Here is a 72089-nt window from a genome sequence, read left to right as displayed (position 1 = left end):
ATCACATCTGGAGTACTGTGCACAGCTTTAATCTCCTCCCTGAGGAAAGGATATTGGAATTAACTCAGGGGTTATTCCCTCAACTGCAATGAAGGTGTTATCATAAAATCTCTACAGTGTGAAACCAAGCCATTTGACTCATCGACTCCACACTTATCTGCCGAAGACCATCCCATCCAATTCCACCACCCACCCCACCCAACATTGTAATCTAGCATTTTCTATAACTGATACACATGGCCTCCACATCCCTGAACATTATGGGTAATTTAGCGTGGCCAATCCACCTAGCATGCACATCTTGTGACTGTGGGAGGAAACTGGAGACTGAAATTGAATCTGAATCCCTGGTGCTGTGAGGCAGCAATGCTAAACACGATGCTACCTCATGTGGGCAATACAACTTGCCTGCACAGTTCAGTCCTTGAAAAGTGACATTTGAGCCGGGAGATTTCATAACTCCTCAAACCTGTCATTGAGCAACAGGAAGAGGACATTGAGGTCTTGAGCGGCTTGGTCAGAAACAGGTGCAGGACATTCAGGCCATCAGGACTAATGTCAGAGCACCAGGAGGACTTTCAGTCCATCGTGTGTGTAAAGCCAGAACATAAAGGGTCCATTTCGTCACTCATGCCTCTTGCACAGCAACTGGACCAGATCTTTTACAGCCTTGTGCCTGTTACACAGGAATTATGAAAGGGAACGAAGAGGTTATAGAAAGGGAAGGACGTCGAATAACCAGCTTCAGTGGGAAATGAAAAGTGGTGAAAAGCCTATTGGGATTGAAGACAAAATGTGAGAATACATCATGAAGGAATTAATAACAGGAGATTTCCAAAGCCAAGCCACAATCCAGCACAGTCAACATAGTTTTATGAAGGAGAAATCATGTTTGAATTCAAAGTTTGGGAGAAGATTTGTAGCTCGGGTGCTCGTTGTTGTGGTTCTGTTCGCCGAGCTGGGAATTTGTCTTGCAAACGTTTCGTCCCGTGTCTATGTGACATCCTCAGTGCTTGGGAGCCTCCTGTGAAGTGCTTCTGTGCTGTTTCCTCCGGCATTTATAGACTCCACAGACTCTATCAACAAACACATCGACCTGGAACCAATATACCAGCCACTACAGTGGACAGCTGGAACTGACAACCAGAAGTGGCAGAGACAGGCCACTATAAATGCCGGAGGAAACAGCACAGAAGCGCTTCACAGGAGGCTCCCAAGCACTGAGGATGTCACCTAGACGGGGGACGAAATGTTTGCAAGACAAATTGCCAGCTTGGCGAACAGAACCATAACATCATGTTTGAATGATTTGACTAACTTGCTTTAAAGAAAACGTAAGAAGCAAGATGGATATTGGGGATCCTATAGATGGATTATATCTGGGCTTCCAGACATCAGTGCGTAACGTGCATCGCAAAAGATTAATATGCAAACCAAGAACACATGGGGTTAGGAACAATTTACTTGATGGGGAGAGGATTAGCTAATCAGGAAAAGACATGATATATGGAGCCGCTGGTTTTGGACTGGGTTGGTCAAGGTCAAAAATCAAATGACACCAGGTTAGAGTCCAATGGGTCAATTTGTAAACACAAGGTTTCATTGCGCTGCTCCTTCATCAGGTGTAAGAGAGAGGAAAATCTTTAGCACAGAAGTCATAAGGGAAAGATCAAAGGCTTGTACAACTCATGTACACGGATTGTCCACACACCTAAGATGGATCTTAAGTAATTAATCAGTTAGAATGGAGGTGCGAGTTTGAGTGATTAATATGCAAATCGCAGAATTTATTTCAAGTCACTGCCTGGAGATACCTTCAGGTACTATCGATGTAAATGAAGTAACACGTGCGGTCAGACAATGTATTCTAAGCGTGAGGCCTTGTTTGGACTCTGTGTGTGTCTTGACCTGAAGTCAGACTGGTGTGATTTACAAAGTAGGAGTAGCACGTGTGCATATGAGTGAGAGAGGGGCGTGTCTGTGTGAAGGGGAGAGAGACACACTGCGTGTACGTGAGAGAGAGTGAGGTGGAGTGTGCGTGTGAGCGCGGGAGGAAGCAAGAGAGACTATGTGTGCATGCGTGTGTGACAGAGTGCAGTGCATGTGTGGAACGTGAGAGAGGCAGGGTGTGAATGTGTGTGAGGGGTGGATAGGGAGAGTGTGCATCATTGTATGTAATGGGGAGAGTGAGAGTGTGTGCTTGTCCAGGCTAAGATACAGACAGATACGGCTGATCACTTTCCCCACACACACTCAATTGCATCCCCTCTCTGCAGCCTCTGTTCCATTTGTTGTTCATGTTACAGACCCAGATGCTGTCAATACCGTCCCCATGCTCCATCCAGAGTTGGGTCACCAAATCCTCAGGACTCCCTGAATGTCTGAGGCAGCTCACAGCATAACCTCCAGCAAACCATCTCCAGCAGCTCCACTAACTTTTCAAGAACAGGAGTCAGTCACAAACCCCTCAGCTTCAAGTTAGATGCCTGGTCCTTTACAATTATACTCAAGCGTCTTCCTCGTGTTACTGACCGCACAATCAACTGAGAGAGACAAACAGAGGCGTTCCACCGGCAGACGCATACCAAGTTTCAAACACGTGAGTCAAAGCTCCTGGAGCACCTGTCCATGGAGCACCACATGGGACATATCGAGAAGTGAACAACAGCCTGACACACACCATTTCACTGTTTCTGAGGTTTACCATGCTAGCACTCGATACACGAGGGAGTCAAAAGCCAAAGCCAGGGAAAGATACAAAAAAAACAAATAATTAATTACCTAATAACTTGGTGAAAAGTGGATAAGGAGATGGGGGGATTGGAAGAACTGGATAAGTGAGAAAACAGTGGGTCCAATCACAAGAATGCACACAGTGAAAGACATTGCCAGATCAGCTGGAATGGTCCATTGCTTCAAATTTTGAATCTACTTCACAGAACCAGTCCAGACATCATAAACTGGGGTAAGGTCGCGGCTAAGATGGAGAGCTGTGCAGACCGTGCTGGTGGACTACTCCATAAACTGGACTATCTGCACAGCATGGGGAGCATTGCAAACCTTTGCCAGGATATTGCAACCATCTACCACCACCCTCTGTCTCCGATCTTTGAGCCAATTTTGTATCCAAATGGCTCGTTCTCCATTTATTTCATATGAACCAACCTTGTTAAACAGATGACCATGTATTATGTTGGTCAACATCTTACTGAATTCCATATCGACAAAGTACATCACTCTATCTCAGTTAATCTTCTTAGCTGCTTCTTAAAAAAAACTCAGTCAAGTCAGTGAGATAGAATATTGCTTGTACAAAGCCACCTTGACGATCCCTAATCAGTCGTTACATTTCAAAATGCGTGAAAATCCAATGCCTTGTAATTCCCTCCAACAACTTACCCATCACTGATGTCAGGCTCACTGGCTTTTCCTTATTACCCTTCTTAAATTCTTTAAGTAGTGGCACCATGTTAGCCAACCTCCAGTCTTCTGGCACTTTACCTGTGGCTATTGATGATAGCAAGGGACCAAGCGATCACTTCCCTAGCTTCCCACAGAGTATAGCGTACATCAAATAAAAGCCAAGACATGCTCCTTCCTTTGTATGTTTTAACACCTCCAGCAGCTCCTCTGTAACACAGACATTTTCCAACATGTCACTACCTATTTCCCAAGTTCTCTAGCTTCCATATCCTCCTGCACTGATACTGATACAAAACATTCATTTAGTACCTCCCCCATTTCCTGTGTACATGGCAGCATTGCTGATCTTTAAGATGTCCTATTCTCTCCACAGTTACTCTTCCTCCTTGACGTACTTATTGAATTCATTTGGCTTCTCCTTCACTCTATCTGCCAAAGCTGTCACATTTCCTCCTTTTATGCTCCTAATTTCCCTCTTAGTGTTTTCTTGTTGCCATCACAATCTTCGAGTGATTCACTTTAAACCAGGAATTAAGAGGCTAATGATGACAATTCCGATTGTCAGAAATATGCATCTGGTTCAAGGAAACAAATTGCCGTCCTTGTCTGGTCTGGCCTCCATGAGACTCCAGACCCACACCAATGTGGTTGACTGTCAACTGCCCTCTGGGCAATTAGGGATGGGTAATTGATGCTTGCCTAGCCAGCAACACCCTCATCACGTGAAGAAATTAAGGAACAAAATCTCAATTCCTGCTGTCTATACCTGACATATCCTTCCCTCTTATCCGTGACCAGAACCTCAACTTCTCCAATCCTCCAGCATTCCTTACTCGTACCAGCCTTACCCTTCACCATAACAGGGACATAATGTCTCTGTACTCCTGACATCTCATTTTCGAAGGCTTCCACTTCCCACTTCGCGGCACAGTGGCTCAGTGGTTATCACTGCTGCCTCACAGCGCCAGGAACCCGGGTTCAATTCCCACCTTGGGAAACTGTCTGTGTGGAGTTTGCACATTCTCCCTGTGTCTGCGTGGGTTTCCTCCGGGTGCTCCGGTTTCCTCCCACAGTCCAAAGATGTGTAGGTTAGGTGAATTGGCCATGCTAAATTGCCTGTAGTGTTAGGTGCACTCGTCAGGGTAAATGTAGGGGAACGGGTCTGGGTGGGTTGCTCTTCGGAGGGTCGGTGTGGACTTGTTGGGCCGAAGGGCCTGTTTCCACACTGTAGGGAATCTAATCAACTGACCCGCTTCTCTGTGAATATCTGCCCCAATCGACTTTGGAAAATCCTATATTAGTATCATCAAAACTGGCTTTTCAACAATTTAGAACTTTAAGATTTCGACCTGGTTCATCCTTTTCCATCTCTATTTTGAAGCTGATAGAATTATGATGACTTGTCATAATGTGCACCCCACAGATACCTCAAACATCCCCTCCACAGTGCCTTTTTTCCCCAAGCATAAGGTGACGTTTAGCTCCTTCCCTGTGATGGAGAGCATTGGTCAAGCAGCTGCAGCGTTGTCACTGGGATTGTGGTCAGCAGAGTCTTCAACTCATTGGGTTGAACCTTACAAGAATTTGTTTCAGTGACATTTTCATTGAGTGTGACAGAGCGATCATCTGCACGAGGTTGAGCTAGTTTCCTGGTGATATCTTATCGAACTCAAACCCTCCCCAACCTATGGTGCCCCTGTCATTCAATACCAGCCCGACTCTCCCACCCATCATGGCTGGACGGACTCACCATTGCCCGGATGCCCCAGGATATTCTGTGATCCCTGACACTGGTGCCATCTTAAAAAGCCCAATGGGCACATGGTTGAGCTTTCTCAGCTTGGAGCTGCCCTGCACAGTTTACTCTCAACATGGCAGATAAGGGGAAATTACACCAGGGTTTGTTGACAGGGGCACGGAGGTCCTGGTGGATGGACTTGTACAGAAGAGAATTATTCTCTTCCCAGAGGGGACCATACCAGCAGACCCACTGAGCATGGTCTGCTCAGCTCAGCTCAGTGCAGTATCTGGGGTTTTAAGAAATGTCCTGCAATACAGGACAAGCATCAAGAACTTTCCCTGCTCCTTCAGGATAAGTGTTATCATGTTCTCCCTGTTCCCTCACCCTCACTGTATATCTGATATACCACTGACCCCCGAACAAGGCTCATGCTCCACCACTCTCACTGCTGCAAGCAGCACCTTCCTTCTCTCTCGCTTTCTCCATCTACTATATCTCTGTCACTAATAAAACTGTTTGGATACAACACTATGGACTGACTACCTCCGGACACATCGCCATCTCCACCACCCCACACACACCAGCACGAAAAGCAGGGATCCCCACTCCCACATTCACACCCTCCCTCCATTTCTCGCATTCCAAGAGAAACAGCCTGGAATAGGACGGAAAGGGACAAGCCGGGTGGTGGAGTGTCCGATATCCATCTCTTCACCACCACCCGTAACTGTGCGTCTGTATTTGACTCTGTGAGTACCTATATGCATGTGCGGGCCTGACCGTCTCTGTAGTGCTGAAAATGAAACAATCTCTCCCTCAGCTGGCCTCCCCACCCGACTGCAATGACAGCGGCAGAGAGTGACAGCCCTCGAGGATTCAGTCTGGGAGGGAGAGAGAGTGAGAGAGCTCATAGCATGATCTAAACTGACAGTACCATGAATACACACACACACGCACAGGCACACACACACAATGTTGGTAGATGGAGGGTTGAAAATATACTTGGACCTGTCAGAGTGGAAATGCTCATCTCCGAGTGAACCATTTTGTCAGGAGGTAATATGAATTGATTTCTCACTCTGTGACTTGCAATGTTTAAAACTTATTTGAGAAAGTATTGATAAGTCCTGAAAAAGGCCGAATAGTGTTGCTATGACACAGGAACAACATTGCTCAGTATCGGACAAAACTGCTCTGTGCTTCCAAAGATATTATTGGAAAATCGAACGGCTGTGCAATTTGAGAGATTCCCAGTAAAGGATTTGTTATCTTCTGAGAGAGTAAAAACTCTGCCATTAATGCAGTGGTGTGGGGAGTCCAGCAAGGGTAGTATTGAAATACTGTTTGTTGAGAGTATGAATTCCCCAGAGGATGCTCCACGCTTGCAGCAATGCGCCGGCACCTAACCTCTCTACAGTCAGCCCTGCCCCAGCTGAGGGCCACACTCTCTCAGAATTGCAAAGGACCCACTCTGTACTACATCCTCAGGAGAGTTCATACTCTCAACAAACAGTATTTCAATTCCATCTCAAACATCAAAAACTGTAAGTACAACAAACTTTTATCCACCCACCTCCATAACCAGCACTCCTCAAACATTCCAGAAGATTCCCCTGGCCTTGGAAACGCCATTAGCCATGCGGCTGAAGCAGCGACCACCCCCACACTGAGTGATGACGTCACTTCCGCCCCCATCATGGCCACTCCCACAGCCACTTCCGGCCCTCACATCATCGCTGATGCCACATGCTCAGTGACTTCCGCCACCCGTACTGCCATGATCACCACCACTTCCGCCCCCACCAGCGCCACTCACCTGCATTCTGCTGACACGCCCCCCACAGACCCCACTGTCACTACCTCCACACCCCAGAACCCCGAGGGGAACATTACCCCTGCTCATGGCTCCACCCCCATTCCCCCCACCATCACACCCACTCCAGGTACTGGCTCCGACCCCACTCGCAGCTCCACATCCACACCAGATCCCATCTCCCAGCCCTGCCGAGTTTTCACCATCCCTCAGGACCTCTCACTCACTGAGGACGAGCGACCAGTCCTCAGCAAAGGACTCACCTTCATCCCCCTCCGTCCACGCATCAATGAATTTAATACATGACGTGACATCGAACAATTCTTCCGTCGCCTCCGCCTCCGAGCTTACTTTCACAATCAGGACTCCCGCCCACCTTCCGAGGACCCCTTCGCCCACCTCCAACACACTGCATCCACCTGGACACCCCGCGCTGGCCTATTACCTGCCCTCGACCTCTTCATTTCCAACTGCCGCCGAGACATTAACCGCCACAACCTGTCGACCCCCCTCCCCACTCCAACCTCTCACCCTCACAACGCGCAGCCCTCCAATCCCTCTGCTCCAATCCCAACCTCACCATTAAGTCAGCGGATAAAGGGGGCGCTGTGGTAGTCTGGCGCACTGACCTCTACACGGCTAAAGCCAAACGCCAACTCGAGGACACCTCTTCCTATTGCCCCCTCGACCATGACTCCACCCCCCATCACCAAACCATCATCTCCCAGAACATAAGAACCTCATAACCTCAGGAGATCTCCCATCCACAGCTTCCAACCTCATAGTCCGGGAACCCCGCACTGCCCGGTTCTACCTCCTTCCCAAGATCCACAAGCCTGACTACCATGGCCGACCCATCGTCTCAGCATGCTCCTGCCCCACTGAACTCATCTCTACCGACCTTGACACTGTCCTATCCCCCCTTCGTCCAGAAACTCCCCACATACGTTCGAGACACCACCCACACCCTCCACCTCCTCCAAGACTTCCGTTTCCCCCGCCCCCAACGCCTCATCTTCAGCATGGACATCCAATCCCTCTACACCTCCATTCGCCATGACCAGGGCCTCCAATCCCTCGTTTGTTTCCTCTCCAGACGTCCCCAACAGTACCCTTCCACTGACACTCTCATTCGTTTGGCCGAACCGGTCCTCACCCTTAACAATTTCTCCTTTGAATCCTCCCACTTCCTCCAGACCAAAGGTGTAGCCATGGGCACACGTATGGGCCCCAGCTATGCCTGTCTCTTTGTTGGCTATGTCGAACAGTTGATCATCCGTAATTTCACCGGCACTACTCCCCACCTCTTCCTCCGCTACACTGATGACTGCATTGGTGCCACCTTGTGCTCCCGCGAGGAGGTTGAGCAATTCATCAACTTCACCAACACATTCCACCCTGACCTTAAATTTACCCGGACCATCTCTGACACCTCGCTCCCCTTCCTGGACCTCTCCATCTCCATTAGTGACGACCGACTTGACACTGACATTTTTTACAAACCCACCAACTCCGACAGCTACCTGGATTACACCTCTTCCCACCCTACCTCTTGCAAAACTGCCATCCCGTATTCCCAATTTCTCCGCCTCTGCCGTATCTGCTCCCAGGAGGACCAGTTCCACCATAGAACACACCAGATGGCGTCCTTCTTTAGAGACCGCAATTTCCCTTCCCACGTGGTTAAACATGCCCTCCAACGCGTCTCGTCCACATCCCGCACCTCCACCCTCAGACCCCACCCCTCCAACCGTAACAAGGACAGAACGCCCCTGGTGCTCACCTTCCATCCTACAAACCTTCGCATAAACCAAACATCCGCTGACATTTCCGCCACCTCCAAAAAGACCCCACCACCAGGGATATATTTCCCTCCCCACCCCTTTCCGCCTTCGGCAAAGACCGTTCCCCCCGTGACTACCTGGTCAGGTCCACACCCCCCTACAACCCAACCTCCCATCCTGGCACTTTCCCCTGCTACCGCAGGAACTGTATAACCTGTGCCCACACCTCCTCCCTCACCTCTATCCAAGACCCTGAAGGAGCCTTCCACATCCATCAAAGTTTTACCTGCACTTCCACTAATGTCATTTATTGTATCCGTTGCACCCGATGTGGTCTCCTCTACATTGGGGAGATGGGCGTCTCCTAGCAGAGCGCTTTAGGGAACATCTCCAAGACATCCGCACCAATCAACCAAACTGCCCCGTGGCCCAACATTTCAACTCCCCCTCCCACTCTGCCGAGGACATGGAGGTCCTGGGCCTCCTTCACCTCCGCTCCCTCACCACCAGACGCCTGGAGGAAGAACGCCTCATCTTCCGCCTCGGAACACTTTAACCCCAGGGCATCAATGTGGACTTCAACAGCTTCCTCATTTCCCCTTCCCCTTCCTCATCCTAGTTTCAAACATCCCGCACAGCACTGTCTCCTTGACATGTCCGGACTTGTCCGACCTGCCTATCTTCTTTTCCACCTATCCACTCCACCCTCTCCTCCTTGACCTATCACCTTCATCTCCTCCCCCACTCACCCATTGTACTCTGTGCTACTCTCTCCCTACCCCCACCCTCCTCTAGCTTATCTCTCCATGCTTCAGGTCCACTGCCTTTATTCCTGCTGAAGTGCTTTTGCCCGAAACGTCGATTTCGCTGCTCCTTGGATGCTGCCTGAACTGCTGTGCTCTTACAGCACCACTAATCCAGTACTCTTCGAAGTGTCAGTGCTGATATGTTGGGTCGAAGGGCCTGTTTCCACACTGTAGGAATTCTATGAACTCTGCGAACAACAGGAACAGACACAGACAGAGGAGGAGGGAGACTTCAATTCCAATTTCAATATATTTACTTCAAAAGCAACTTTGCACAGAGATGCAGACATTCTCTGAGATAGTGACACTAACACACATAACATATGCACACAGAGATATGCACACAGATATGGGTGTTTACCCATAAACACACAAACATAACCCCACATATAGTCACACACTGTCTTTATATACGTTTTTATTAATAAGTTATCAATGGTCAGTCGGAGAAGGCAGGAGAATGGGGTTGAGAAATATTTTAGCCGCGATCAAATGTCATTGCAGACAAGATGGACTGAATGGTCTAATTCTGCTCCAGTTTTCATTGCTCACATGATCTTGTGGTGCCTGGAATTGTCTTTCCACAACGTCAGTGGAGGCTGAATTTGGTAAGTATTTGATTGAGGAAAGTTAATGGGAATGTGGACAGGCTTTAGGGGCTGAGTGGGCGATATCTGTTTCTAATTGTCGACTCCTTATATATCAAAGGATTGGTGGTTCATTTTGAGAATAAGGACCATCCCATTTCTGACTGAGACAGGGATGTTGCTTTCTCTTTCGGTTTGTATGATCTGTGGTGTTCTCATGCCGAAATAGCAAGGTCCTGTTCCATAGATCTTTGATGAACAAGAGAATCCATGTTTATTGGGAACTGACAGGAAGGAGATGTTTAGTTACAATCACATCAACAACGCACATTCTGAATGGTGCAGCAGGTGCGAGGGGCTGAATGGCCAACTGTTGTGCCTATAACCCATATGTTGTTCTCTCAACCACTCAATAAGGTTACAGAGGTAAAGATAGATCCCATTCAGCCAGTCAACATTGTTATAATGAGACAGGCGGAGGCCATTCTGCCCTCTAAGGATTTACACAGGAATAGATTGAAGTCATTCAGCCCGCTAAGTACATTATATGGTGTAGGATGAGGCCATCCTACCTTTCTAGCCTGCTGCCCAGCAACAGGGGAAACCTGGTAAACTATCAGGGAATAAACATTCAGGATAAATGTTTATATTCAAGTTGTAAAGTTGTAACTTGGTGGAATGCCTCAGGGATCAGTGTGACATTAGCAACAATTTACAATCTGCACCAATCACTTGGATGAGAGGACTGATTAGATTGGAGCTCAATTAGTTCATTTACCAAGACAGTCATTTCACAGCATATGGAGACTGGGCAATGGGATACCGACAGGAGACGTTAGTGAGCAAAGCTTTGGCAGAAAACAGTATAACAAGGGCTCAGAACAGATAAAATAACAGTAACCTACTTAAATGTAGAGAACATCGCAGAACGCATTGGTACAGAGGGATGTGTGTGTCTCGGTACATGAGCCATAAAAACCCAATCAGCAGATTCAGCAAGTGATTAGGGAAGTGTACTGCTTCATGCAAAGGCTATCGGGTATAATCATCGGGATGTTTTACTGTATATGTACATGACAATGCTGAGACTACATCGAATGTATTGTATGTAGTAATGAACCCTGACATTGAAAGAAAAAATATGCAATTATTTTAGAAGCTTTTCACAGATGCATTACTCTTTGCTAGAATGAAGGCCTGATAAAATCATAGTGTCATACAGCACGGAAACAGACCCTTCACTCCAGCTCATTTGCACCAACCAGATATTCCAATCTGATGTAAAACCATTTGCCAACATTAACCCATAATTCTCTAAAACCTTCTTCTTCATATACCCATCCATTGCCTCTTAAATGTTGTAATTGTACCAGCCGCCACCACTCCATACACGCACTACCCTCTGTGTGAAAATGTTACCACTGAGGCATCTTTTTAATTTTGCTCTCTCACTTTAAATCTTTGCCCTCTGGTTTGGACTCCTCCAGCCTTGGAAAATAACCTTGACTGATCCCGCACCCATGCTTCTCATGGCCTCTACAAGGTCAGAGTACTTCAGGCCTGAGAATGAGAGCTGATCGTATTGAACTATATATGAGCCTGAGGAGAGTGTATTGGAGCGTAGCTGAGGGATGAGAGAATAAAACTAAGGATTTAATTTTAGAAAACAGCATACTCATTTTAACACAGGTAGTATGAAGACATGAATTTATTGTAGAAAAGTTATGCAGGCACATATAAATATACCTTCAAATTATGAATTACAAATCATTTATAAATGGAACCGTTAACAGGGATGGAGTCAATCAGGAGAATGTTCAAGCAGACCTTACCTGGTCCAGGTTGGTGTTTGGTTCAAATTATTGCATGTTTCAGATCAGAGAGGGAGCAAATGCGACCTGTCATAGAAGCAACGGCCATTTCTCCATCTCTACTTGTACTTCTCTACAGCAACATATACAAGCTGAAAATCAATCAGACATGTTTAGCACTCTTTGAGGGTTCCTGTTGAGGATTCATTGGGATATCTCCTCTGACTGCAGCCAGATCCGACTCTTGCAGGAAGAAACCCCAGTGCTAGCAGCTCCTATGAGGCAGAATAACTTCAGCGGCAGAATAACAATTGAAAGTCTCTCAATATTGCTATTGACAAGAAATTAACTGTTCTTTGGCCAAAGCTCTTTCAAATTAATATTCTGCAGAGTTTCATTTTTTTCTGTTTGCCTTCAGACGTATGTGTGTGTGTGTATGTGTGTGTGTGTGTGTGTGTTTGTGTGCATATTTCTGTGTCTCAGATTTATAGAAAAATAAATGTTGATGCACATATTGTCAATGTTCAAACTCTATATCATTTATGTATCCATCGCAATTTGAGTAACTTTTCGATTTTTTACAAATTTAAGAAACCTGTCTGACTTGTTCCTAATACTGAACCTGACCCAGTCCGAGATGGATATCATTTATCATATCGCACATTGAGTTACACTGACAATTTGTCGTGACATCTGGAGGAGTGGGACTAGAAAAAGAAGCAATGACTCTCTAACCTTGGTAGGCACAGGGATAAGGAGAAATTCTCAAAAGGCCATTTGAGTGAGAATTCTCTGCCCATAGGTTTGTGGTACCTGTGTGTTTGCATTTATTCAAAGGTGTGTTAGTTAAATATTTGACGGGAAAGTGACTCAAGGATAAAGAACTGCAGATAGGACCGAGGGGCTGTGACCATAATCTGATCAGCCACAATCTTAGGGCCTGGTTGGGCAGGGACCCACTCCATTTCCTCAGTCGCATTTCACCCCATTCCATTCAGCCCCTCAATCTGCTACTCAGAAGCAGTTGGAGATCACTTACTCCTACTGCTTGATGCACAGAAACCGAGGTGACCATTCAGCCTCTGAATACAGTCAAACATGATTTGGTGTGGATTGGAAAACGTTCTTGGGAAAAAGAGTTGGTGTTACTGTGAAACAGTCCCCTCCTCTCTCTTTACAGAAGTTCCCCTGTCTCCATTTATTTGTCATGTTGTTGATTCAGATTCACAGTGGCTAATGACCCCATACTGCTCATAAATATTGCTCATAAAATCCTCTGGTCTCTTTGACTACAACATTCCTTCAGAGGACAGCCAGGAAACTAACAACGATGAACCTTCCAATAACAGAATTCAAGAACATGAGAAGCAGAATAGGTCATTCAGCCCTGACTGCCTGCCTATCACTTTAATAAAATCATGGCAGATCTGCTCTATACCCCAACTCCTGGAGTGCCTGCCGTGTCAAACATCCATCTATCCCTGTCTTCCAACTATCTCAATGATCTATCTCCCCAACCTCTCTGGGATAGTGAAGTCCCGATGGTCACACATACACCGTGACCTATTGACATGAGCAAAATATATAAAAGAAACAGGTAATAGTGATTGGTCCTGACAACAAGGCAGTGTTTAACTGAGGATGGTATCAAGGAACCTGAAGAACATTGAACATAATGGAAATGAAGCGTAACCTCCCCACAGGTTGGAGTGATTCAGCACAAAGAAAATGTTTGTAATTCTTCGACATGTACCACCTCAGTCTTGGGACATCTCTGCGAGCACAACCATCCTCATTTGCACCTCGGTGTCTCCTCCCCATCAGAATCTCAGAAGTGGAGGTGGTGACTGAAAATCATGTAATGTTCAGAACAATGTGCGCCCCCCCCCCCCCCCTCAGCTCCTGAAGCAGTCTGTGTCCATGTGAAGGAAAACCGGACAGTATTCAGGCTTGTGCTGTTGAAGTGTCGGTCATATGCATGTGACAGTCCTGCTGGACACTGTGCGTTACCAGAGTAAAGAGAGGTGCTCATTCAGCACCTCAAGCTCACATCACAGGAATATGAGGAGGTCATTATGCCCATCAGTGCTATTGGATAAGAATAGGGATAGCCCATTAATTATCTCCTGACTATTACACAGGAAGATAAGGAGCCCAGTCAAACACATTGAGCTGCTAAACAGGAACCATGGGTTGGTTGCCTTGTCAGGTTCTTGAGCGTCTCCCATGACATCAGGAGGTGGCCATTCAGCCGCTCAAACCCCTTGTACAGATATAGGAGAATGTTACCTCTGACCAAACATGACAAACCAATGAAACGGAGACTGCATGGATAGACTGCTCCATGCTGTTCCTCCTGGCTCCATTGCTAATGGTACACAATGGATACATTAATATGGTCTGTTGACGGTGAGGAGGGTGGATATCTCTGAGAAGGCAGACCAATATTCCCTATGGAGGTCAGAAGCTGTTGGGAACGGCTAACATTTTCAGGTGTTAGGCATTGCAGCTGCTGACCGATTCGTGAACAATGTGACTTTCAGTGCAGGGTCACACACCAACTGCACATTGAGGCAATGAGTGTTCATTCAGAGCCTGAAGCTCTCTCCCAACCAACATAGGAGCTTCACAGAGGTACATAAATTACCAAAAAGCACGTATCTTGGTGAAAATGTATTTCTTATGTCATTAATGTCTATCTCTGAACATAATGTGTTTTCGTCCATAATCTTCAAGTTTCAATGCAGTGAACTCTTATTCTCTCACCATGCTACAAATAAAATATCCATTTCCATCACACTCGCTTCATTTTACCATCATCCCAGAAATTATTCTGATAAAACAGTTTTACACTGCCTCTGTGACAAGGACACCATTGATTTATAAAGGTCAGAAAGTCTGTCCACAACAGCCCAAATACTGCCTCAACAGCACTCCATAACTCTTACACATGATTCATTTTGTAATGAAGGCTGACATTTCATTTCTTGTCCTGGTGAATGGATGCCCGAAATGAATTCTGTGCGTGATGTGTGACCAAGAACATTCGGGTCCTTTTTGGCAAAAGCACTTCACAACCTCTCACCTTCTAGTAAATACAACATGAAAAGGAATGTATAAGTTAACAAAAAAGAACAATGGAAATTTACAGCCCAGGAACAGGCCCTTCGGCCTCCAAGTCTGAGCCGATCCAAATGTACTGTCTAAACCTGTTGGTCAATTCCCAAGAATCTGTATCCCTCTGCTCTCCATCTACTGCATCTGTCCAAATGTATCTTAAATTAATCTACCATGCCTGCCTCTACCACCTCTGCTGGCAACGCGTTTCAAACGCCCACCACCCCTCTGTGTGAAGTACTTGCCGCGTGTATCCCCCTTAATCTTTCCACCTCTCACCTTGAAAGCGTGACCTCTCGTTATTGAATCCTTCACCCTGGGAAAAAGCTTGTCTCTATCCACCCTTTCCAATCCCTTCACGATTTTGTAAATCAGGTCCCCCCTCAATCTCCTTTTTATTAATGAAACTAAACCTAACCTACTCAACCTTTCTTCATAGCTAACACCTTCCATCCTCGTAAACCTTCTTTGCACCCTCCAAAAGGTATCCATATCCTTTTGACCAGAAAGGATAGAACTATATACAGAATTCTAAATGCGGCTGAACCATTGTCTTGTACAATGTTATAATGACTTGCCAGCTCGTATACTCAATACGCCGTCCAATGAAGGCAAGCAAACCATATGACTTCTTGACTACTCTATCCACCTGTGAATCAACCTTCAGATTACCATGAACCTGCACTCCCAGATCTCTCTGCCCAACAACTTTTCTCAAGGCTCTTCTGTTCATTGTATAATTTGCTCTAGAATTAGTCTTGCCTACATGCATCACCTCACATTTGTCTGGATTGAAATCCATCTGCCACTTTCTGCCCAAATCACCAGTCCCTCTATATCTTCCTGCATTCTCTGACAGTCCCTTATGCTTTCTGCTACTCCAATAATCTTCGTGTCATCTGCAAACTTGCTGATCATACCAACAGTGTCCTCTTCCAGATCATTTATTTATACTACAAACAGCAGTTGCCCCAACACTGACCCCTGTGGATCACCACTGGTCACCTTTCACCATTTCGAGAAACTCCCTTCATTTACTCCTCTCTGTCTCCTGTTTTTCAAGCAGTTCTTTATCCACCTACCTAGAATACCCTGCACACCATATGACTTTAATTTCTCCATTAGTCTACCATGGGGAATCTTATCAAACGCCTTACTAAAGTCCATGTATATGACATGTAAAGCCCTTCTTTCATCTAGCAACTTGCTCACTTCCTCAAAGAACTCAATTAAGTTGGTAAGGCACGATCTCCCCTTTACAAAACCATTTTGCCTATCACTGTAAACCCATTCTTTCTAAATATAAGTAGATCCTATCCCTCATTACCTTCTCCAGCAACTTTCCCACCACTGACATCATGCACACTCGTCTTTGGTTACCCAGAATATTCCTACTACCCTTCTTGTACAGGGGTACAACATAAGCTACCCTCCAGTCCACCGGCACCTCACCTGTATTTAAGGATTCCACAAAGATATCTGTCAGGGCCCCAGCTATTTCCCCTCTCGCCTCCCTCAGCAAGTTGGGATAGATCCCATCCGGTCCTGGGGATTTGTCTACCTTAATAACTCTGGCCTACTCAACACATCTTCCCTACTTATGTCAGCATGATCAAGACTAATCAAACTTCTATCTCTAATCTCAACATTCATCATGTTCCTCTCCTCAGTGAACACTGATGCAAAGTAATCATTCAGAATCTCACCCTTCTCTCAGGTTCGACACACAGCCTTCCTTCATTATCCTTTAGTGGACCAATCCTTTCTCTAGTTACTCTCTTGCTTCTTGTATAAAAATAAAATGCTTAGTGATTCTCCTTAATTCTGCTAGCTAAAGATATTTCGTAATCCGGTTAAGCCCTCTTGATTCCTCGTTTAAGTCTTGTCCTACTTTTCCGATATTCTTCCAGGGCCCGTTCTGTTCTTAGCTCCCTAGACCTTATGTACGCTTCCCTTTTCCTCTTGGCTAGCCGTAGAATTTCTCCTGTCATCTATGGTTCACGAATGTTGCACTTCTTATCCTTTGACTTTAACGGGACATGCCGATCCTGCACTATCTTTAACCGACCTTTCAAAGCCTCCCCCTTCTCAAATGTGGACTTCCCTTCAAATAGCTGTGTCCATTCCACATTTCCGAGCTTCTGCCGAATTTTGATGTAATTGGTCTTGGCTCAGTTTAGTACTCTTCCCTTAGGACCACTCTCTTCTTTATCCATGAGTGTTCTAAAACTTACAGAATTGTGGTCACCATTCCCAAAGAAGTCTCCCACCGCAACTTCTACCACTGTCCTGGCTTGTTCCCCAGTACCAAGTCCAATATGGCCCCTTCCCTCGTCGGACTATTGATATACTCCGGTAGAAAACTCTCCTGGACACTTATTACAAATTCTACCCCATTCAGACCTCTGACGCTAAGTAAATCTCCCATCACCACTATCTATTGCCTCTATATCTTTCCATAATCTGTTTACCTATTTGTTCTTCTACCACATGCTCACTGTTGGGAGGCTTGTAATACAGCCCCAACAGTGTAACTGCACCCATCTAATTTCTCTGCTCCACCCATAACGCCTCACTACCCAAGATCTCCATAGTGTGCTCCTTTAGCACAGCCTTGACATCATTCTTGACCAGCAATGCAACTCCACCCCTCCCTTTTACTTCCCTCCCTGTCCTGTCTGAAGTGTCTATATCCAGGGATGTTTAATTGCCAATCTTCATGCCCTTCCTTCAACCAAGCCTCTGTGATTGCAATGGCATGATACTTCCAGGCACCAATCCAAGCCCTAAGCTCATCTGCCTTTCACACTATAATACTCTTTGCATTAAAGTAGATGCATTTTAGTCTACCAGTTTTTTTGTGCTCATCTACTCTCTGTCTACTCTTCCCTTTATGAATGCAATTTTCATACTTCTTACAGTCTTCAGTCTCCACGTCACTGCCTTCTTGTTTTCTCTTCTGGTTCCCAGTCTCCTGCCACATTAGTTTAAATATTCCCAAATGCAGTAGCAAAAAACCCACTAAGGACATTGGTTCCAGTCTGATTCAGATGTAGACCGTCCATTTTGTAATAGTCCCACCTGCCCCAGAACCAGTCCCAATGTCCAACAAATTGAGCCCCTCCCTTCTACACCATCTCTCAAGCCACATGTGTTCAACCTGTCTTTTTTTTATTTCTACGCTGGCTAGTATGTGGCACTGGTAGTAATCCTGAGATCACTACCTTTGAGGTCCTCCTCTTTCACTTCCCTCCTAGCTCCCTGAATTCTTCTTTGAAGACCTCATCTCATTTTCTACTTATATCATTGGTGTCCATAAGCACCAAGACAACTGGCTGTTCACCCTCCCCTTTAAGAATGCATAACTGACCTGAGCACCTGTGAGGCAACATACCATCCAGAAGTCCCATTCCGGCCACAGAACCGCCTATCTACTCCCTTCACAAGAGAATTCCCTGTGACAATGGTGCTATGAGTCGTTTTACCGTCCTTCTGAACAGCAGTGCCTGCCACGATGCCATGAAATATGCAACTGCTGCCCTCCCCTGGTAAGTAATCTCCCCCAACAGCATGCAAAACGGTATACCTGTTTTGGAGGGAGATGACGGCAGGGGACACCTGCACTGTCTTCTTACTCTTTTTCTGTCTTTTAGTCACCCATTCACTGTCTCCCTCAGCAATTCTAAACTGTGTTATGACCAGCTCACTAAACGTGCTATCCACGGCATCCTCAGCATTACAGATGCTCCACAGTGAGTCCATCCACAGCTCCAGAGCCTTCATGCGGTCAACCAAGAGCTGCAGCTGGACACACTTCTTGCAAGTGTAAGAGTCTGGAGTGTCAGCCAAATTTCTAAGCTCCCACATCAAGCAAGAGGCACAGGCCACGGGTCTGAGTCAACCATTGTTTTGCTAAAAGGTTGACATAGTACAGTGGAAGTTTATCGTATCCATTTGCCTTACAGACATCTTACATTTCATGATTTTCACTTATCCATGGTGTGTGTGAGTGTGTGTGTGTGAAAGACCATACCTCTGTGTGCGTGTGTGTGTGTGTTTGTGTTTATGTGTGTGTGTGTGTGTGTTTATGTGTGTGTGTGTATGTGTGTGTGTGTGTGTGTGTGTGTGTTTATGTGAGAGAGAGAGAGAGTGACAGAGAGAGAGGGGGGCTGACAAGAATCCTATTGTTATTTTGGTATACTCTAATTATATTCAGTGGTTCAGCCTTTTTTACATGAATGTTCATTACTTCGGTGTTTGTTTGGAACTGAGAATTAACCGGAGTTCAGAATGGTTAGGAACATATAACTTGAGCAGCTATTTAAATCAAATCTGTATCTGCTCAAATCTTCCAAGTATTGACTCACAGTCCATGACTCACGAAGGAATTAATATAAAGCTGACATGACAAAGAAAGGTTAAAAAATAACTTCAGCGGACATTGGGGCGCTATAGAGAAATATAGGGTAAGTGAGTAGTCAAAGGCCTGAAAAATAGAGCTTTACGTGGATAAAAATGAAGTTGTCCATTTTGACTGGAAGAAAAGCATTTTGTAGATGCAGTGGGATCGGAGTGTAGCATTACCTGAATCACAAAGTGCTAGCAGTACGTAATTAGGACAGCAAATTTATTGTGGGGGAATTTAAACACAAAAGTAGAGAGCACTGTTGAGCTTGTATCTTAAATGCTCTAATTCTTATCGGTCACCCTGTTTATGGAAGGAAGTAAATACATTGGAGGCAATTCGGAGAATAATACTTACAGAACGACTTGTCATACAAAGGGAATTCGGATAGTTTAGGCTTTTGTCAGTTTGTGGTTAGGAGAGGAAGAGGCAAATTAATTGAAATAAGATGTTTCCTCTAACAGAAGAGACGAGAATGAAGGATTGCTGTCTAAATGTCAGTGGTTGCCCATTTGAAACACATCGTGATGATTTGTTTTCTCTCAAAATGTGGAAACTCTGGCACGTTATTAAAGCAGATTTATGGAATATTTTAAAGGCAAAGATAAATAGTTTTTTGTTGAGAGAGGGATGGTGAAAGGATTTCAGGGTAGGCAGGAATGTGGATTTAACGTTACAATTAATGAGACATACTCATGTTGAATATCTAACTCATCCCTGTTTGTATGGGATGTGGCAGGTTGATTAAACTGATAACTTGGAGTTTCAATGTTAAGATCCAACAAAGAAGTTTATAATGCTGAAATCCTCCATCTTCAGAGCTTTTTCAATGGTTGAATTTTTCAAGTGTTTGTTTAAAATCACTTAATTTGTGCTGTAACACATATGGAAACTGTGACACTTCCAAGGCAGAAGAGATTCCAGTAATTAATGCAGTGATTACAAAGAAAGTTTTAGTCCAATGTGTGACTTAATTAAGATTAATCTAGAACACAACAATGTGAAAGACAATTAGTGCCACTTCCTGGAATTTCTATGGAGGGGCTTCTGTCTGAGTACATGCCACAGCAAACACCAACCTACATCAGTCACATTAACAAAGTTGCTTTAATATGTCTATAATGTTTGCATTTTTCTGAGAGATTAGAGATTTTGTTTGCTTATAAATAGTTGCATCAATACAAAACCTTCAAAAGTGGTCAGTGAAAAATTGCTTGCCCATTCAATATTCAGATCTCATTTTGTATTCAAACATTTAGATAGCTGAACTCTGAATAAAGAATAAATATATTGAACGATTAGGGTTCCTATCTCCTCTGCTCCCCTCATTCTGCCTGTGATGTCTTTCAAAGCCTCTATGAAAGTTTTAAAGAAGAAAACTACTGTTTTCCATTGTCCCACTACCTTTGGAAGTTGATCAAAGAATATAAAACTAAATCCATGAGTAGCCAGCAATTTTATACCAGCAATCAGCCAATTGTGCATACAAAACCGAGCTTAAAATGTCTTCTTTCATGACTAATTTCAGCTGCGTATACCGTGAAGAACCGGGAAATCTGATTTCTCGAGGGACAGTTGCAGAAAATAAGTTTGCTCCAGTTTGTGTGTAACTGATCCTTGATTCAGATATCAAAGATGTGAAAGGATATTGCTGGAGAGCTGTTGTTTAGATTATTCAGGAGCTGCCTCTTGAAAGCATGTGACAGCAGTGCAACAAACACCTTTGCAGACCAGACCACAGCAATCACACTAAATTTGCATCTCTAATGTTTGCTTTGTTCCTACAGATTGAAGCTCTTATTTAACTAGAACAACAGAAAGCATCCATATAAAATGCGAAAGAACTGTGAAGGCTGTAAACCACAAAGAAAAGCAGAGTTGCTGGAAAAGCCATTGCTTTAAAACATCCAAATCTCTTCAGTGAAATGTTTCCCCTTCATCAGCCGGGTCCTGAACGTTTTCCCTCCCATTGAACTCTCTGGTCTACACTGCAAGGAAAAATCCCTTCTCCCCGACATTCTCTGCCTCTCCCCTGACCTGTGCTCTGACTTCTTGCAAACCAGTTATGTAAGTTTGACAAAAAAACTCACCAACTCATGCAGTCGTCCTTCTGCAGTGGGAGCAGTTTTTTAAAAAAGCAGCTGAATAAGTGCTGTAATACTGAATCCAGATCCTTCAGCCATTCCAGCAGCTGGCACACAATTGTATATGCAGACGAATGCCGATTTCACTGACTAAACTTTCCTGTTCAATTGCAAGCCTGGTAAACGTGACAGCCTAAACTGCGATGGTGATGGGAAACCATGCCTTCCAAATCTAAGGCGGTCTCGTAAAAGTATGTTTGGTACGATATGTGACCATGATTTTGCTTCATTCAGGGGACAAGAAAGTGAAAGTAAGTTGCTGGTGGGCAGGCAGTTATGGTAAGATAACATATAGACCCCTCATGAGAACACCACACAGCAGTACAGAGATTACCATTCCAGACCATACCAATCACATACTGCCTCTCCATTATCCACATTGTTCTTTGGGTCGGAAAGTTCTTTTCAAAACAATCAGTTTTATGAGAGGACATCAAGGAAGCTTGAATTTAACATTGCTTGCAAATTTGGGTTACTTATTCCTGATCACTTTAGTCTCTTAAAATGAATATATTCAAGAAATATGTATCCCATCACACACTCACCCTTATCACCAGCTATACTGTCCATCAAACCTATGAAAGGGGTTGAAGAATAAAATCAGTATTGATTGCAATATCCGTCTGGATTGTAAGGAGTTTAACAAAAGCAGCTGATCTCAACCTGCACTACTGAATCCAGAGCCTTCACCCATTCAAGCAGCTGGCACTCAATAGTACTTGGAGGCAAATGCTAACTTAAGGACTTAATTTATCTGCCTGCCCAGTTATAGACGTGGCAAGTTTGACGATCCAAACTGCATGGGATATGGAAAATATAGTTCTCCAGAATTGTTTGCAATAACTACAAAATATGTTTGATCTTCTATGTAATTCGTGCTTCATTTGATATTATATTCTCCAAGGCAATTACTGGAGAACAAGCAGTTCCTGTGAAGTCATGTAGATATTTCCTTCTGCATCCAGGAACCATGTAGCAGGCCCTAGTTATCACACTCAGCTTAACCCGCAAAATATGTATGACATCCAGAAGTTGGAAGATGGTGTTATTTCTTACACAAGACCTTTGCAGTCATAATTTTATGAATTCTGGTGAAGCCTGCTGGTTGAACTGAGAGCTGGATTATAATGCGATGGTTGGCAGTGCCAAGGGTGTCACAGTACTGCCAGTAGCTAATACAGAAGTTGCTGCCTGGTCACAAACCATTATCAAAATGGCATGATCCCAAGAGCTAACAGCAATAACAGAGTGAAAGCAGGGCAATGACCTTTCCTTTGCTGTCATTAGTGATGGGTATTGCTGAGCCTGTACTAAAGAGATTTGCAGGCAAAAGCTCACAGTGTGAGTTGAGGAGCTCTATTGCTCACAACACAGACAAACATGAGTGGCTCTCAATTGGTGCCTTCATTTGCCCACCACTGACAAGATAATATAATGGTGCTGAAGGGATTGGGCTTTGCTCCTGAATTCCCCTCCACTTGGCCTGACTCATCAGAATCTTGGCAAGAGTCGGTTGAGGTGGAAAATTCAGCCCTGTATGTCGAGACAGTACCAAAGGTCCTCATTGGAGACATTGGAAAATTGGTTGCCTCGTCTCCATTTGGGCCTGGAACTCTTTAGTTGAGATATTTTGAGACATTGCAACAAATATAAAGTATTGAAGAAATGAATTTGTTGTATCATATCTCCCTTTCTTTGCTCCCACCCTCCAGCCTCATTACCTTGTCTTGCAAACAGCCAATGAGGGTTTTTGGGTAATAAATCACCATCTACTGTTATTGTGCCTTGAACTAATTTTACAAAACTAGCTGTCCATGGCTTGAAATGCTTACTCCATTTTTCAGGTTTATAATGATGATTTTATTGTGGATGTAGATGTATGCTTAACATGACTGAATAGCACTTTTCTGACCATTTGCTGATCACCTGACAGTCCAAAGTACAAGGTGGATGGAAAACTGTACACTCCAGAATCTATCATTAAAAAAGTAAGTTTGAAAACAATATGTGATTAATGTTTTGCTTCATTCAGAGTACACAAAATAGAAAGGAAATTACTTTCTAGGTACTTTTCAGGAAACATCACCCAGCAGCACAGGGAACACCACTCCAGGCAAGAGCATTTGCATTACTGTCTCTCTGTTATCTGCATTAGAATTAGGGCTTCAGAATTTTGGTTCAAAAATATTGCATTAGGAGAGGACATCAAAGACACTTCATTGTAAGTTTGCTTGCATTTTGTTATAGAAGTTTCTCAAATCTGAATATGAATACATTCAAGAACTTGATATCCCATTTCTGTCTCTAATCGTTATCACCGTCAACAAAGGTTTTGAAAAACAAATTCACCATCTATTGCAGTCACCCATCTGGAGTGTGGCCAGTTTCACTCAAATGCTGAATGCAGGCTGCAGTCCTGAATCCAGAATCTTCAGTCTTTCTAATAGCTGGCACACAATTGTGGGATGGAGGCAAATGCTCATTTACGTAACTTCATTTATCTTTTATGACCAATTGTAGGCATAGTAAGTGTGACAATCCAAACTGCGACAGAAATGAAACCTATAGTCCGTCAGGAACAACTTGAAGAAATTAACGAGTCAGTTTGATCCAAAGTGCAATTTATTTCCTGATTAATTTTGTATTTGGAATAAAGGTTATTCCTGGAGAACAAACAATTCCTGTGAAGTTATGTAGGTATTTCCTTCTACATACATGCAAGAACAATGTCAAATACGCTATTCCAGGCCATAGTTAGCACATGACGGAAACTGCTGGGCTCTGCCTCCCAAGTGTGTATTTTTTCTAGAAGTTAGATTGTGGTGTTTTTTTTTAACAAGACATTTGCAGCAATAATGTTGTGAATTGTGGTGGAACCCTGCTACTTGGACTGAGAGCTGGAGCCAGCGCTGCTGTGAATGATGGCACCACTAATGTTCACATGCTGCTGATGTGGACTGATCAAGAAGCTGTTGCTGGGTCACTATCCCAAGAATGAAACGGCCAAATCTAAAGAGCTGTTGGATCAATTAGGACAATAGCAGAGTGGCAAACCTTTCTGTGCCACCATTAATGTTTGCAATTGCTGAGCCAATACCCATTGATGAGGTAAGGTCAATCTTGTATGTAGAACCAGAATCCAAAGCCCTTAAATGGAGAAATTGGACAGTTAGTTGCCCTTCCCTAATTGCCCTAAGTTCTTTATTTGAGACTTTTCAAGACTGTGCAACACGTGTAAAGTATTGAAGAAATGGGTTTGTCACATCCTTCATTTCCATGTTCCAGCCTAACTGTCAGTGCTCGAAATCCTGACACTCCTCTTCAAGTTTCTAAAAATGTTTTTATTCTGAACATAAATGTTTGCTTCAATTGACTTAATGGCGCTTGATGACCATTTGCAGCTCTGAAAACATCAACTGCTGAAAATGCAAGGGAGCTGGTGATTCTGGTTCTCCAGAAACTAAGAAGGTCATTGAAAAGTAAGCTGAATACAATGTGCGACTGTCTACTAACAGCTAGCAGATCTGGCTGCATCTGTGGAGTGAAAGCAGAGTTAATGTTTTTCGTTGAATGACTCATGTTCACAACTTCAGATCTCTCTGAAGAAGGGTCACTTGACTCAAGGTGAACTCTGCTTTGTCTCCACAGATGCTGCAAAATATGTTGAGTTTCTCCAGCAACTTCTGTATTTCTTTCAGATTGTCAAATTCCACAGTTTGTTATGTTACATTAAAGAAATTATTGACTGGCATATAATCTTTGCTCTATCGTTAGTCTTGTAAAAAGACATTTTAGGTGGAAGCTTGCAGCGAATGCTGCAGACCTGATGCTGGGACTGAAACCTGGAGGTTTCGGCATATGCTAAGGATGGCATGTTGCCAGCAGTGACCAATGAAGAGATTCTTCATTGATGAAGGGCTTTTGCCCGAAACGGCGATTTTCCTGCTCCTCAGATGCTGCCTGACCTGCTGTGCTTATCTCGCTCCATTCTAATCTAAAATGAAGAGATTCTTGCCAGGGTTACTCATCAGTTGATGGTGCAGCTTAGTTTCAAGAGTTGCTACTCCAGTAAGAGGGAGGACAGATCAACACATTTCTGAGCCCTACTGTTCATACTGATCATTGCTGGGGCAGCAAAGGTGGGCATAATCAGGGAAATGAGGGAGGCAGGCCTGAGCGATCTTGGAGAGTCACGATGTCAAGGAGAACTGGTCGATGTAAGCATGGCTTAGCAATGAGAAGGTGCCAGACTCCCAACCTGCTATTTTCCAAATCCTACCACCTCCCAGTTAAAAGCCAGTGATTAATTGAGCATGCATTAACACAAAGTCTTTCAATAATCATTTCCAGACTTTCAATGTTCAGGCCTTCAGTTGTTTACTGTAAAGCACTGGACTGTGCAATGAGGCTAAACATATTGAAAACACATTGACTACCAAACTCTCTGCTTCCCAATACTATGACATTGGCCATCTCCCCTCATCCCCATCTATTCAAAAAGAACAGACCATGGTGTCCTGCAAACCTCTGTGAAAGTTGAAAAAAAAATCAACATATATTGCAGTCATAGCTTTTGAAAGTGGCCTTTTTTAACAGAATGTAATGTGGAAAGGAATTTCTAGAGAGCAGGAATTTCTGCAAGATTTCTGGAGGAACTTCCTCTTGACAATATCTCTCTGTGCTATAGCAAACACCACCATTCCAGACCACAGCCCCTCCCAATATTTGCATTACTCATGGTGATTAGAGTGATTCCTCTTTTAAAAAAAAAGCACTATCAGCTCAATAGAGCCTTTTGATCTTCAGGGTTTATTTTCAAATGTTTGCAAGACATTTATAGGTGTAAGTCTTTTGTTTAATTTGTGTTTCACAATGACTTGTGGCTGGGGACATTTTGATAGACCAGACTGTCAGGAGGATGGGAATCAAAGTTTGCCAGACATGAGGAAGCAAGGTTGATTATGATCTGATTTTTATGTGGTTTAATTATGCTTCATTTGGAATACAACAATGTGAAAAGGGAATGTTGAAGAACCATTGATTCCTTTGAAATGTTTTATGCAATGCGACGAATACCAGTTCAGATAACAGCAGCTACATTAAAGAGGCTGCTAGACTGCCTCCCATGGAATTTAATATTAATGACAGAGTTGTCTTAAACAGTAGTACCACCACCCTAAATGCTAAGACGAGAAATTGCTTGTTGATCGATAATGTGGTTCTGTTTCTGGACATTGGAGCTATAGTGAAAATGCTGAAGAATTGGGTTCCTCTCCTTCACTCCACCTCATCGCTTCTCTTTGTTTCTCTTTCCTGCTCATCCTCAATCCCCCACCCCCCATTCCACACTACCTCCAAAATCAACGCATGGTCTCCAAAGTTCGGTGTCATTTGATGAAATATGGCTACATATTTGAAGAAATATGGCTATGGATCGGGACCAGCTCCTAGTCTCCTCACCCTGGTCTATCTCCCATACAATGTCGCCATTGAATGCTTCACACTTTTTATAATTTAAGTTGGCCAGAGGCCATGTGCATCCACAGAGTCAGGCACATTCCCTAATAATAGTTATTTGTTTGAATCAAGTTCATAAAGTGCTTTCATGGTGAATTCAATACAGGCAGCATCACATCCACACCGTTTCACTGATATCATCAATGAATATAAGCCTAAATACTGAGGTGATTACACTGCTCTGTATAAGAGAACTGTAATTACTCCCGGGGTTATTATGGTCAGATCTTTCAGTAAACTCCAAACGGATGAAGGAGCAGGAAAGGAAAAGGAATAAAATTCTTTTTTCAACAAAACAGCCAATACTGACTAATATGACATGACCCTTCAGTGAATTTGAATAATGAGAAATTACTATATTTGGATTCTGAATCAAACATTGAGTTACAAATTGTGCTTGTAAGGTTTAAATTAGCAATAGTGTATAAAACCTTGAGTTTCTTTTTCAGAGATAAGGCAGTTAAACTTGAATCCTCGCATTTGTGATGTTTTCCTTCTGTCCCAGTGCAGACAAGTCTTTATTTGACCTCTTTATTCCCCACCCACCAGCTCCTGCCCTCACAGCCAAAACTCTCGATGTTGATAAGAAGTGCCAAATATTAATTTTGTGATCATGCACATATTTAAAATGATTAAACTGGTACTTTATGATTGGTTCCAGCTGTGAAAATGTTGATACCTCACACTGTGAATTAGGTGGAAACCTAAGTTTGTCAGAAACTAAAGGAAACAAATTGGCAAGTAAGTTTGATCTAATGTCAGATTTAAATCTGCTATATTAGGGATCCAATAATGTGAAAGGGAAGTGCTGGCAGCTGTTGTAAGATTCTGTCAGGATTGCCTCACGAAGGCATCCCATGGCAGCGTGGTGAACACCAACACAGATGAGAACAATCACAGAAAACAACTGCTTGACTGGTTCAGAAATGCTTGGCTTATTTTGAGAGACCAATCTTGAATCAGCATAAAACATCCAAAGTTTTTCAGTGGTCGGTTGAATGTTGCTTGTCTTTCAGTATGAAGGTTTGCATAGCCCAGAAATGGCTATAAACAATGGTGACATACTAAAGAAAAGATTTTCTCTTCTTTTCACTCTGTACTGTGTCTTCCACACCCCAACCCCAGCATTTCCTTATTGTGGTGTACTGTAGACATCCTGTGGAAGTCAAAAGAACTTCATATCATCATGATCAAGATGGTTCATGATGCATCTTGAAAACAAAGTCCCAGCAACATTTTTTAGATCATTAGGACAGCATTGTCAATACACTCCAGGGGGATGGGTGGTGAAGACAGCAATAACTAGTTACATTAGCAAGATTACAAGACTGGGACACAAGGTATACTGCTTTGTCATTACCCCCTCATTAACTTCACCATTCCAATGCTAAAATTGGGAGCTGGAATCTTCACTGCTCACCTGGTTATTGCAACAATAGTCAAGAAGCTCAATATGATCAAAGAGAGAGCAGTTTGATTGACTGGCAAAAGAACTAACGTACCTAATTTCCACTCCCTTCACCATCACTGAGCTACGATTTTGGGCTACCTAGCATTTACACTCTACGGAATGAAGTGCAGCAACTCATTAGACTTACACTGAAAGGACCTTTCCTGCCTATAATCACTATTTCTGATGAGAACAACAATCAGCTAAAGGTCTGTTACACCTGATTCTCACTTTGCATGGATATCTCTGTTCTTTTATTATCACTATGGTAAAATAATGCGATTTATTAAAATTGTAGTTATTGACTAAGTTAAGAAAACTAGTCGACCAGGCTTGGAATACTGAATCTCAAGTCTGCGATTTTTTTTTGTTAAATTGCTTTGGACTTAATTCTGGATAAGTTTACTGATGTTAAATGACTTAATATGTGTTCTTTGATGAATTGCAGTTCTGGAAACATTGTCAGTGCAAACAGTGCGGAAAATGGGAATGCAGGTTCTCCTGGATCAAGTGAAGTAATTGTAAAATAAGTTTAGTTGCAGGCATGACTAAGTTAGTCATTATTTCAGAATATGACAAACCATTAGGAAATAACTGGAGAGCTTGCAGTTTGTGCAATGTTATCCAATGATCAATGGTAACAACTCGGAGGCAATGATTTGATCAGCTCTCAAAGAGAAACTTGTCTATGTTCACTCCCAAGTCTTTTTACTATGTGATACTGCAAAACCTCTCCTTATGAAAATTGTAGATTCCTTTTGATGACCTCAGTTGAAGCTGCCTCCACCACTACACTATTAGGCAGAACATCCCAGTTTCCAAACTATGCTATTTTTTAAAAAAAATTCCTTGTAGCAGTTGTTTTATTTTGCTGATCATCTTAAGTCAGCATCCTTTTCTTCACAAGCTTTTTTAAATAGAATCCGTACAGTATGGAAACAGGCCACTTGGCCCAATAAGTCCATACCAACCCTCCACAGAGTAACCAATCCTTTTACACTACTCTATCCAAATCCCTCATGATTTTGAACACGTATAAAATGTCTTCTTCATCTTCTGTTCTCCATAAAGAGCAGCCTGAGCTTCTTCAAACTATTCACATAGTTATCCAGTTGCTCATCTCTGGTACCATTTTTGTGTACCTTTTGTGCACCTTCTCAAATCCCTTCCTGAACCGGGCAGCATAAATACTAGACATGAGGGAAAAGCAGGACTGTTTATAACCATTTGTCATAATTTCCTTATTTTGCATGCCACGGTCCTAATGGTATCTTCAATTTACACTGCCAACTTCATAATTTGTGTACATACACACAATATGTATAAAGTGCATTAAATATTAGACTGGGATCATTTAAGAAAGCATCGGTCATTGTATCAAAATATTTTAGCTTGTGTATAAAATGAACAAGGAACAATCCAGAATAATTCTGAGTTGGAGGAGGGTTGAGTTCAATGGGGCAAGAGGGCATTTGAGCAAGGACATTTGTGCACAAATCTAAGCAATGTTCAGCTACAGCTGTACAGTACAGCTTAACATTTCCACAAGCAGGAAATGGTGGCAAAAACAATACACTAATTCCCTGCATGATATTCCAAAGGATATGGATTATTGTTAACCCCAGTGAGAACCATGCTACATATAGACAGTTCAAAGGGGAAATAAAGAGTAAGGGAGACTGGCAGCTAACATTAAAAGGGAATCCAAAAGTCATCATTAGTCACAAACAGTGAAAGGGTAGCAAAAGAATGAGTGGGGTCAAATATCATAAATCCCCTGATTAAACTTCATAGGGGCAGGGGCCTGGCTGAGGTATTGTGAAGAGGATGTTGATGTCCAGTTCATGGTGAAAAAAAATGTAGTTGAGACTTGGATGAGATGAAATTTGACAGAATTTTAGAAAGGCCACAATATAACAAAATCGCAGATGCTAGAAATCTGAAACAAAAATGAAACTGCTGGCGAATCTCAGCAGGTCTGGCAGCATCTGTGTAGGGAAAGCAGAGTTAATGTTTTTTGAGTCCTGTGATCTATTGAGCTTCTCCAGCAATTTCTGCTTCAATTAGAAAGGCTTATTGTCATTGAGTGTTGGTAACTGACAACAACTGGATTGGAGACACCTGAGGATACAGAGAAAAGGAACATTGAAACTGCAGCGGTAATATCCACAACAGCCTTATCCTGTTCAAATATAGACATGGAATCAAAGACAGGAGAATCACAACATTTAAAATATTTTTGTTCAAAATTGTCTGGATAAATCCAGCAAACAGATTCATCTTAGTGGTGGGAAAGCTTCTAATGAACTGTCATCTCAGCCTCAAGCAACAATACTGGGAGATCATATGGACTAACTTTATATGCTAACTAGAAAATCTAATGTGTAACCTGTTTACCTAAATCATCTGATGACAGCTTATAATTCTGAATCCTCAGATTTCTTGGATACTTAAGCCGGTTTAGAAACGTAGGAAATAGGAGCAGGAGGAGGCCATGCAATCCTTCGAGCCTACCCTGCCATTCATCACGATCATGGCTGATTGTCCAACTCAATAGCCTAATCATGCTTTCTCCCCATAACATTCGGTTCCATTTGCCCCAAGTACTGTATCAAGCTGCCTTTTTAATTGTAGTTGAACGTGTTTGCTTGAAGTGTCTTAATTTGTCCTTGTGTTCAATTGAATCTGTGAAACAAACATGGAGTCCAAACTCTGTCCAAATTCTGAGCAAGTTGACAATTTAAGTTCACGAGAAAAGAAAGTGACAGTCAAAAAGTAAGATTGATCCAACGTACGACCATGTTATGCTTCAGCATGTGTTCAGTCTCTTTCTGAACCTGTGCCAACCTTCAAAGGTTAGATCTATAGGATGTTGCTTGATTGGAACAGCATTTCCTCAATCAATATTATGTGTAGTGAGATCAGTAATTCCCAGGTTATTCCCACATATCTCCCCATGTGATTATACGAACTCTTTCAGGTCATTTTGATTTTCATCTGGAAGGTAACTCAGCAGTTTATCCCAGTTTTCTAGAACTTCCTCATTGATCAATTTAATTTGAGGAATGTCAAATTCACAATCATCTTGATTAGCTTTTGAACAAAATACATCCTTTCAAGCCACAGAATGGTCACAGAAATAGGTGGAGCAGTAAGCCATTCAGCCCCTTAAGCATGCGCTGCTGTTCAAAATGATGATGGCTGATTATCCAATTCAGTACCCTGTTCCATCATTCTTTGATTCCTTTAGTCTGAAAAAAAAACTATTATGTTTTGGACTCAATCAATTTCTATGACAATGAATTCCAAAGAGTCACCACTGTCAGGGTGAAGAAAAGTTTCCTCATCTCAGTCCAAAATGCCCGAGCCAGTATCCTTAAACCGTGAGCCCTGGTTCGGGACTCCGCAGCCGTGGAGAACATCCTTCCTGGTTATCTAATTCTGGACATAAACACTGGCTTGTGCTGCATCTTGTGATCTTCGCCTGGGTCATGTATGGGAAGGTTGTTCTCTGTATTGCCACACTTTTACAGTGCAAGTTAACCTCTTGCTAATAGCAAACTGGAAGCAAGGTAGCCATTTGTTGCTAAAAAAGAGAGAGGACTGAGTGCTCACTGCCCATATTCAAAAGGGAAGAATGACCTACTGAGGAGAGATATTAGAGAACTTTTTGTAGCTTTAACGGTGGACACTGATAGAAATTACTGACTCCCGGAGAACACACAGGGAATCAGCAAAGGTGACCCAAAGTGCTGGTTCCTAATTACACATATTGCATTTACAAATGACAACAGCCCATTGGTTGAAGAAGTATTCCTTTTCTTAAAATTAAAATGTTCAGCGATGTATGACACACCTCTGGAGTAGGTGGGTCAGGAATCCAAGTCTACTAAATCTAATCGAGGAAAATAAGCCTACTGACCAAGGGTAGGGAGATGATCATTCTATCATCAGAGGTCTGTTTTGTATCTCATACAGAATTGATGCAATTGCCCTTAATTGCTTCATTAATCCCTGGGGATGTAAATAATAAGCCACTTGTCAGAGTATTGTGTGCTGCTCAGGTATCACTAAGTATAACGTTGATCGTTGAGTCAGAATGTTGAGGGTTGAAGATCTACTATCGGGTTTAGAATAGACTAATTGATACTGCCACGGCAGTGCAGTCCTGAGATAATCCTGCATATCAGACGTGTATGAGGCATTAAACCAAAGCCACTCTGCCCGCTAAAGGGACCCTTATTATTTTGAATTAAAGTGAGATTATATCTGGTGTCCCGGCCAATATTTATTGCTCAATCCCGATGAGCAGATGATCTGGTCATCATCTCCTTCCTGGTTTTCTCACGGCACACAAATTAGATATCACATTTCCGACATGTGACTACATGATCAAAAGTACTTCGGTAGTTGCATAGAACATCTCTGATTGAAAATTTACTTTGTCAGAACCTGCATGTATTATTACTCAACTTGGCCGTTCATTTTTCACTCTTTTGACCCCCTGTTGTAAGAAAGCACTCCTTTCCAACTTCCACCAGAGGAGAATGAGACAAAGCTCAGTGCTGTAATATTTCACTTACTAACATCTGGATCAAACTGAAATACCATTCAATGCAAATATAAAACGAACTATACCAGTTTTAAAGGATTAAAACAAATCATATTTTACACCAAAGGAGTGTATTGAAATATTTCAGTAGTTCTTATTGTGTCAAGTACAAGCAAACAGTGGAGTCTGTTGCAATCTATTTTATCCTGTCTAAAAAATAGGCAAGATTCGAGAATGAGGAAAGGAGTACATTGTGGAACAGTGATTAACAGCAGGAGCAGTATTCTCCAGATTAGAATAGATGTGTAGTGGAATATACTAAAATGATAGAATGAGAGAAGCTAAAGTGGGATATTGTCAGCGGAATGTTTTATAAGCTTGTTAATATTGGGTCAGTCAGGATCTTATTGAATGGTGGAACAGGCTCGAAGGCCAAGTGACCTATTCTCATTTACTGTTCATACCTTGAAAATATTTTGCTAGTTACTCGAGCGGAGGTATTAAACACATTTTAAACTGTTACATGAACACATGCTGATATTTCCATCTATGATTCCCTGGGTTTAGTAGTATGTAGTTGACAGTGGCCCCAGGGGCTCTGCACTTGTTTCAGAGATCTGGAAAGAGATGTTTAGGATACTCTGAGGTGGCATTATGATGTTATATAAATGTGCAACCTTTCTACTCTGCAAGGGTAGAGAGGGTTTTGCTATCAATCAAACCTGTGCATCATTTGACTTCAATCTTCTTTTCTTTGTTGCATTATTGTATGGAGTTTATTCTCTTAAGTCAATAGCCTGGGCTTTGCCCAAAGTTTAAGGGGCTCTTACTAACATTGGTGAGTTTCTGCATCCCATGAGGTAGATTCATTGCAATCAGTAATGGAAAATATAGCAGATCAAATATAATGTTGTTAATTGTTATTCGGTCATTTAACATGGATAACTATGTGCTGTTCGATGAACCTCAGGATTTAAAAGCCTTTTCAGTGGAGCCACTGCTGATTTAACCAATGTGCTATATTGGCGGACTCATTGATACTGAAACCTCTATAATCTGGGACAATGATGAAATAGAAACTGACTGGAACTGCAATTTATCAAGAAAACTAGGGATCAGCGAGAGGTTGGGGCCGAAGCTCAGAATACAGAGGCACTGTAAACCCAAACACCCATTGACACAGCTTCTGGAGATGAGATTTGATGTGGTTCTGCACTATTCGGTTCTGATCTCTGTGGTTTGTGGAAAAAAATGATGTCTGCTAGAAGGCAACTACAAAGCTCTCTTGCGATAATGTGACACAGAATCAAGTGAAATTTGGAATTCTCCTTATGGGGCTTCTTTCATCCTTTCAAGTGCCAGCTGAATTTGGTGATCAGGTATCAGTTACCATCGAATTGGATGAAATCTTGTTAGTGGTTCCTTTATTTACATTTCCCTATCTCTGAGGTTTGCCCCATTTATTTATTAAAGAGCCAATGTGTGTGAGATCTCATTAGTGCTGTCCATAGGAGAGCCGTGCTCCTGCCACTGTGCAACTTCATATTGTTACCTGCCTTTAAAAACAATCTGAATCTATGGTCACATACTGGTGTAGGAACTGAGGGGGCTCATAATAGAATGACTAATTCTTCAATTGCTACAAACCAATATGGGTTAGATTTTCAAACTGTCATTATCACAAAGGTGCTTTTGGTGCCACATTCAGTATTCAGAATGACAATGAGGTTTTCTGTTAGTGCAGAATTTCTCTCTATTACTTTAAATAATAGTGTGCTGTGTGTATGTGCATGTGGTTTGTTTCTATTTATTTTTGTTCCTCAATGGCTTTGAAATTGTTGTTGTATCGGATCAAAGGCAAAGTAATATCTCCACAAGGACATTGTTGCTGGTTTTCCTCTGAGACCAGTGCAGAACTTTAACAGTTCATTATAGGCCTGACACATTATAGTTAAGTTTCACCTCTGCCAGCTGGTACAACACGGAAATTTAAGTATTGATGAAAATAAAAGTGTTTTTTAATTTCAGTCTTTAGGATTGTACTTATCAGGACACTCTCAAGAATACCAATGGAAAGGGAGAAAGCATTTAATCTGGGTAATGATTGGTAAAGGCATGGAGAATGGACCAAGTGATGGTTGACAGTCAACTGCCAATGCTTGTTGTGATTCGGCTAAATTGGTGATGGCATTCTCTGCCTCATTTGGCATGACAATACCTTGACCACTCAGGCAGCCTGCCAATTAAAAACTTAACAAAGTTCAGCTGTCAACTGTCCATCACCATCTGACCAGGCCATTTTTCCATAGGGGACATCTCGATCAATCATTGTGCACTTTCCAAAGCATCAGAACTGTTTTATTGTTCAGTATAAAATGTTGTTTCCCTTTATGTCAAAATATTTCTGTATTTGCAAACAACTGTTTGAATTTGGGAACCTTTTGTTAATGGAGTATCCAACATCCAGCTGATATGATTATAATGGAATCTAGTTTTAGAATTTGAAATGATTTAACCCCCTGACAAGTCCACTTTGTTCATGCAGATCCTCTTTGAATATTGTATCAGTCTGGCTGTTGAAAGACAGCTTTGGAAAGTTGTTTACTTTGGTTAATTTCTATTTTAATGAATTGCTGAAATGGTGGAAAATACATTCTATTACATTTACAAAACTAAGATATCTTGTGAAATCAGGAGATGTGCACAGTGCAAATAAAAATCCCATTTACTGCAGGCCTGGACAAGACTGGTAAACTTAAAACTTGTGCTTTTGAGAAAGGACTAGATCTTAACTGGCTCATTATCATCTAATGCATTGAGTTTAAACTTATGTCAGTCTCTAAATTCTTCAAGGCCTTGATCCACACTGTCTCTTGTACCCCTTATATACACATTCTGTTCTTTGGTTCTCTGATTGCTTTATATCTTTTTGTCCATGAGTATGGTCAAGTCCCCTGAATTAGCTGTACTTTACTGATAAACTTCCTCAGATGCCCTCTGGTACTCATTCTCTCTTTGAAAGCCTGCTTAAAAGCCGGTTTCATGTTTTTGGTATTGGTCCTAACTCTTCTGATACATGTCAATAAACTTCTCCTGTTTGGCATTTGGTGAATCCTTTTCCAGTTTGGAAGGTTGAACTCGAATGAATATAGGGTTAAAGACAGGATTCTTGGCAGTGTGGAGGAACAGAGGGATCTGGGTGTGCAGTACATAGATCCCTCAAAGTTGCCACCCAAATACATAGGGTTGTTAAGAAAGCATTTGGTGTTTTGGCTTTCATTAACAGGGGGATCGAGTTTGAGAGCCGCAAGGTTTTGCTACAGCTCTACAAGCCCCTGGTGAGACCACACTTGGAATATTGTGTCCAGTTCTGGTCGCCCTACTATAAGAAAGATGGCTTTGGAGACCATGCAAAGAAGGTTTACCAGGATGCTGCCTGGACTGGAGGGCTTGCCTTATGAAGAAAGGTTGAATAAGCTCAGACGTTTCTCTCTGGAGAGAAGGAGGTAGAGAGGAGGCCTGATTGAGGTATACAAGATAATGAGAGGAATAGATAAAGTCAATAGCTAGACACTTTTCCCCAGGGCAGGATTGACTGGTATGAGGGGTCATATTTTTAAGATATTAGGAGAAAGGTATAGAGGAGATGTCAGAGGTAGGTTCTTTACGTAGAGAGTTGTGAATGCATGGAATGCATTGCCAGTGGTGGTGGTGGAAGCAGAGTCATTAGGGACATTTAAGCGACTGCTGGACATGCACATGTTTAGCAGTGAGTTGAGGGGTGTGTAGGTTGTTATTATATTTTACATTAGGATTAAACCTCGGCACACTGTCGTGGGCCAAAGGGCCTGTTCTGTGCTGTACTTTTCTATGTTCTATGTTAAAGCATCTCATAAATGTGAGTATTTAATGTCCACTTTGGCAGATTTAATTGATTCTAATTGGAATGTATCTGCCAAAGCTTTAGCAAAACTGAATCAGCAAACAGCTTCAAACTGTGCACACATCCATCACATAACATTGCTGCTCCACATTAACTTTTCAAATGCACTGCTCCATTCCAAATAGCGGACCACCCGTTCCCAATCATAGAGATTTGTTTCTGATGGATGGAAGTGGTTGTTCTGTATTTCTGCCATTTTATTGAACTCATCTCAAGTTACACTTTAGAATTTGACAGTCAGACCAAGACTGTTTGTGTTAAGCTTTATCAATGTTGACCAGTTTGCCAGATCTTCATGTTCTTGAATATTGGAATGGGACTGGGTTCTATCAGCTCTCTAGGGACAGGCAGCAAGGTCATTAGGTGGATAATAATAAGGGAAGGAAGGAGTTTCAGTGGCTCTCATATTTCCACCTCCGTAGTATTTTATTGATCCTAAATTAGGGAAAGGATGGCCACTCAGGTGGTCAGTGTAGAGTCTGTTACCGCCAATGCTGGCAGTTTATTAGCAGTAGGTGGGTCCTCCACTGTGTGGGAGACCTCCTCCTGCATCCTAGAGACACGCCTGGAGGATGTCCCTCCTAATGAAGTACCTTATGGCTCACAACAGGGTATCTCATCTGCATACTGGAACAGTCTCCTGTCCATGGTGGCGATCATTATGGGAACGGGAAATCAGTGTAAGTGAGTGAAAGAAGCCGTGAGGGCTACAGTGTTCACAACATTCCCAGGACCAGGTTGGGAGGTCCGACTGAGACCATTAATAATTCATTAAGATCCCCAATTGGTGCATGGACAATGGGTTACTCCTCCTCCTAGTAAGAGTACTGTGATTACTGCTTTTTCAGTGCTATCAAGCAAATAGTGAAGAGTGGCCATGTGATAAAATCATTTACATTCAGTGCTGAACACTTGAGACTTTTTTGTGAGAAACGTTATAATTCTTCTAGATGTTCTTAATACACTTTTTGTTTCATACAATGGTGATTTTCTACATAGGATTACAGAGGAAAAACAGACCATTTGGCACAATCAGTCCATACCAGTGCTTATGTTCCACTCAAGGTGTTTCAAATATTTCCTCATCTAAATCGCCATCCCTTCCAAGTACTCGCCTAGTTTCCTTGAAATACATCGAAACTATTTATTTCTACTATTCTGTCTGGTCACATATTCCCCATTCTCATTATTCTGTCAGTGAAGAGGTTTCCTCTGAATTCCCTTTTGGATTTCTTGAGGTACCGTCTTATATTGACAGCCTCTAGTTATGTTCTATCCCAAAGTGAAATGTTTTCTCTATACCTTCTCCTTTCAAAACCTTTCATCATTTTAGAACTATCAGCCTTCTTTTTAAGAGAAGTGAACAGCACAACAATTCTTCCTTGATATATACAGCCAGAAACTTGTGTATCATTCTTATAAATCTTCTCTTCACTGTCTCTCATACATTCTATAATATGTCAACTCGAACAGCAGGCAATACTCTTAATTGTGGTCAACCAAATTTTTATAGTGACCCTATTTTCAAATCTATCCCTTTAGAGATAAAGCTTAGAGCTTTGTTTGCATTTTTATGGCCTTTGGAATCTGTGGTGAAATTGTTAGTGACTGATGTAATTGTCTGAGATCCCTTTGTTTGTTTCCCTCACTTAGCCGTGCATCTTTGAATAAGTGACCTGCACATTATTCCTACCAAGATGTAACACCTTACGTTTATCTGTGTGGATCCTCATTTGCTAATTATTTGAACATACCATAAATTAATTAATGATCTCTTGCAACTTCTTGTACTCCTCAGAATTGGCTACATTTCAACATTCCTTTCCAATTTGGTGTCATTGAATTGCTACTTTTTTTGTCGTAATTAGATACTATATTAAATTGCAGTTTTACTTTATTTTGTTTTGACTTTTTAGAGAGGTGCAGTAATCCACACGTTAACTATAAGAACTAAATGTAGAATGACAGATAGATGAAAATTATTACACACACAGGACTAATTAATAGACTCTATTAACTGGAAGGTCAAAACAGGGAATTATTTTTTACACGAATGATAAGGTGAGATTATCCGTAGTGCAATAACTTTTTGTCCATTTTTTGGTTGCAGTTTATTTCCCCAAGTCTTTCTGTGCTACTGATATGAAATTGCAAAGGCACCCAGCCTCCATTTTAAACTAAATGATAATAAAAAAAAGCATTTATATAAAATGCAACATGATTTATGAAGCCATCCCTTTAGGCTTATACATATTCACAGCCATGAGCTGAAAATGTGTTGCTGGAAAAGCGCAGCAGATCAGGCAGCATCCAAGGAACAGGAGAATCTGAAGAAGGGCTTATGCCCGAAACGTCGATTCTCCTGTTCCTTGGATGCTGCCTGACCTGCTGTGCTTTTCCAGCAACACATTTTCAGCTCTGATCTCCAGCATCTGCAGTCCTCACTTTCTCCTCCATATTCACAGCCATGTAGAGTTATATAGGGAGAGGCTGAATATGCTTGGGCTGATTTCCCTGGAGCGTTGAAGGCTGAGGCGTGACTTTATAAAGGTTTAGAAAATCATCAGAGGCATGGATACAGTCAATATTCAAGGTCTTTTCCCTGGGGTGGGTGGAGTCTCATCTAAACCTATACTCGTGAGTACAGGTTTAGAGTGAGAGGGGAAAAAGTTGAAAGTACCTAAGCAGTAACTTTTTCATGCAGAGGATGGTGTGTATGGAATGAACTGCCAGAGGAAGCGGTGGAGGCTGGTGCAATTTCAACATTTAAAAGGCATCTGAGTGTGTATACAAATAGGAAAGATTTAGAGGGATATGGGACAAGTACTGGCAAATGGGACTAGATTAGTTTAGGATATCTGGTCAGCATTGGTAAGTGAGACTGAAAGACCTGTTTCCAAGTTGTACATCTCTATGACTCTATGATCTACCACTTTGCTCTTAATGTGCTAGTCAAATCACGTTGGATATTCTTTAACATTATCTCCCAAGGTTATCTCATTTTCCTTTCTTGCCCTCCTCATTTCCCTCTTTAGAATGTCCCTGCACCTCTTGGACTCTTCGAGATTCACTTGATCTCATTTATCTATATCTAATATATGATTCATTCTTAATTTGAACCAGAGCCTCAATATCTTTATCCCTCCAGTGTTCCCTCCTCTTACCAGCCTTTATCTTCACACTAACAGGAACATCACGTCTCCGAACTCTCGTTATCTCACTTCTGAAAGCTTCACTCTTGCCGGCCGTCCCTTGAGCTGGAAACAGTCTACTCCAATCAACCTTTGAAAGGTTTTGTCTCATACTATCAAAATTTGCCGTTGTCCAATTAAGAACTTTAACTTATATATAATGCCAATCCTTTCCATAAATATTTTACAACTAATCGAATTATGACCCCGGCCCCAAAAAGCGCCCCTACTAACCATTCAGTCACTTGCCCTGCCTTATATCACAAGAGTAGGTCAGGTTTGCTCCTTCTGTGGTAGTTACATCTGCATATTAATGAAGAAAATTGACTTTAGCGGCTGAGATTAACTTGAACTCATCAAAATAAAAGGAAAGTCCTCTGGAGGTACAGCAGTGTAGGCAAGACCTGAGCAGACAGAATGGAGTTCGTTTTTTAAAATTCTTGTTTATATCCAGAATTTTCCTTCCACACAATGTAACTTTTTATTTCCCATCAGATAGTCACTCATAGTATCTTTATTTTCAGCTACTAACCATCATCAGTAAATTGAATAATTTATGTTCAAAGCCCCTCTCATCATCAAAGGTACGGCAGAAATAGGAAGAGCTAAAAGGAGATTGGAGTCAATTTTTCTTGTGGTGAAATATAAGTGCTGTTCTAACACAAGGGATTTCTGAGGGATGGTCCAGTGAAGCTATGTGGATGGAACTCAGAAATAAGAAGGGCATGATTATTTTGATGCAATTGTAATAGTCCCCCCAGTAGTCAGAGTGAAATTGAGTAACAAATTTGTCAAGAGATCTTATTTATACGTAAGAATAATAGGATTGTAATAATAGCAAATTTTAACCTTCCAAAAAAAAAGTGGGGCAGCCATGGTCTTAAAAGCTTGGATGGTGAGGAATTTGGTAAGTCGGTTTTGTACTTGTCAACCATTTGTTAACGGGTGTTTGCCGTTTCAGAATGTCGGTTACCTTATCGTGTACGTTGTCAGAGTTCAGTGTTTGGAGTCCTTGTTGGCTCAACCTGTGCTTTGGTCTATAATGCAAAATTACAGAAAAATATTAATATCAATTTAAAATAAAATGTTAGGATATTGGAAGAACAGCTAAGAGCTTCAAAGCTTGACAGACAGCTTATGGGAAAGGACATGGAAAGCAGCAGGGTTTCCAGAACTTCTGATCTCTGCCTTCCCTGATTGAAAGCAACCTGTGATTTATAATTTTTGAACATTGTTATTCATTAATAGCGGTGTGTCAGATAGATCTCAGTCTCAGGGAGGTGTGACGTGCTTCTTTGTTTTGTGATGAACTCAGGGGAACATAAGGGAGTAAACCCAAAGGGGTGAAGGAGCAGAGGATCCCCCGTGTGTATGTGCACAAATCAGGGAATGTACCATGGCACATCGACAGAAGAGCAAATAATCCCGACTTCATCAATAACGCTGTAGAGAACAAACACAAAGCAATTATGTTAAACTGAAATAAAACAGTCTCTTGTCTCACCTGGAATGCTGCATCTAGTTTCAGGTGCCACGTTTTTGAAAAAAAATGCGAAGTTATGAGATTGGGTGCGTGACTGATTCACAACACTATTCTGGGATGATATACCTCATCGACTCTGAAAAATTGGGACTGTTCTCCTCTGCTGATAGTTTCCAGACTCTGTCAATAGTTGCTCTGATTGGTTCTTAATTCCGTCTTGCGTCATATAGATCCCAATGGCTGAATATTTCAAGTACTCATGAGCTCTGCCTTGCCTGATCAACATCGACCTCTGATTTATTATTTGTGAGGGTTGCTGTTCAGTAATATCCCTGTCTCAGATAGATCTCAGTCTCATTTCCTGGGGTTTGACAGGTGTGGTGTGTCACATTGATCCCAGGAATTGTGCTCCATGAGATTTATGTGTGAGAAAAACTCCAGTTCTGAAAATCCACCCTTGGATTGTGCACGTGTTGTTGCCTGAATACCTGACTGAACGTTGACATTTTTGGCTGATGAATGTTTCGTTGGCCGCTTTAGGTGGTGATTTCTGCATTACTAACCCAGGCTGTCCCCACATTGGGAGTACTTTTAGTTTAGACAGTGTAGAGTAAACTTCCAAACGCGTTTGCCTGCCTTTTTATAAGCTTCTAATGGAGCAAAGCTCCTCATTTGTATCATTAAGTGACCTGAGGTCATGACCCTTGGTGCATAAGAGGAAATGTTCTCTAATCATTCTGCCTCTGGAGTGTTCCATCAGGCATATCGTGTGAAAGGCGCATTTACATTAGTGGGCTGCATGGTAGCGCAGCATTAAACTGAGTGACTGGATGAAACACAACCAAACAGAACAAGTGAAAGTATTTGGCTGGGAAAGGAGTAGGAAGTGGGAAAATGTATTATTACTGACTGGCCTTGAAGAAAGAATTAAGCAAACCCAAGGTTAGTGCATATTCATTCGAGATTTATTAACCATTTCAGAAAGCATTTTTATCCAAAAAGTAGATGTAAAAGATAACAGAAGTGAATATAATGGCTGGATGCCACATTGAGACAAGAACACATGCGCTGTGAGCCGGGAATTTTCTGTACATCAGTAACAGTCACAAGAAAGGGAATACAAAGGCTCATCAGAAACGGTAGGCAACCATTCAGAGTTAGGAACTAATAAAAACAAAACAAATGGGCTTCAAACACCTGGGAAGCTACACATTCTTCCAACCACAACCATCTCAAAGATATCAAAGTAAAAAGGAAAATCCATCAATAATTGTCTCAGTTACACGCTGATAAACTGAAGTAATCTCACTGTTAGAGTCAGCAACAGGACAGATTGTAGATTGGGAATTCAGAGACCTTGATAAGCAGATTAGGAAAATCAAAGGGGTCCACAACTCATTCACTTAACCTGGAAAAGAGAGATAAAGCAATGACGCAGATATTTATGATCAGGGACTTTCAGATATAATGTTTATTCAATGGCACACTTAGAGATTTCACAAAACATATTGGGCTGTTTAGCGTGAGAAAGATGTGATTATTCTCACCTTCACCAGAGTGACGGCAGCGCTGTAGAAAATACTCAGGAAGAACAAGGTGATGAACGTGGAAGCAGTTGTCCAGATGTTGCTGTTATCATCCTCATAGTCTTCAATCCAAGTGCGATCTATTGAATCTATGAATATAAAACCGAGAGAACGCATTTAGATTGTTTTTTGATCCAGATCGACCTATCTGCATCCAAGTCATGTAATTAGAGACAATTACATCTTCATAAAGCAGTCAGGTATTTCTTAAATGTGACTCTTATCTGTGTCTATTAGTGCATTATTGACTCTCAGCAAGAAATTACAAATACTAACTGCACATGTTCTTTCTTCATTGTCCATGTCAGAACGTTTTAAATTATTTTTCTTTTCATCTATTATTTAAGGATATTATTGTATGAGGAATGCTTATTATGAATGATTATTTTAATTATATCATTACATTTTAAATATAGGCTGTGACAGCACTTTAGTTGAGAATTGTGGCCATCACTGAATAAAAGTTCAAATGTGATTCTCATCTTTATGTATTGGTGACCAATTGCTTGGCAAATCGTGAATATAAGTGACATCACAGTCAGGACATTATTTCATTTTTTTTGTAGGATCTGTATATTTAGGAATAAGTTTTTGTACATGTGTCCCTTAATTTATTTGATCTACTGTTTGGTGTGTTTGGTTTTCCTTTAATGTTTGTGTATGTGGTTATGAGAGTCTCTTACTTCACTCTTGCCCATGTTGGAGTCTGTGCATGAATAAACATATTCCTGTTCCTTTACTGCTGGTGTGCTCATGTGTTTGTGCACCTAAAGTTTTGTCTTCTCACATTGTGTAAACATCATCATGCTAATATGCCACTTCGTTGCTGCCTATGCTTATCTTGTAATGTCTTTGTGAGTGTTCACTTTTCATTAGTGCTGTCTAAAATGTGTGCTTATGTGTCTGTTTCAGATCCTACCTAAACTAGGTTATATTCATGTTTATGCTGAATAAATGTTATCATGCAATGTTATGTTTTGATGGTTTTTTATATTTATATGATGATGTTTGTTTGTGTGGCAATCTTTCCCAAACCATCTCCTGATAAGCTTGTTTGTGTTATTGTTTGTGGATGCTTGCTGATGCTTGTGCCCATTATCCTTATTTAATAAATGCCCCTCTATCTGTTGACCTATGCACTTGTGTGTCTGCATGTGAGACTCTGAATTTGAGTGTACATGTGACATTGTATACATACTGATCAATGTGATTTAAAAATAACTAATTAAGCTGCCTCTGTCATCGTATGTTTGTGATTCTGAAAATGGGAAAATAATGATATTAATGTTTATCTCTGTGCACTTACGTGCCTGTGTGAGTTGACATGTGGGAGGACATTTTTTGGAATTTGTATCTGTGTTCATGCGTGTATGTCTGTACACATTGTGCTGTATGAATGTATATGTATTCATACCCATTTGTGTGTTACCGTGTGTCTATGTTTCTCATGGTTATGTGTGAGTACCCCTGTTCATTTGTGCAAATGATTTTCTTTCGGTGTATGTGGGTTTTTGTATGAGCTTAGGTGAGTGTTCAAGTACCACGTGCATGTGTGGCTCTGTGCGAGTATGCGTGTGTGACGTCTTATCTATATGCACATTTGAGTGTGCACATAAATATGCGTCTTTAGGTGAGAGCCCGTATTTGTGTCATTACGTGTGTATTTGTGATCATCTCTCTGTATCTGTTCTTATACCAGACTGCAATTTTTATTATTCTAATATATTGTCCTAATTTTAATGGATCGCCCATAATTAGATTCGACCTTGGTGTTGTAGGAAACATTTCCCATCGTCGTGGAGAGATAAGCATTTTATGAGCAACTCTTCTGTTGCAGTGATAGAACTTCTGTCTCTGAGAGAAAAGGCGTGAGTTCAAATCCCCACTGCCCCAGAGATAACATTTCTGAATATGTTTATTAGAAAATGTCTACTTGTGTTCTGTTTGTGAAACAAAATGATATCACGTATTCGAACACCAGAATTGATTCCATGTGCTCCAGAAAACTGAGACAAAACTATGGAATTCAAACTGGGATGATGCAAACACCAGTTTTGGATTATGGGAATCAATGTTAATCATTTGTTAACAGAGCCAAGCATGTCCAACATGCTTCAAAGGTATTATTTTGCATGGAAATGTTAAATCTTTGGACAGTAAGCAAGAAGCTGACTGTTCCTGTTAGTAACTGGGTTACATTACAGAGGACATCTACCATGAAAACTCTGCACAGGGAGCAAGAGGACAGACCATTCATCGTTCCCCTCTCCTCCGCTCCACGACAACTTATCTGTCGATTCTCTTTGGTGTGAAAGTGAAGATACATTCTGTCAACTCATGCGCGGCGCAAGATCCCTGGCAGTTCCCCAGAAACAAAGGTTACATTCAAACTGTTCTGCACACTTTACGATTGGCATGTTCTAATCAAATTTAATTTTAAAGTGTCTTAAATTTACATTTCCAATTGGTGCAATGTGGCAGTTTAAAACTGACATGAATTTTGTAAGAATGTCCAATTGGGGGTATCAAGAACACTAAGTTCAAAACTCGTGCTCTACCCTTGACAAAAAAAGGACATTGTCAGATTTTGTCACAGAGGGATTTAGGATGGATAAGGTACTTGGTGGAATCATGCAATGAGTGAGCTTTACTCTGTCTCTAACCCAGGGTGTAGCTGAGCAGAGGACACTAACTGCACAAGACACTCGTCCTAGACCTGTTAATAATCCACTTTAACTACACAGATGGAATGTAAGTCAGAGTGAGAAACAACTAATTCAGTATTTAACTCACAACTGGAGGAAAAAAAAACACTTCATTACTTCTGTTGAATTATTAAATGCAACTTTGAGATTTTTATTGACATGAATTAACAGTGTCCATCAGTGCAAGTGAAATGTTTACGAAACTCGGTTTACCGCTAGATTTATCAACTGTTCTGTTGATGATCTTCAGTGGAATCGCTTCATGTCCCACCACACAGGAGTAAGAAGCACCGCTGGCCCACTCCTCCGCTGTAATGGATAACAGGCTGTACATGAAGAAGGAGATGTTGTCACTCTCCGCCATCACCTCAGTGTTCTTGTAGTTACTGGGATTCACCGGCTTGTCATTGTTTGTCCACTTGACGAAGATCTCTCGGGGGGAGAAACCTCTCACTAAACAGGTGAGGGAGAGAAACCTCTGAGCGGAGATTTCTTCTGTTGGTGGCAGGAGGACCGACACTGATGGCTCCAGTGGATTAATCACTGCAGAATATTTGAGACAAATATAAATCAACCAAAAAAATCCTGAACCAATATCACAATTTCATTAAATATTAAAATATGCCATGTTTAATTTGGGATTTATTCACTTTCGTTTACTAAAGGAGCAGTATGGTACACATTCTGTTCAGTAAAAAAAGTAAAGTTTAATGTGAAAGTTGCCTCCATGTTTCCAGCCCACAACAAGGGCATTCTGTCCAACTGTCATTGCTGATGGTGACGTCAAAACCCAGGCTTCTTCCCACCTTATCTGACTTAATCAGAATACAATATCCTTTGGTCCATCTTTTTCTTAAGCCGCTACTTAGCTATCCTGCCTTCAGATGCATCATTAATGTTCCTAAGAGTGTTTGTTCATTACCAATCAAAGCCTGCCATTGATGTAACTGGATCTGGATTACACATGGGATCCTTTGTGCTTTAATCTCACCGCTCACCTTTCTCCTTGTGGATGGAGTCTCTCAGTGGAGTCGGTAGATTCTGATGGTACACCACACATTCAAAAGTAACGCCACTCAGCCAGGCTTCAGTAGAAATGTCTAATTTGCTGATCACGCTGTCAGGACTCTGTCCAGGCTGGTCAGCAATCTGTTTTCAGAGGCTTCTTTTCTTGTTTCCAGGTCACGTTGACTCCAGAAGGAAGGTTGGACACAACGCAGGTTAACGTCACCGTCGCCTCCAGTAAGACTTGTTCTACTGGCGGTGGGAGGATTTTAACGGTGTTAGGATGACACTCGGTATCTTCTATGAAATAAAAATCAAAGTCAATGAAAAATGCCCCTTTCTGATACAAACAGCCAATCTTCAGATTACTTCTTCACAGGGTGAAGACACCACCTTCAAAATGGCACCTTCAACTATTGCTGAAACGATGCTTAATATTGTTGATGTATTTTGATCTGTGAAAGCATTTGTGATTACCTAGGACATACCCTGTGTAATTATTCCTAAAGAACACTGGCTTTGTAACAAGTGAAACCTGTGAAAAAAGTAAAATCAAAGATACCATCATGTAACCCATGGAATTACCTTTCTTTCAGAGTTTGTCTCACTTAAGACCATCTATTGATACTTGTGAGAAGAGTAATCTGAATATAATGAGTTCATTTCCATGTTCATAACCCTTAGGTGCAAGTGCTGCTGGTCACGCTGACTGCCAAATCACATCCTAAATTTTGGACAAATTATAATAAATAATAATTATTTTCTTTGCAGAGTTCTAAAGTGTTACGGGAACGGTGAACAGCCATGGAAATTCTGTTCATTATATTGCGTTATTGGTGTGATGTCATTCTCTAATTTATGTCATTGTTCCTCGTGGGCTGCGTTTGGAGTAGATCTGAAAACAAGACATTGAGTACAGCATTGGATGTCGAGAAGGACACCCATCTCCTTAAGTCTTTCCCTCCATTCAGTTAGTTCATGACTGGTCTGTACTTTCACTTTATTTACCAAGCTGCATTTTTTAATTTCTTCAGAGATCAGGGGAGAAAAAAAACAAACAAAAGCGTCTTAAATTAATCTACAAACACGATGGAAATGTACACTAATTTTATAGACATCCACTACTCACTGTGTAAACATCGCCACCCCAAACCAGGCTAAATCAGCCTGTCTTGAGCACCTCGTTCATTCATCCCTATTGTAGCATTCCCACCAGAATTTATTCTCCTGCCTCATCCACTAATTACAGAGAGCATCTTAAAGAAGCTCAGTGAGATCACGTTTATCCCGGTTGAAGTGATACCCACTTGGTCTGTGGTCTGATCCCATAAATGAAGTTAAAGAGCTCAGTACCAGATAAACCTCGATGTTGTACAGTGTCCAAGGCCAACAGGTCATTCCTGAGCAAGGAATGAAGCATTGAACACATTTTCATTTATTTTCAAGTAAGGGTCACTTCATATTTTAACCACGTCATTCTGAGACCACAACATCATAAGGTAGAGGATCAGAATTAGGCTATTTGGCCAATCCAGAGTTTAGCTCAGAATGATGCTGGAAAAGCATCTGACGAACAGGAAAATCGACGTTTCGGGCTAAAGCCATTCTACTGTCTTCTCCCCATACTAAACAAGAGCCGATCTATCTCTGGCTTGAATACACACAATGGCCTGGCCTCCACAGCCCTCTGCAGCAACAAGTTCCACAGCCTCATCATCCTCTGGCTGAAGAAATTCCTCCCCATCTCAGTTCTAAACGGTGCCCCTTTGACCCTGAGACTGTGCCCTTGGGTCCTAGTCTCGCCTACCAGTCAAAACATCTATTCCACATTCACTCGACCTCAGTCTCTCAGTATTTTCTATGTTTCAATCAGATATCTCTCCAATATCCCCCCCCCCCCACCCCAAACTTATCCTTGAAGCAGCTACCAGGCAAGGATTCAGCTCTCTGAATGCCTCTCCCAGCATGGTCAGGCAATAAACTATTTCACAAAGCTCACTGTCTATATGTCTATCTTCAACAGAGAGGAAACATGCTTTTCTGACTTGCCAAAATGTTGAATTATGAGTAATGCTAATGTAACACTCAAACTGAAATAAGATACGTGGCATGTTGGGGAACAAGAAGCTGCACTGTGCTGTTTACTATGCCTGATAAATTAGTGTGTTTGATTCATATCAGAGTTCAGAATGATTTGTAGCTCTCTCAGTATGTGTCTCTTACCCTGGAGTGCGGTGATGTTTTTACTTTGAGTGTTCTCTCCATGAGTGACCTGGCAGGTATAGACTGCACTGTTGTACCATTCACCATAAGGGACCATCAGCCGACTCGTCATCGAGAAGTTCCCGTTTGCCTCACACACAGGAGTCGTTAAGAAGCCAGAATCCAAGGGTCGGCCATTTTTCAACCAACTCATGGAGATTGAGTTCGGATGGAACTCGATGATTGAACAGACGACGGTTGCAAACTTGCTGCTTGCGATTTCTTCACTGGAGCTCACAGTTAGGAGAATAGTTGGTGGGAGAATATCTGAACCTTTAGGAAACACATCACATACATTATCCGACAAATTTCATAACAAATACAATCAGTTCTCATATATCAAGGTTTCTTGTGGTTGACGGATACAAGAATCATAATTGTGCAGAGTGCTGGAGAAGCTGGGATCCACACAGAAAGATCAGCAGGACAATGTGAAAGGCTAAACTTAGAGGACACAGCAAGGGAGTCAAGGAGGCAGAGAAACTATTGGCCGGTTAAATCAGAAGGGAGATAGCAACGTTGGATGGTATTCGTTTTAATGACAGAGTCTGATAAGCAAGGCAGATGAATTACCGGCATAAATGAGGAAATGATGCCGTTGCTATCAGAGACATATTGAGAGCCGGGCAGGAGTGGCTATTCAATATTCCAGGATTTAGTGCCTTCAGGTGAGACAGGGAAAGATGGAAAAGGATGAGGTGGGAGGGTGTGCGGGACAGAATGTTGCTTCTGTCACAATTCTGACAAGAGTATTTTAGGCTGTAAAGAGAAATGAAATCATGGATACCTCCTCGAATGACGGCAAATGGCCAGTACTTCAAAACCAAAATATAGCAAACATAACTACTGGGAGAGCACGATAGACCTTACCATAGGTTCAAAAGACCAAGTGCAAATACATGGGCAAATTTCAGAGAAATGTAAATTAAATAGGGGAATGAGAAAAGAGGTTTTTAACTTCCTCAGCATAGGCTTGGATATTCATTTTATCAAAAATTTAGAGGGAGCACAATTCTGAAAATGCCCCCAAGAGAATATTTGAACAGAGTATGTGTTTAATACAGAGAATTTTAATCCTGACCTTGCAAGAGAGGGGTGAACCTGAACTTAACTTTATGGAATGAAGTCGACCCAGTGGGTAAAACATCAATGGTGGAGCACTTTGCAGACAGTGATCGTAAAACAGTTTGGATTTCAGATTGTACTGCAAAGGAATAGAAATTGGCCCAAAGTTCTGAAAAGGGGAAGGACAATTTTAGTAAGATCAGGTAATGACTAGACCAGAGTGGACTGGAAGCTGACACTTATTGGTAAATCTGAGTCAGAGCAGTGTGACACATTTAAGAAAGAGATAGGAAAATCACAGGGAGGACATTTCCCAGGAAGCCACTGCGTGGGACCAAGAATGCAGCGGGCTCTGGACACCAAAGGGCATGGAGGGTGAGATAAAGAGAAACAAGGGAGGCTTCCAGTCTATACTGAAATCTCAAAACAATAGAAACTAGTATGGAGTACAGAACGTGCAAGGGGGAGTTTGAAAGACAAAGGAATTAGAAGAGCAAAAGGGACCATGAGAAAATAATAGCAGTCAAAATAAAGGAAAATATTTTTCAAAGTTACAGTCTCATTCATAATAAAAGAATTATTCTGGAAACAGTAATGCCCATTAAGTGTTATAATTGGAGTGGAGCTGGAGGATTAGGTTGTGGTCAAAACGAAAGTGTTGTGTCAGTGTTCACTAGTAAGAGGGACAATGTGGGTACAGAAATCATGGAGGGGTGTTGTGATGTAGTTTTCAGAAATTAGGACACATGATGTGATGTTCTGTGTTGTCTTGCTGAATGAAAAGTGGTTATATTTCCAGGGCAGATGAAAAGTATACCAAGCGGTTGAGCGATGCAAAGGATGAAATAGTTGGGTCACTGACAATAATTTAGAATTCCTGTCTGGCCACAGCAAGTGAGTGTAGATCACCCAACGTTGCACTGTTATTCAGGACGAAGGAAGGGATAAATAATGAAAACACAGATCTGTCAAGCTAGTCTCAGTGGTAGGGAAACTATTGAGAAGTGAAATTAGTCTTCATTTGGAAGATAAATCAACAATTGTCAGCACGGTTTTATTGAGAGGAAGTCATGTGTAAGAATTTGATAGTAGTTTTCAGAGAGATAACTCGATGTCCAGATGATAGCAATAATCAGAGCCAATGGGATCCGAGTTAATTTGATAGATTGGATCTAGAACTGGCTGAGTGGTGGAAGCAGGGGATAATAGTCATCGGGTGTCTGCGTGACTGGAAATCTATGTCTGCTGGTGTTCTGTAGGGATTGGTGTTGATTTCCTTGCATACCAATCTCTTACATACCAATGATTGAGACTCAAATTTAGGAGGATTAACCAGTGAATTCACAGATGAAATGAAAACTGTCATGTTGGTAAGTCATGAGCATAATGGCTTTAGATTGCAGGAGGATATACAGGATTGGTTGAATGTGAAGAGAAGTTGCAAATGGAAATTATTCTGGATAAATGTAAGGTGATGTAATTCGGCAGAAGTATCTGTGAGGTATGACGTTTTGAATGGTGGAACCCTGGAAAGGCCTGAGGATCTTTGGTGCATGTACCCACCGATCCCCTATAGTACTGTGTCGTCTGGATAAAGAGGCTAAGAAAGTGGGAGGATATTTGCTTTTATTAGCCGAGACATTGACAATGAAGAGTGGTGAGATGATACTGGAACTTAATAGAACACTGGTTAGCCATGCTGAAGCATTGTGTGCATGTTATCGAAGGAATGTGATTACACTGAAGGCAGTATTGATGAGATTTGCCAGGATCTTGCCTGGGTTGGAAGGTTTTAGTTATGAAGCTAGATTAGATAGACAGGGGTTTTCCTTGGAGCAAAGGAGAATTAGGGAGAAGATTATCATGATGTCTCGAATTATTTTAGGCATAGACAGGGTCAACTGAATGAAACCTTTCCCCTTGATGGAGAGATCAATGCCTCAGGGGCACAGGGTGAAGGTAAGGCAAGGAGGTTCCAAGTGGATCTCAGGGGAAAACAAAATCAAACAGAGGTGGTGTTAGCCTGGAGCTCAGCACCTATAAGTCATGTAGAGACTGAGCCCCTCATAATAAGTATGAAGTATCCTTGCAAGGGCAAGTCACACAAGGCAATGGATCATATGCTGGCACATGAGACTGGAATAGTTAGGTGGTTGTTATTGATAGGCATGAACTGGATGGATCAAAGGGCCTTTTTCCTGTGCTGTATAAGGTGATTCTGTGAAAACGGTTATAAATAATGCCTTCTTCATGTTAATCCCAGACGCTCTGTTTATCTCAGTTCCCACAACACGTACCTGGACATGGCATTTCTTTGCTTTTGTGTGACCCGCTGTGTTGAACCTCACAGTAGATTTTGCTGGGGCAATCTGCCGCTGACCCGGGCAGGGTTAACTGGCTGCTCAGGGTGTAGGTTCCCTTCTTGTTTCTCACTGATGGGTAAGTCTTCAATCCAGTCGTGATTAGGTCCCCACCTTTCTTCCAGGTTACCTTGGTGACGTCAGGGGAATAGTCCATCGCCAAACAACCAAAGATCACAGAACCGGTGTTGTGCTCCTGACAGGAGGAGACCAGGCCATAAAGCGTGGGGGGAGATGGTGTCTCTACAACAGAATGACCAATTGAGCATGTTAGCTTCTGTTCATTTGACCTTATCAGTTACTCAAATGTATCCTCAGCTGTAAACTTTTGCCAGTATGCTCCCGCTGAGTCTACAGCATAACTGGAGTTTGTTTTTGTTTCCTACCAGTTGTTGATCATGATCATTGTTCCCTCTTTAGAAACATGCCCTCAACCTTGACCATTACCATATAATTTAGGAAGAAGAACATCCTGATCCCACCCCAGTAACTGTTTGAAGATCTTACCAACTGACACTTTCACTGGATTGCTGTGAAGAGCAGAGACGTTTCACAAAATACAAACCAAGGAAATGCAGATTCATCGAAATTCTACAGTGTGTGCAAACAGGCCATTTGGCCCAACAAGTCCACACCCACCCTCTGACAATTAACGCATCCAGACCCATTCCCCTACCCTATTATGCTACAGTTAACCCTGACTAATGCACCTAACCTCCCAATCACTGAACACAACATTTGCAATTCCCCCAGCTTGTACATCTTTGGACTGTGGGAGGAAACACACACAGACATGGGGAGAAAGTGCCAACTCCACACAGACAGTCACCCGAGGCTGGAATGGAACCTGAGTCCCTAGCCCTGTGAGGCAGCAGCGCTAACCACGGAAGCAGCGTGGTGCCCGACTAGGTACTGTGCTGCTGGAAATATACCCAACAGCTGGCAGTACCCCCGGAGAGAAATCAGAGTGAATCATAGAACATAGAACATTACAGCGCTGTACAGGCGCTTCGGCCCTCGATGTTGCGCTGCCCTGTCATACTATTGTGAAGCCCATCCCACCTACACTATCCCATGTACGTCCATATGTTTGTCCAATGATGACTTAAGTGTACTTAATCTTGGCAAATCTACTACCGTTGCAGGCAAAGCATTCCACACCCTTACTACTCAATGAGTAAAGAAACTACCTCTGACATCTGTCTTATACCTATCTCCCTTCACTTTAAAGTTGTGTCCCATCGTGTTTGCCGTCCCCATACTTGGAAATCAGGTCCAGTGAACCTTCCTCACTTATCAATGCAAGGCAGAATGTTCTCTCTGGGAGGAAGGTCACTGCAGCAGCAGCACAGTCAGGAGCTGAGCACTGGGAGTAGGAGGATGGCTGTCACGGCTGAACTCATGGCAATTGTCTGGAATTTGAAACATCTAATTTACAATTATCTGAATTCTGGAGGCCTCTGAAAAATGGAGGACCATTAAGGTTCAGAGACTTTGGAGTGTTACAGCTGAGTATTTACGTAAATATGATTTGAGAAATGAACAAGTAATCTTGAACTTTAATAACTATCAAACTGACACGCAGTTCACCACCAAACCTCATCTTGCAGACTAACCACTGCACTTACTCTGTCTAGACCTAAATTCCTACTCACATTCACAAACCCTACCCTGCTATACACCCATTCATGCCCGGAACACACAACCCCTATCACACGAAACACATCCAAGGCAATCCATATTGGTCGTGTAGCTGAGCAGAGAGATCTCGGTGTCCATGTACATAGATCCTTAAAAGTTGCCAGCCAGTTTGATAGAGTTGTTAAGAAGGCATACTTTGTGTTGGCTTTCATCGATAGAGGGACTGAGTTTCAGAACCACGAGGTTAGGCTTCAGCTGTACAAAACTCTGGTGTGGCCGCACTTGGGAGTATTGTGTACTTTCTGGTCACCACATTATAGAAAGAATGTGGAAGCTTTGGAAGAGTTCAGAGGAGGTTTACCGGGATGTTGTTTGGTATGGCAGGAAGGTCTAATTAGGAAAGGATGAGGGTCTTGAGGCTGTTTTTATTTGAGAAGAAGGTTGAGAGGTGACTTAATTGAGACATAAAAGATAAACAGAGGATGGACAGTGAAAGTCTTTTTCCTTGAATAGTGATGGCTAGCAGGAGAGGACATAGATGACAGATGTCAGAGGTTGCTTCTTTACTCAGAGAGTAGTAGGGCCATGGAACGCACTGCCTGCACCAATAGTACACTCACCAACTTTAAGGGCATTTAAAAGATCATTGGATAAACATATGGATGAAATTGGAATAGTGTAGGATAGATAGGCTTCAGATTGGTTCCACAGGTCAGCACAACATTGAGGCCTGAAGGGCCTGTACTGCACTGTAATGTTCTATATTCTATATTCCAGATGGACATATGATCTCAATTCCTTTCACTCATTTACACTCCTGCCGCCCTGTACCTGGCCCATGGTGAATCTGACCCTGACTGGACCTGGCACCATCATTTTCACAACCTCTGACAAAAGCCCACTACCCAAGACATGACCTCAGCCCTTGATCACTGACCTCTCATCTTACCCAAGTCAACCTGTGAACATTGCATGCTAGCTCCTTTCGCATCTGTGCTTTACAACCTACCATTTTGCCAGACTCTGAGCTTTGCATTTTGACAACACGTCCACCTGTCACTTCATTACAGTGACCTTCCACCCCCGAAACATCCTGGCACTCTGCCCACCTCTACACTAACCAGCCTGGCATCCTTCCCACCTCTCCATAAACCAGCCTGGCAAAGACAGACCTCCTGCATTTCAGCTCAAACTACCCCTCACCTACCAAGCACAATTCGACCAAATTATCCTGTGACCATTACCATTTACCTTGATGCCACCTTGCCAGACAGAGTGCATGCAAGCTTACCCAGCAGCCAGCCAACACCTCACAGCCTACCAGCCCAAACTTTCCCACATGCCCAATCTAGCCCCTCACTTGCTCACCACCTTCCAACTTTGAGCCTACTCCACCATAAAGTCAGTGAGTCATAAAGTCGCACAGCACAGAAACAGTTCCTTTGGTCCAGCTCATCCATGCTGACCAGAGTTCTCAAATTAAACTAATTCCACTTGCCTGCCTTTGGCCCATATCCATCCAGACCTATCCAGTTCCTGTAGCTGTTCAAATGTCTTCTAAATGTTGGACCTATCTCTGCATTTACCACTTCCTCTGGCAGTTCATTCCAATGTTTTGGACAGCTACAACATGAAGCCCCAACTCCTGCACTCAGTGCTCTGACCAATGAAGGTACATGTGCCAAACACCTTCAACACACCAGCTACTTGAGACAACGCTTTCAAGAATCTATGAGTCTGAACCCTCAGGGTCCCCAGTGTTCAACATCACTATCCAGTGCCCTACCATTAATTCTGTAAGTTGTGACCTGATTTATCTTCTCAAAAAACAACACGTCGTATTCATTTAAATTACACTCCATCTGCCACTCCTCAGCCCATTGGCCCAGCTGATCAAGATCTCATCGTACGTTTAGATAACTTTGACTGCCAATTATACCACCAATGTTGGCGTTACGTGCAAACTTACAAACCATGTCCCATTCAATGTTTTCATGGCTTTCAACCAATATTGTACCCTGTTTGCCTTTCTCCCACATATCCGTAGCATTTTTTAAGGATTGAAGGAATCTATCTCCATATTGAAATCATTTCATGTTTTGTCCTCAATCAATTTCTGTGGTGGAGAATTCCAAAGGTTCACCATTCTTTTGTTGAACAGTAAACAATCAAGTTCAATGTTATCAGTGTGTTGGGAAGACTGGTGAACAGCAAGATTAATGATGATCCCATGAATGGAATAGCCTTCTAGAGGGCCAAGGTGCATTCTTCCGCTTCCATTTTGCATGCTGACATGTCCCTTCGGCAGCATGTTCCAAAATTGTGATCCTTGAGGATAAGGGCGCACATGCATGTAAATGCTTCTCCTGAAAACTCTCCTCCAAATTAGACATCAACTTGACTCTCAACAATTTCCCTGCCCGTTTCCTCTTCCTCGATCACAGCCATGGGACTCACTTCCTGACAGCGCTGTGAATGTGCTAATACCACACAAACTTCAGCAATTCAAATAGACTGATGACAACTGGTTTCTCAAGGTGATATAAAAAGTCTGACACTTCCACACATGTCTAGAGATTCAAACAACCACTGGAAGAATTGAAAACTATTTGAGGCACTTGTGTGTCTACACAAGATGACATGGTTTCCTTTTGTGTGATTTGACTGTATTTTCACTGAATGAACAGAGCTTTTCTTAATCATATAATAGGAATGAAGCTTCCCTCATTTTTAGCAAGGCAATCACACATTTCTTTATTCCAGGGAAGTATAGTGTTAAATTAATGAAATATGATGATTGGGATGTTTCAATTGGAAATTGTCAGAGATTTAAAGTTTACTTTCATGAGCAATTAATTCCAGCCTCATTGTGTCACAGTACTCACAGGAATGTCTTTCAGAAATGGTGTCTCCCTTTGTTATGGGCAGTCGAATCAGTAAATCTGGGATAGTTTTTGCTTGTTAATCAAAGGTGTGAAAGAGTTTTAGCCTGTGGATTTAGTTCACAGATGCACCATGATCTAAGTAAGTGGTGGAACAGCTCGAGGGGCTGAGTGCCCTCCTCTTGCCCCTACCTTCCTATCATTGTGTCATTCATTAAGCTAGCACTGGTGGTGAACACTTTTTATTAAAATATTTCAACAAATTAATTGTTTCACACATGCTTTAAAAACAAACTTCTGTTGATTATTTGGAACGGGATCATTGACATTCTCTATCTGAGTGATCAAAATAACTTCCACCCAATTACAGCAGCCACTGCATTCTGGAGTGTGTTGTCACTTCATAACAGTTTCTTGTGAAACTACAGCTCGAGATCAGGCCACGCAAATTCAATGATTCTCTGATATTTAATATCTCTGAACATTCGCAATTTGTTCAAATGCATCTTTTCTCTGAAGAATGTGTTTCATCGAACAGAACTTTTTTTAATGTAACAACAAACTTTAAACGCTAGAAAACCAAAATAAAGACAGAAATTTCTGAACAAACTCAGCAGGTCTAGCAGCTCCTGTGGAGAGAAGGCAAGGTTAACCTTTCGCATCCAGAGGCCCCCGTCTTCACCAAATTGTTTTCATGTTTTGGCACAAGAGCTCACACCTGTTGAGATAAACAGTGATTACGTTGGCTTGACTCCTGTTGGAAAAAGAATTCTAACAGAGCTACTGGATGGTCTGAGATCGCAATTGAAGATCAACTGAAAAGCTATCACCATCTGCTGTAAGTGTTGGATTCAGCGGAACCCCAACCGTACTGAACAATCAAATTCAGCTACAGCACTGGTTTAATATAAAGTAAAACAGCCTAAGCATCATCTCATCAAATATGCTTCAAAAATGATTCATTCTGGATTAGTTATACATGATATTGTCATAACAGCAAGTCAAAAGCTGGGATTTCTTTGAGTACTTATTCCATTAACCCCATCTAGCGATGCCCAAAAGCTTGTGAACAAATATTGATCTGGAAAAAGCTGCTAACCACCAAAATTCTGTTTAATATCTAAGAGACACAAGTCAGGACAGTGATTGAATAGATTTCACTGGTCTCTGTGAGTGGAATTCCAACAAACACCCAAACATCTCAATCTGCTTTCTTGCACTGAAGTAACCTGATAAGAGATGGTATTACATACCTCTCTAACAGGTTATAAGTGAACACAGGCCACCTGGCACAGAATCAGGGACACTACTACAAATCACAACAGACCTGAACACAATGAGCTCGACACTATCACAGAGAACACAGCCCACCTGTTTTGACAGTACATAAACCATGTTAGTTATTAACACCTTCCAACAACCAGGGATTGTTCCAGAATGTCTGTACAATGAAAGTAACATTTCAACATTTATCCAAGAATACTTTGACAGCAGCTCCAAATTGTTCAAACTCTATGGGAACTACAGAGGAATAAAACTAGGAATTGCATTGCCATCAATTCACTGTCACTGGATTCCAACCTCGAACTCCCTTCCTCTTTCCCTTGTGAATGTTGCTGCACCAGACGGTGTACTTAGTTTGGAAAAGATTAAAATGTTTTGAAGTGTAATATGACCGTTGCCAGTGACATTAAAAGCTGATAATAGGTTTTCAAATAATAAGATGCAAACAAATTCTGATTCTACATTGTGCCACGAAACATGTCCTGCACAACTGAGGCACAAAGAAAATATGCAGCATATTTCCCTCTGCCTCACTCAATCAAATATCTCTTGTTGCCAACAACCGATTTCAAAACTCTTGCTATCTGCCTTTTGTTCCTGAAACGTTCGTTCTGATTGGAACAACTTAGTCAGGGCTCTCAATTCTGAGGCACCTAATCGAATATTGTATTTCTGGCAGATAAAAGTGGTTTTGAAGCGAGAGATGAAATTGAACTGTCTGAGATTCAGGTGTCCGAACTGGACAATTTACAAATGGTCAGGACCATTGACAAGTTAGTCAGAGATAGCACTGAAACAAACTGCACAACAGACTTAATCCTAGAGGATACATTGCTCAACTCCTCACGTCAAATATATTCACTGTAATTGGACATTCATCAGAGGAACTAACCAGAGGATTTAATGTGAACGAGAATGTGTTCACAATGAACATAAATAACCACTGAGTTAATAAATATAATAAGTCATTGTATTTAACAAAATTATTGAGGTGGGAAATATCGCCAATTAAAGCACAGATCCAGAGGAAATGGATTATTCTCTAAATTATTTTTATAAAGTCTTAAAATGTTCCTTGAACTGTGGAGATTTTGCATGCACTGCATAAAGTCAACACTGCATTCCAGTGTGGAAAGCATTTCTGTTGAAGGAATTAGGGCAAGGTCATTTTCTTGTTAACTGCTTTTAATGAACGAAAATGTTTAAAAAGGTATGAATTGAAAACATGCTTCTGTCTGGAGTTGCCCATTTTAACGGATGTCTAAGTAAATGTGGGCACTGCTGCCTCACAAATCCAGGTACCCAGGCTCGGTTCCAGCCTTGGGTGACTGCCTATGTGGAGTTTCCACAATCTCCCCTGTGTCTGTGTGGATTTCCTCCCACAATCCTAAGATGTGCATGTCAGGTGAACTGGTCATGCTATATCATCCATAGTGTTAGGTGCATTAGTCAGGGGTAAATATAGGGTAGGGGAATGGATCTGGGTGGGTTACTCTTCAGACGGTCGGTGTGGACTTGTTGGGCCAAATGGCAGGAAATCTAATCTAAATGATTGTCACACTTAACTAATGTGAGCAGATTCCTTCTGATCACTACATTGCAATAAATCGGACAAGTATATTAATTAAAATAAATATTACTCTACTTTCAGTGTCTGAATGAACAATGTGCTCTGTTATCCTCTAGTTCATGTCTTCTGCAAATTTCTGAACTCTGCATACGTCTGAACACATTGACGTAAAATGAATTCTCTGCATTTGCAGCAAGCACTCCCATGGTTTTAAGAGTAGAGTTCCTACAGTATGGAAACAGGCCATTTGGCCCAACAATTCCACACTGACCCGCTGAACAGTAAGTAGCCCACCCAGACCCATTCCCCTAATTTATATTTACCCCTGACTAATGAACCCTAACCTACACATCCCTGAACACTATGTGCAATTTAGCACAGCCAATCACCTGACCTGCACATCTTTTGGACTGTGGTAGGAAACCAGAGCTCCCGAAGGAAACCCACGCAGACACAGGAAGAATGTGCAAACTCCACACAGGCAGTCACCCGAGGATGGAATCGAATTTGGGACCCTGGCGCTATGAGGCAGCAGTGCCAACCACTGATCCACCATGCTGCCCTGCGAGTTCATGGGTGGATTATTTAAATTAATTCGAAATTTGGCCTTGGTCACATAATTCACTACAGCAGTTGTTTCCGAAAATATGACTCTTCATTGATATTTTGTGGTAAAATGTAATTATTTATTTAAAATGCACAGATTGGGAACACCTAAAGCACTGTGCAGATTAAATAATTCAGTTAATGTTTTATTTTTATCCTGTAAATCCAGTTTAATCAGGGACATACCAATTAATTAACGCAAGTTACGTGTGAAACTGATCAAAGCAGTGAAACTGATCTGTTCTTCATAGAATTGTGCAGAATTTCCAAATAGTCTTTGCCAATGATCTTTTCCAGCCAGAAAAATATGTATGTAGTGTACAGCGGAATTGAAAGGTGTTTCTTGATCAATTATAACACAGTCATGGCATTTTTGCTCAAGAGCAATAACTATTAGAAATTCTAACTTTTGAAATTCTATATATATTTCTTTATGACTTGTAAACTGTTTAAAGACAGACCTTGTGATTGAACTAGATAGTTGAGTTCTGAATTTGGTTTGTAAAGCATGGATTAGATTAATCCTTAATTATTTATTTGAAGTAAAAATGGCGCCCGAAAGAATCTGTTTTCCCTTCATTTCTAAAACCTTTGCGTTTTGCCTTTCACTTAATAATAGGCTTTATGAAATTTCAACTCGCATGCTGATTGCTTTGAATGAGGAACCTGGAGCGGTTCACTGTCACCAACCGTGTTAACATTGCAAAAAGAATGTAGAAACCAGAAACGGTTTCCCAAATATAACACATTTAATGTTACCCAAGTACAGTCCCTCCTCAACAGATCAACGATCACCAGATCACAACACGGTGTGTTTGCAGCAGAACTAGCTCTGCAAACATTTTCAACAGAACCAAGAACATGATGTAACCTCACAAAAAAACCCAAATTGAAGTCTAACAAAGCTGCTCAGAATCCAGCAAACTAATGATTACATTGAATAGAAATAACAAGTCATAACAGCAACCTTGTTTGTGAGGGGACTTTACACTTAACGCTGGAACGTTTCTGGCAACAGTTCAATTTATTTCCAACCTGCATGTCCTTCCTGATCAGGACAATCTTGTGCAGCGTACAGGACAGCAGTTGAAGGCATATATTGATTATGCACTTCAAGGTCAAAACAAAATTACTGAATGGATAAATATGACCACATTATAATTTTAAGTTAGTTTCAATTACATAATCTGATCAATTCTGCAGTTTCAGATTTTAGTCCCAAATTTTATTTTGAATGAGGCTATTCAAAACAAAATTCAGTTAGTTTACAATTAGAACTGAGTTTTTTTTAAAAAAGTCAATGCATTAAAAACTCGTTTTTTTTCATTTCTCACACTTCCGGCTTTCTCCCTTAAGTTGTTTTCAGACCATTACAAATGGATGTAATGTTTTCAATCAAGCAGCGAAAAATGTGTCATATAAGTTTAACAAATGCAGAAATGATTGATGAAAAACAAAAGAACTTCACAAATATTGGTAATGAACAGTAATCCAGAGAGTCAATCTCCTCACCAGAAAGAAAACACCAATTACAGAAAGCATGAAAACGCTGATCAATTTCACAAACTGAATAAGAATTCAATCAACTCAATTCAACAGAATCAATGAAAATAAAATCAGAATCCAATCAACTCAAAACAACAGATTTGAATGAAACATAATCAGAATCCAACCAATTCAATTCAACAGAATCAAATAAAACAATTTCAAAAGCCAATCAACACAATTCAACAAAACCAAGTAAAAACAAAGTCAGAATTCAACCGAATCAACGAAAACAAAGCCAAAATCCAATCAACTCAATTCAACAGAATCAAGTAAAACAAACTCAGAATCTAATCAGCAGAATGCAATATAGCACCGCAAGAAAATTTTATGACAGTTTCTAACCTGCTTGTCGTCAACAAAATTAACAAAATAAATGAGAAAATATAATCAGGGTAAGAACATATATTCAAGAAATGAATAATGATATTTTAGCATATTTTAATCATGTTTGGTAATATCTCAAACATCTTTGAATTCTTAGCGTTTGTTGTTGATTATAAAACTCACAGTCAGGATGTCACTGACATTAAACATTATTTATAGCTGACTGATTAAAAGACATTAGGTGTTTCACGTAACCCAGCCACACAGAATGCCCATCTGATCAAAAAAAGAGATACACCGAGCAACTGACTCCATCATCACCATTGTAACTATTTGCTGAGCCTTAACTGAAGTCTATAATCAGTCTGAACAAAAATGAATCCGAACCAAACCAAACTCAGCACAGAATCTGAGTTTCATTTAATTCAGAAATTAGTCACATGAATAGAAAGTTTTTAAAAAGTCACTAAGAAAGTTCAAAGTTCTTACCTGAAGTCACTGTCACCATGGTCCCTTGGCCCCAGTAATCAAGATCGTCACAGTGTTATATTCTCTGGACTGGGTCACACAATAACTAGCTCTGCATAAAACAAATCAAAAATCTACCATCATTTTAAATTTTCAGAACCACAGGCAAAATAAAGTCACGATAAATCTTCATCACATAATTGCGCTCGTGAATTCTGATCATTCTTGATAAATTTTAATACTGTTTTATACTTCACAGAGTAACACATGAGCTGATTCGCAAAATCCCCAACTGGTGCATCGATAATTACCCAAAACTTTTACAAAGTAAATAATGATACTGGCATAAAACCCCACCGAACTAATACTGCACTGCAAGTTAAGACGGTTTGTAGAAGTAATCACTGACTAGTTTCAAACAATCGAGGCTGAATAGGTTTTTGTATTGATCATAATTGCAGTGTCACTCCAGCTATATCACTGTGAGACACGTTGTGTCAAATACTATTACAGACTGTAAACTGTAAAATGCAGATAATCTCTTCACTTCTTAGAAAGCAGTGATTCAGACTCCTCTAAAAATGATTTGGTGCATTATTTCAGCTTTTACTCTTCATTGTATTTTGAAAGCTTGGAATACTTTTCCAGGTTTGGTCTGCATTTAACTTGACAATCAACACGAAGAAGGTAGATAAAAATTATACATTTGTACAAACTAGCCCTACTGGATTGCGTTTAAATTGCATCTCACATTATTTCTCGCTCCTGCCATGGTAGAAATCACCAATTTGAGATAAATACTTGTCAGTGGTTATTGTATGAGGATGTCGCTGTGCACAACACTGTGACCCACTGTAGTATCACAATGATGGAGACCAGTACACTTATTCTCTGTTCTTTACTCGAGGTCTCAATTTTCATTTGAAAGAGCCATTTCGTACTGATCATGTTTAGAATTAATGCCATAGTTGACATAACAATTAGCAGTGATTTCCTGAGCTGTCAGATATATTAAAACTAACATTTTGTCCGAGCATTTAATTAATGGAAGTGTTAGCAGTACATATGCCATGCCGAAAACATTGTCCCATTGTGTCACCAGTTTGTTAGTTTAAATGGTACATTTCCTCTTTGATAGTTTTGTAAGAGGCAGCCTGAGGTCTGCTTCAGATCGCAGTTGGTATAACTGTATTTAAAACTCGTACTGACCGTCAGTCTATGATGGAATTGACAAAATGTTCCCTCAAGCTGTTTTTGAATGGGTCTAGCCCTGGTTCCTCTCGCTGTGGTCTCTTGCACAGTAATAGATGGCGGTGTCTTCAATCTTCAGGTTCCCCATGTCCAACGCGAAAATGTTGTTTGAAATGTCTTTGGACGCTGTAAATCGACCATTAATCGCTGCTGCATAGTAATTGTTGTTTGAATTATCGTAGCTAACCAGCCACTCCAGACCCTGTCCAGGAACCTGTCGCACCCAGCTCATCCAGTAGCTGCTAAGACTGAACCCGCTAGTTTTACAGGTCAGTTTCAGGCTGCCTGCGGGACGGCCAGTCTCTGCCTCTGGCTGAGTCAAAACAACCTCCGACTGGACACCTTTAAAAAAGAAAACAAATAAACCATGAGCATTAATGCTGATGAAATGATGGCTGAGTCTTTTACATTCCTGCCGTAGACTAACATTGAGACAGTGACAAAGAGAGACTTGAACAAAAAACACTCACATGATAAGAAAGTCAGTAACAAACTGAGAAAAATTGTCGACACAATCATTCTGATAACTTGTGGGAAGCGGTTCTGTCAAGATCTTTCTAAACAGAGCCGACCCGGGAGTGTTGAATTACGGTCTAGTGCCCAGGATTTATATGGCCATCGGAAAGGGGCAGGCTTACAGCTTCCGCCTGTTGGTTTCCTGCTGGAGGCTGAGACTGGATGCTGGTGTCAGCTTGTACAGCCCGAACACATGGGATCATGTCTTTACATGAGGTTCTGCTTAAACATGGGCACATACACATCTTGGGATATTTGTTTTGCTGAATAGCTTCTTTGGAAGTAAATTTGAATAGCTTCAGGTCTGTTTCACATGATAGTTGAATGTATTTTGTTAAAAAAACAAATTCAACTGGAAGTTAGCTCCCTTTATTTCTACATTCATTCACAAGCAGATAAAACTAAAATTAAAGTTAAAACCTATTACTAGCTAATAAAACAGTTGAGCTTTTCTTCCCTGGAAACTGCAAGTCTCTGTCGCACTTAAAATAACATGTAATTCATATGAAACATTTCAAAATTCAATTTAGGCAACTGAATACAGAGCGTGTCCAAAGTGATTATATTTAGAATATTCAATTAGAAGTTAACTCCCTTTAATCCTACATTCCACCACAAGCAGATAAAGCTAAAAAGAACTTCAATAATATTATTAGCCAACAAAATGAATGACTTTATTTTTGCTGTCACTCAGTCTCTCTCACATTACAAAATAACATACCATTTCTAATCTGCGTTTCTAAATTCAATTTAGGCAACCTAATATGGAGCATGTCTAAAGTGATTATGTTCAGAATGTGAGTGTATGTCACTAAACAGTTTGGACCCGGAGATTAGTAGCACCTCCTTACATTGCAGAATGTCTCTCCTTGCACCTTTTTTTTCAAATTGCTCCAACACGAAAATGCACAGTAAAGGATAGCTGTGTGCCTGAGAAACAAAATGTGAGTCCGCAGTGATACATAACACCTAGGTAAACTTTTGAAAGAGCATCTAATGAACTAGAACAAGACAGTCCATAAGTTTTTTTTAAATCCTCAACGTCTAAACCGTTGCATGTAACAGTCTGGGTACATCAGGAATGTTTGGTTAAATTAGAGTATTACAGTAATAATTACCACAAATGTAGGTTATAAACAGTACATTTCTCTGCTCACTGATAGCTCTGACAGGGCAGTTAACTCATAAAAATCAGCAAAAATTCGCTGTTACACGACACCACTGTTAACCATGTATAAAGGGCCCACTCAGTTTTAATGAGATGCATGAATCAGAGAATGGTGTAACAAGTGATGTGAGTTTGAACCAATTCAATTTTGCTAATTTACTTTGAGATGATAACAAATGTTACTGCAATGTGGGATTTTGGATCCATTAACTTCATATTCAGGAGCTTTAAAGATACTCAGTAAACAGGCTGAACTAACCAGAACGTCACTGCATTCACTGTTCTGTTTTCTGATAGTCATACAGTGAATGCTGTATTCAGTGACTTTCCTTTTTAAAGAAGAAATGCCAAGTGAAATGTGTCCATTGTGAGTAAATGGGAAAATATAGTTTGTTTGGAAGGATTTTACTTTAGTTGATTTATTTTCCCTTTAATCGGCCAGATACAATAGTTGGCAGCAATTAAGCTGACTGCAGAAAAGGTCCTTGAGCTCCCAGTTTCATTTACTGGAAGCAGGTGGAGTTTCTGCAGTGGATCAAAGATATTTTGTCTCACTGTTGACCAGTTGGTGGAAAGCCAACTGCAAACCATAACCACTGCCTCCGCAGAAACAAATCTACTCAGCAACAATGCTGGAGAAAAGTTTATTTTTCAGTTGTGTAACTTGGAGAACTAGTCATTCCTCTCATTGAAGGAAATATTCGCAGAGTCTCAGACATAACCTTAACACCAACAGTTCATTCAAGGATCACTACAGCACTGTTTAATATTGAGAAAAATGGATAAATAGTCATAGAGCCATGGAGTAATACAGCATGGTTACAGACCCTTCGGTCCAACCTGTCCATGCCAGTCCTAATCCCAAACTAAACTAATCCCACCTGTGTGTACTTGACCCATATCCTTCCAAACATTTGATATTCATTTACTTATCCAAATGTCTTCTAAAGGTTGTAAGTATCCACCACCAAATCATCCCACACACAAATCATTCTCTGTGTAAAAGGTGGTCTCTGATGTCTTTTTAAAAATTTTTCTCCTCTCATTGGAAAAACATGTTCCCTATTGTTGAAATCCCCCACCATAGGGGAAATACGCCAATGTCTGGGTCAAAAATTGAAAACAATCCCAGCTCCAAACATTTACAAAATATCACTATGGATCTTCCTCGAGTCCAAAAAAGATTTTCCATTTGATCAATGATTTGAAAAATTTACTCGTGTATCTACTGTGACAGACGTTTTCAAACAACTTCTTAAGTGCAAATGGTTCACATCAATCGGATTAAAGTAACATTTCGTGCGCTACCCCACACACAAAAAAAAACAAGTCCGTTGACACGGATTGCTCTGAGGAAGTCTACGATGGATTCTTTTATCAAACAAAATCAATTCCAATGTTGTGAGCGCTCGTCTATCTTCTGTGCAATGGTGTGAATTTTAAGTTGTGCCTGACTGCAGATGAAATTGGCTGATCTGGGTAAAAGTACAGTTTGTGCCTTTCACATTGTGAATGTATATTGCTGACTTCAGTTGAATAAAGAGATGTTGTCCCAGGCATCGTCTGGCACCATTAATTAGACCATTAATTTCCACATCGCTAGCCGTAGGGTCAGGTGGAGTTTATTGGTATGTGATAGTTTTGAAACGAAAGCTTCGTACATTTCCAGTATGAATCATGTCAATTAGAGCCATTCACCTTTCTACTCATGGCTTTATAAACTTATATGAGGTCACCCCCCCAACCCCGCACTCTCACCCTCCAGTGAAAAAGTTCCAGTCTATCTGGATTTCCAACGGTAATTCTGTTCCCTCACAGTCTGCTGTGAAAGATCCTCCTGCCACCCTAGGTCCACAGAGCGCCCCTTGTTACTAGTTCAAAGAAATGAAAGGAACTTGTCCCACCATATTGTTCAATTTTAGTTGGCTTCAAACACCATCAAAAATAAATGTTCGTGTCATTGCTGATTTTTGTGAGAATGCCGTGTGCACAGTATCTGCTGAAATACCTGCAGTACCATCCTGAATCTGGTTCGCAGGTTCATCTGTTGCTCACAAACACAACCAGACATTAGGGAATAGTGAACATCGCCCACCTCCACCCCTCCACCCTTCCCCTCTGTACTTTGCACTTTGTGAAATCCGTGTTGTCAATAATCAGTTAAAAGAAAGTTTTTTTTAAAACTTTCTTAATTCATGTTGTTGATCTTGGCTGAATAAAGGTATGTTGCTGTCAGCATTTCTGGGGAACATGTCTGCATTTTTTTCATGTCAGTTTACGATGATATTAAGTCAAGAATAGTCAAAATGTCCTGAGAAACAACGTTTAGAAATGGGCCTATTAGCTCCTCAGGGCTGTACCAACTGTTTGAATATTGATACAGTTCTGCCCCTACTTTTTCCCCATAAGCCAGGATTTACAGCATTGGAGATCATATATATGTTGATAATGGATTAGACCCTACACAATGGTCCCGAATGTTTACAGTGCTATCACCTGCAGGGTTATGGACAACATGCTATAAATTGGGTGTTGGCTGGAAGGCTCTGTCTTCACGTGATACAGGTATGATGGGCGAAGTGATCTCTCTCTGTTGTGAAAACTTTCTACTACTCGAAATTCATCTTTCCTACTTTGTCTCCAGGATGTTGCCTGGAATGGAGAATAGGTCGTACGAGGATAGGTTGAGAGTGCTAGGACTTTTCTCATTGGAAAGGCGAAGGAAGATGGGTGACTTGATAGAGGTTTATAAGATGATCAGGAGAATAGATAGAGTAGGCAGTCAGACACTTTTTCCCCGGGTACAACAGAGTGTTACAAGGGGATATAAATTTAAGGTGAAGGGTGGAAGGTATAGGGGGGATGTTAAGGGTAGGTTCTTTACCCAGAGAGTGGTGGGGGCATGGAATGTGCTGCCTGTGGGAGTGGCAGAGTCAGAATCATTGGTGACCTTTAAGCGGCAATTGGATAGGTACATGGATAGGTGCTTAAGCTAGGACAAATGTTTGGCACAACATCGTGGTGTATTGTTCTATGTTCTATGTCTCGTTCAGAGGCTCTAATTCACATGATTCATACCGGAAATATTCCAAGTATTCGTTTCAATTAGATCAATACATTCCACCTGATAGTCTGGCTAGTGATTTGGAAATTAATGGTCTAATCAATTATGCCAGATGATGCCTGGGACAACATCACTTTATTCAACTAAAGTCAGCAATATACATTCACAATGTGAAAGGCACAAACTGTACTTTTACCCAGATCAGCCAGTTTCAACTGCAGTCAGACACAAAATTCAGACGATTGCACAGAAGATAGACGAGCCCTCACAACATTGGAAATGATTTTGTTTGATAAAACAGTCCATCATAGACTTGCTTAGAGCAACTCGTGAATATTGCTTGATTTCTTTTTGTGTGGGGTCACACATGAAATGTTACTGTATTCCGACTGATGGGAACCATTTGCACTTCAAGTTATTTGAAAACCTCCTTCACAACAGATATGTGTCGAAATTTTAGAAATCATTGATAAAAGGGACAATTTTTTTTGGATTCAAGGAAGATCCATAGTGATATTTTGTAAATGTTTGGAGCTGTGATTGCTTTAAATTTTTAACTAAGACATTGGCATACAGTGCACAACTTCACAATTTGCTGTAACATGAAACTCCCAACCACTGTGAACCTGGAAGGCGATGGTTCAGAATTTAACAAGGACCTAGCAAGGTTCGTGAATGGACCAACGAACAATTCATGAAATTTAACAAAGGCATTTCTGAAATGATTAATTTAGCTAGGAAGAATGTCGAGACACAAATTCACATCTCTGTTTGTTTTTCAATATACTATAAATTACTTTTCTATTATATCTTAAAATACTTGTATCTTTGTTCATATTTAATACACTCTATCTTGTTCCGGTGTTAAGATAGTTTCTTATTTATTTCACTCAAGACCTTATGCTGTATTTTTGCCTCAGTATTGACCAAACTTGGTTTGGTGCCAGCTTATATCACTTGAGCTGCTTTTTCAGGAAGTGAATCTCTCCACCTGTTATGTCAAAGTAATCTGTTCATGCTTAGATCAAAATAAATCCTGTTAATAAATTCAGGCTCGGTTATTTTGTATTTATTCATTGGAAATGAACAGAATATGACCGGCCTGTTCTTGGTGGAGTGGGAGAGGGAGTTAAAGTGTTCAGCCATGGGGCCTAGGGGTTGGTTGGCACGGGTGTCCCAGAGATGTTCCCTGAAATGATCCGCAAGTTAGGGTCCTGTCTCCCTGATGTAGAGGAGACCACATCAGGTGGAACAGACACAGTGGATGACATTTGTGGAAATATAGATAAATTTCTCTGGGATGTGGTAGGATCATTTGGGGCCTTGTCGGAGGAGAGCGGGGAGGTGTGGGCGCAGGTTTTGCACTTCCTGTGGTGGCAGGGGAAGGTGACAGGGGTGGGGAGTGGGCTGGTGTCGGGGGCGTAGACCTGACGAGGGAGTCGCGGAGGGAATGGTGTCTCCCGGAATGCAGATAGGGGTAGGGAGGGAAATATACCCCGAGTGATGGGGTCTGTTTACAGGTGGTGGAAGCAGCGGAGGATGATATGATGTATGCAAGGTTGGTGCGGTGGAAGACGAGGACCAGGAGGGCTCCCTGTTGCGACTGGAGGGATGGGGTTCAAGGGCATCGTCAACCACATGGGAGGGGAAATTGCAGTCTTTGAGAAAGGTTATCTGGGATGTTTTATGGTGGAACTGGTCCTTCTGGGAGCAGGTGCGGTGGAGGCAGCAGAATTGACAATAAGGGATGGCATTTTTACAGGAGATCGGGTAGGAGGAGTGTAGCCCAGGTAGCTGTGGGAGTCAGTGGGCTTGCAGTAAATGTTTAGTCGCTCACTGGAGATAGAGGTGGAGAGGTCTAGGAAAGGGAGGGAGGTGTCCGAGATGGTCCCTGTGAAGTTTAGGTCAGGGTGGAAGGCTTTAGTAAAGTTGATGAACTGTTCAACCTCCTAGTGGTAGCATGAGGTGACGTTGATACAGTCATCAATGTAGCGGTGGTAAAGGTGGGCAATGGTACCAGTGTAGCTGTGGAAGATTGACTGTTCCACATATCTGACGAAGAGGCAGGCATAGCTGGGGTCCATACAGGTGTCCATGGCTACCCCTTTGGTTTGGAGGAAGTGGGAGGATTGAAAGGAAATGTAGTTGAGGTTGAGCATGTACTGCTTGGGTTGGCATGACAGGAAGAAACGGAGGGCTTCGAGGCCGACATCATGGCGTTTGGATGTGTACAGGGCCTGGACATTCTGTTCCCTCTGGGGCTTATCAATAGCTTGCAGTTATTATGGAACTGCAAGTGCAATGGCTGGGAACTCGGAGAAACCAATGTTTAGGTCTTCTGCTTGAAGAAAATTTTGACCAGAACATTTAAACACCACAAAACTCACTGGAGGAAATGCCAGTGCTGCAACTTTTAATAATATTTGAAATTTTGTTAAAAATAGGGATGTTTAGTCATAGTTTCTGAAATAATCAAGAACAAGCTCTTTCAAAGTTTGAAACCATACAGTGCTGTGCTTTATTTGAATTCAATGTCAGAGTTAGATACAGCCAAGGTGATCTCTCCATATATTGATTCTGTTAATCTGACACACCGACATACCTGTCTATACAAAACTGTATTATTTGTTTAGTTGATAAAAATTTAGGAAACAGATCAAACAGAATGTATTCGGCTGGGAAGGTGATGGATACAAAAGACAGAATCAAAAACTGGGAACATTAAATCTGAAGAGAGAGTAACAAGGAGTACAAGATCAAAGACATGACAAGGTGCATGTCGATATGTCCCAGACGCTAGATGATCGAATGAGCTTGTTAGATGGTCGAGAGACTCGTCCAATGATGTCCTGGAATCAGACCGTGAAACAGCGATCGAAAGGTCGATTTGCAAATGTCACTTCAGTGTGATCACTTCACACTCTGTGTCCTGATATAGGCCACATTGGCAGATGTTTCCGCCAGATTGCATCCCCTGGGTTTATTTTCTGATCAGAAGTGAGATGTGTGGCTTGCTG

The 72089-nt window shown here is 41.6% G+C and overlaps 1 long non-coding RNA gene and 1 gene segment (V, D, J or C); both read right to left on the bottom strand.

Annotated features, from left to right (window-relative positions):
• Nucleotides 1–42710: 42710 nt before the first annotated feature.
• Nucleotides 42711–43644, bottom strand: LOC140494381 (uncharacterized). Its single transcript, XR_011963943.1, has 2 exons — nt 43315–43644; nt 42711–43175 (listed from the first exon to the last, which is right to left on the bottom strand). It is a non-coding gene; the product is annotated as an uncharacterized lncRNA (long non-coding RNA).
• A 2541-nt stretch (nt 43645–46185) lies between these two features.
• LOC140494452 (Ig heavy chain C region-like) lies at nt 46186–64896 on the bottom strand. The segment is given in 7 exon segments: nt 46186–46601; nt 47057–47363; nt 49287–49598; nt 52688–52993; nt 63095–63142; nt 64340–64666; nt 64795–64896. Coding segments are annotated over 6 exon segments (1206 nt in total).
• Nucleotides 64897–72089: the final 7193 nt, after the last annotated feature.

This window comes from Chiloscyllium punctatum, chromosome 24 (genome assembly GCF_047496795.1).
Source record: "Chiloscyllium punctatum isolate Juve2018m chromosome 24, sChiPun1.3, whole genome shotgun sequence".
NCBI classification, from domain to species: Eukaryota; Metazoa; Chordata; class Chondrichthyes; order Orectolobiformes; family Hemiscylliidae; genus Chiloscyllium; species Chiloscyllium punctatum.
The sequence above is the reverse complement of the archived record's forward strand: the minus strand, read 5'-3'. Positions and strand labels throughout refer to the sequence as shown.